This window comes from Lathyrus oleraceus, chromosome 4 (assembly GCF_024323335.1).
Source record: "Lathyrus oleraceus cultivar Zhongwan6 chromosome 4, CAAS_Psat_ZW6_1.0, whole genome shotgun sequence".
NCBI lineage: Eukaryota > Viridiplantae > Streptophyta > Magnoliopsida > Fabales > Fabaceae > Lathyrus > Lathyrus oleraceus.
The window spans coordinates 291234914-291307002 of record NC_066582.1 but is presented as its reverse complement, the minus strand read 5'-3'; positions in this window follow the sequence as shown (position 1 = coordinate 291307002).

Below are 72089 nucleotides of genomic sequence, written 5' to 3'. Positions count from 1 at the left end.
CTTTGAAAATCCCACATGGAAAATCCAAAAATGGTCATGTGGGTAACGGTTAGAAAGCTCTTGAAATAAGGAACAAAAGTTATGTTGGGAAAAAATTCATTTGGAGTTTGGAAATTTATGAAAACTGGCTGTGAAGTTTGGGGTACAAAACATGTCTAGGTCCCCTTTGAAATTTTTTACCAAAAGTAACCATCTTCAAGCCCTTATGTTTCAATAATTCAAGCCTCAAATGGAAAACCTCCAACACAAAAGTTGTAGATCTTTTCAAGACGATCAATTTGGACTTAAATTTTGCATCATTTGGATTTTTCATGAGAAAGGTATGGGCACTTGAAGTTGGACATTTTCAAATTCAATGACTTTGGTCCAAAGTGACCTATAATGTTTTATATTATCACATGTGTTTCTTTTGGGATTATGAAATTTTGTCCAACATAACAATTGAATTAGACATATTAAGCTTTCCAATGCAACTGGTCTCACCTCAAAATCGTAAAAAATAACTAAGTTAGGTCCTTGGGAAGTTGACCTAAAGTTAGGGTTTCAGTCAAAATGACCTATAATGTTTTGAAATGAATGATGACCTTACAAGTTTCAAATGGATTTTTGATGAACATGAAAGTTGTTCATGTGGTTCTTAAGAACAGTTTTTCTCTTGTGGTCATCTTCATTTGACAAACACATCAAAAGTTGTATCTCAGTGATCCTCAGTTTAGTCAGATGACTTGACTAGTCAACTTCTCAAGGCCAAACTTCAAATCTTGTTGAATGAATGATTGAGGATACTCACATAGGCTCATATATGCATAAAATAATGAATGAAAGAACTTCACTTGATTAATTTTGATCATAGGTTGAGGTTGCTTCATGAGCAAGGCACAGTCAATGCATAGTTGAATTAGGGTTTCCTTGGGAAACAATCCTCAAGCCCTTTGGGTTATCTTGATCAAATTGGCAAATTGAGATACTTGGAAGACATATATGATGATTATGAGATTTGTGGACTATTATCATGCTTGCTTTCATTTTTATCTAGCCACTTCATTGAGCTTAGGAGCCTCCTAGGAGCATGGGAGCACATGATCACTTGAGCTTCAAAACAAAAAGAGTTGGTGACATATTTTTGTGCTTTTGGTTAGTAAACAAAATAAGAAAAGTAATAATATATAATACAAGCATGCTTGGTGGTCTCAAACCATTCACACAAGTCCCATTCCTAGGGTAAAGGAGTCACACATGCTATGATCCTTGAGGCAATGCAATGAGCAAATGATATGATGCCATGAGGGATCTTAGGGTCAAAATTAGGGTCTTACACTTACCAGCCTCGAAACAATAACAACACCAGCACCAACAACTATGAGAGGAAGAGGGTGACTTTTGACCCGATTCCTATGACGTATGCTGAACTTTATCCTTCCTTAATTGATAGGAAGCTGATAACTCCGCGTGATCCTCCTGCTGTGCCAGCCAATCCTCAATGGTGGTACAAGCCCGAACTTCACTGTGTGTATCATTCCGGTGCTCCCGTACATGACGTGGATAATTGTTTTCCTTTGAAGACCAAGGTGCAAGACCTTGTGAGGAGTGGGATACTGTTCTTTAAGGACGTAGGCCCAAATGTAAAGAAGAACCCATTGCCCGAGCATGGGAAGGCATCTGTCAATATGGTTCAGGGGTGCCCTGGCAAATACAAAGTCCTTTATGTGAATGACATAAGGCAATCCTTAGTAGAGATGCATAATCTATTGTGTGAACACAGTCATTATGAGCATGATCATGATAGGTGCCAAGTGTACGCTATCAATGAAAGAGGATGCCGTCAAGTGAGAAAGGATATCCAAGAGATGCTAGATCAAGGGATGATTGAGATACTTCAGAATCGTAATGAGGATGAAGTTGATGTTATTACTCCCATATTTAAAATTCTTGATCCTGTTGTTATCAAGTATGATGACATCAAGAAGAAAGTGTCGCCAACTCTTGTGATCAAGCCAGCGGGTCCTGTCCCGTACGTGTTAGATAGAGCGGTCCCGTACCGTTATAACGCTGTTATGCTAGAAGATGGGAAGGAGGTGTCGTTTCCCTCAACCTCTGTCGTGAGCATTTCCGACGTTAGTGGAGTGACCCATAGTGGTCGTGTTTTCTCGGCTCAGCCGAAATCCCATGAAGACGTTGCGAATGAGGATACTGTCAGTCCTGCTGTTCCTGTGGGGACTTCTTCTTCAAATCAGTCCGTTCATGTTGTGAAGGGTGTTGACCCTGTTGTTGTTAAATCCAATAGAGCTCATATCCTGGTTGGCCAGTCTGGCATGTGGAAAGAGGATGGTGATGAGATGCTGAAGCTCATCAAGAGGAGTGAGTATAATGTTGTGGATCAGTTGCTTCAAACTCCATCAAAGATATCTGTCTTATCTTTGTTAATGAATTCAGAGCCACACCGTGAAGTGTTGCAAAGGGTGTTGGACGTAGCATACGTGGATCACGATGTCACAATTGAGCAGTTTGATAGCATTGTTGCAAATATAACTGCCTGTAACAATTTGAGCTTCTGTGATGACGATCTTCTCGAGGAGGGAAAAGACCACAATTTGGCTTTACATATCTCCATGAATTGTAAAGACGATGCCCTGTCCAATGTGTTGGTGGACACAGGGTCATCACTTAATGTATTACCAAAATCCACTCTTGCTAAACTTTCATATTAGGGGCCTCCCATGAGGCAAAGTGGAGTGGTAGTGAAAGCTTTTGATGGATCGCGTAAAACTGTGATTGGTGAATTAGAACTCCCGATCAAGATTGGACCCAGTGATTTCCAAATCACTTTCCAGGTTATGGATATACATTCGTCATATAGTTTTTTGCTTGGTAGACCATGGATTCACGAGGCAGACACCGTGACATCCACCCTGCACCAAAAGTTGAAGTTCGTTAAGAACAAAAAGTTGGTGGTGATAGGGGGAGAGAAGGCTCTCTTGGTCAACCATTTATCTTCCTTTTCCTACATTGATGCTGAGGATGAGGTTGGAACACCGTTCCAAGCCTTGTCTATTGCTGAACCTTCGAGGAAAGGACTTTCTTCATTTGTCTCCTATAATGACGTGAAGTTGGCCATTGTGCATGGTGCAACTACTGGTTTGGGGAAAATGATCAAGATGGAAGATAACAAGTCCCGGGCTGGTATAGGGTACTCTTCTGATGTTTCCAATGATCTTGGGCTATTTCAGAGTGAAGGTTTCATCCACACCAATGAAGATCAAGAAGCTGCTGCCGTCGTTGAAGAAGACGAAGAGGAAGACCTTGGCAACTTTGTCATACCTGGAGGAATCTGCAATAATTGGGTCGCTGTGGATGTTCCAATAGTTATCCATAAGTCAACGTAATGTGTTCATTTTGTTTAAAAACCCTTCTCCCATGCCAAAAGGAGAAGTGAAGACATTATTGGCATAATTTGATTAATACAATGATATTCATTCAATAATTGCATGTTAAATGTTTGTTTTTCAAATTATTTTTCATTTTTTCTTTTTCACATGAAATTGGTGATCACCATAAAACCCTAAAAAAGAGAATAAAATCAATTTTTCATCTGCATAATGATTTGCCTTGTTTGAATTCTGAAATCTCTTTTATACTCAAAATCATTATGCAGGTTAATCAAACCCATTGAATATAATGATCTAACACCATCTCCCAACTTTGAGTTCCCTGTATTTGAGGCAGAAGAAGATGATGTTGAAGAGATTCCTGATGAGATTACCCGTCTGCTTGAGCACGAGGAGAAGATCATTCAGCCACATCTTGAGAATCTGGAAACAGTCAACTTGGGGGTCTGAAGACTGCATTCGTGAAGTGAAGATTGGGGCGCTCCTTGAAGAGTCTGTTAAGAAGGGGTTGATTGAGTTACTACGAGAATATGTCGACGTCTTTTCCTGGTCGTATGAAGACATGCCTGGTCTAGATACTGATATCGTGCAACATTTCTTGCCGTTGAAGCCTAAATGTGTGTCTATGAAGCAAAAGCTCAGAAGAACTCATCCTGATATGGCAGTGAAGATTAAAGAAGAAGTTCAGAAGCAAATTGGGTTTCTGGTGACTTCTACATATCCTCAATGGGTGTCCAATATTGTGCCTGTGCCTAAGAAAGATGGAAAAGTCCAAATGTGTGTGGATTACCGTGACTTGTGTAAGACCCCAATTTTGGCCCTAAGATCCCTCATGGCTCATATCATATCATATCATGGCCTCAAGGATCAATGCATACCCTAGTTGTCCTCCTAGTGGGTGGGATACCTTATGAGTGTGATTCTTGATCACCAAGCATGTGTTGCATTTGTATATCATTGCTTTTCATATGTTTACTAACCAAAAGTACAAAAATATTGTCATTTAACCATGTTGCTTGCAGATGAAGCTAGCTAGGTCAAAGTAGTTAAATCAGGCATTGAGCAATTGATGGTGGCCATTCTTGAAGAATTTGGACACCATGATCATTCATCAAGAGTTCATATAACTTGTGATATCATTTGGAACCAAGATCCCATGTGAAAGAAGCTTGGAATTCATCAGAACATGGCCCAGTCATCCAAAACCATAGAAAAGTCAACAAAAGTCAACTGTGGTCAACTGTGCATTTAATCAGGAATTGGAAGGTGTGAGATGATTGGAAAAGCCTCATTCATGTCCATACAAGCCTCATTTGGCATTTCAAAGACCAAGGTTGAAGGAATTGAAGTCAGACAGAAAGTTTTCAAAAATGGCAAGTGGACCTGTAATTTCAGCTGCCCAAAATGGAAAGTTTTTCCCCTCAAGATAACTTCATGATACAAGCTTCAAATAGAAATGTGTCCAACAGGAAAGTTGAAGATCTTGTTCTCACAATTCCAAAAAAGTCCAAGAACTTGAAAATCTCATGTATGGTTTGCAAGATATGGCTCAGTGAATTTCAAAAAAGACCCGTAATCAGGAGGGCATAACTACCACATGGATTGTCCAAATTGCAAGTTCTTTATATGCACAAACTCCATTTAATGTGTACTTCAATGGTGCATAATTGGATTTCTTTGAAAAGGCTCAATGCAAAAGGTCAAATTTCAACTGGACTGTTAATTGAACCAGGGGCAAAATCGTCCAACTTGTGAAATAATTGGAATTTTTGAGTGGGGATTTTTGCAACACCTCACAAATGGCATTTGAAATTTGTTGGAATATTCACAACATGCCTAGGCCTTGTGGTTTGAGAATTGGTTTTGAAAATGAATTGGAAAAATGGACACATAAGCCATCACATAGTAAAAATGCAAAATAGGAGGAATTTGAAAATAAAACCAATTCTATCAGCTTCCAAATAGTATTTACAACTTGTTGAAAGTGAAAAAATTCTGCTGTAATGCTTCTAAGCTTCAAAAGGCAAAAAGTCCAAATTCACACATAAGCTTAATTTCACTAATCCATTTTTTCCACTAATCATGATTAATTGTGAGATTAATTGGTAGTATATAAGCTTAATGCTAACTGTTTTTGCACACTAATCATAATTCACAAATTCAACAAAAAAATCTCAAGAACTCTCTCATTTTTCCCTCACTTTTTCACATTGCATATTGATTTTTTTTCACCAATTCATCAACAATTCTTCAAGCTTTGTGCGAATCCTCAGTGAATTCATCATCCATACTTGTTTGTGAGTTTCTGTTTGCAGGTTTTGGATCAAGAAAGATCACGATCACAACTGTCCAAATCACCATTCATCCATGGCAGTCAAGATTTGCTGCGATTTGAGGCATTGTTAAGCCATTCCGAAGCTTCCTCACACATTCCTAGCTGCTGCAGATCGTCTGTTTTCACTCATTGAAGCAAAATACTCGCGGATTCCGGTACTGCTCCTCGAAAAGGTTCGGATTCGACTATCACCATTCTCAAAATCGTTGTGTGGTTCTTGTAGAGTACACCTTGTAGATCATGCAGCACTTTATAGAATCGAAAACCGTTAAGTTTAGAGAGAGCAATCTTGAATTTACACTTTGATGCGAAATCTTCTTTCGCTCGATCTGTGCGGTATGATAGGAATTAGGAGTTTTCTCTGGCATATTGTTGTTGTACGTAGAATAACCTTTCCAACGGTATAAAATTTATTGAGTTTGGTGAAGAAAAGTTCGAGACCGTTATTGCCGTTGAGGAGCTTGAACTGTGCGAAGAAGATGAGCGTTTCTGGAAATTTTTCACGCTTTGATCTTCTTTCCCTGGCCGCGAGCTCAAATTGTTGTTTCCCGCCGAGGTGGACCAATCGCGCACCGCCAGCACATAAATGAGGTGCTGTACTGTCTTGGATTGGCATTGGACATCACGTTGCTGTTAGTTACTCTACTGTACCATTAATTCATTAAATTACAAATAAATTCGTATTCCATTAATTAAATATTCAATAAATTTAACAACTAAAAAAATTCATAAAAAATTCAATAATAATCCAAATAAATCGAGATTTTTTTGTTAGTCTCCTTTTTTAGTCTACTTTTTTATAGAATCAAAAAAAAAATGTTGCTTGGTAAAAAATTTAATTGCCATAGAGATTTTTCCAATGTATACAAAATTCACATGTCTCACCATTTTAATTATATAATCACCATACCACATCCAAATTAAATGAAATTTTAGATATTGATTCTTAACCCCTTTCTGGAATTTTTGACATAGGTTTTATAATTTTTGAACCTCTGGTTTTTTAACTAGGATTTATTGAACTTGAGTGTGACAAAATGTGACATAATTTGATATGCTATATTCCCTGAATTTTTTGCCACGCTTCCCCTTGGCCAATGGCCTTAATATTTTGCATGTAGCACCATTAACATGTTAACATTCACTGTGAATTTTTGTGGATTTTTACAATCCATTTCCTAATTGATTAGGATTTTTACCTTCTGCCTATCATTTGTTGGACCTAGCTTGTGTCACATTATTCCCTATGTTGCCAAATCCACATACCTTATCCAATGATCATGAAACTTGGTAGGGTAGTTCCTAACACATTAAGCTTTCATTTGGCTTTGGTCCTACTAATTTTCCATTTACCATCACTGTTTACCATTTAATTGAAGTTGGTGCATATTTTTTGACTTCATTTGATCGTGTTTTTTCATGCTTTGACATGTCTAATTAATTCCTATAGCTCCCTTTATCCAAATTGCTTGAAAATTGACATGTAGCTAGTTGAATGTCCCCTGTTTATGATATATTTTTGTGGGATTTTTGGATCCACTTTGGCATTTATTAGAGTTTGATCTTGCTGGTTGCTCATATGTGACTTATATTTGTTTCCTTTGCCTTACATGTTGCATAAATTGAAATAGGGGCATAGTTTGGATATGGGACCAATTGGGATCCCTTTGTTGTTGAAATAACTTGACTTTGATCATGAATTGGTTGCTGTTTTAGGATTTTTCCTTCTCTTGGACCCTAGGCTAGTCCTAGTGGTCTTGTCACTTACATTTGAACTTGTTTTTGGCTTTTCAGGTTAAGAAGTTAATGATTAAAGGAATTGTTTCACATTTGGAATTATCCTACTTGACTTGTAAACTAATGTGGCTGTTTTGTAGGATGTTGCTTCACATGAGCTTTGTGCTATGCACATTATTGTTTGATTATGATTGTACATTGTTGATTCTTGTATTGTTGTTTGATTATGTTGGGATGCTGATTCTGTTTGACTTTTCCAGGTACCCTTAGTTGCTCAGTTCTCTTAAGAACTTGCATTGCTTTGCTTATAAGCAATTAGCATTGAGGTATAGAACCTTCTTCTTCATGTAGTCTGGAGACCCGGCCCGTTATTTGGCCGGGCAAACTGTCTGAAGTCCTCCTTAAGAGGCAATGCTTGTGTGTGTTTATATTTGTCCCAAGCAGGAAAAGTCCTCATTCGAGGCAATTGGTGGATCAAAGAGATAAGTAGCCTATCTCCCACTATTCCGTGTGTCTTCTCCTTGCTCCCATTACATGGTTGTAGCATTGAGATCCCAACCCAAGATCTATCGAGTCTAATTGGGGAAAGAGTTCCATCTTTCTGAACTCCCCCACATTCTTATATTTACATGCTCTCTCGGACATGAGATAGAAGCAATGAGGCACACCCCTCATATCCTTTCATCTGCTTCACCTTAGCCCCTCAATGGCAAGGTTAAGAGCGACCTTAACCCTATTCCAGTTGGCTTTAATGCCTCACCCTTTTGCTTGAGCCTCATTGAATGGTTATAGCGTGTGCTACTTGAATTTATGTGATTGATTACTTGATTCATTTATACATGATTACTTGATTGCCATTGTGAATTTACTACCATTGATTGCCATTGTGCATTTATCATCTTTGTTTGCCATTAGTGCATGATCAGTTCTTTTGTCCTTGTGACATTGATGGTTTCCCATTGAGGACAATTGTAAGTCCATATTGATTGGCTTTTGATCCTAGGATATGGAAGAGATAGAGTGTAAGACCTCATTGGTCACTCATATCTTCTTTGCTCTTTGTTTGAGCATTGTTGTTGTATGTGAGGATTCATTGTAAGTCCCTGTGATGTGGCATTTGTTTTCCTAGGATCATACTGTGGAGGTTAACATAAGTCCAGATAGATTGGCAGTTGACTTCCCTGTCCCCTGTTTTGTTTTTTGTTTTATTCTGATGGAGATTAGTGTAAGTCCATAGAGTGGCTTCTGATATCCTTCCTTGTTTTAGGAGACAGGTATAAGACCATTGAGTGGCATCCAGTATCCGCTTTTATTGACTTTCATCTGTTACCATGTTCATTGCTCATTTGTAGCCTATTCCTAAGGACCCACTTGAATCATCTTCTATATGATTTCAAGAGGCGGACCCTCCTAAGAAGTTTTACATTCACTCTTCTATTCCATTCACCCCATTGTGTCCTACCTTTTCACACATACTTTTAAAAAAACTTGAAATAAGTGTTGTGCAAACATTCTCACCTCTTTCCAAATTAGAAACCTGGACCTTAAGTCCATGATTTTCCAAACTCCATTTTGTAAATACTTCTTTGAATTGACTTTAATCATACTTTGACTTTTTGTAAATAATCCAAATAACTTCACCCATTCAAATGATTTTGTGGCTTTGTCCATGTTTGTTAAGTTTTCATACATTAGCTATAGGTTTGATTTACCCTAGTTGGTTGATATTAATCTCACCTATTTGTCCTTAGTTGATTGAATTGTAAGTCTTCCTTGCTTATTATAGGGTTAACCCTCTCTGGCAAGTGGAAGCTTTTCTCACATGGTGGACGTGTTGTTTCATAAGGTTGAGTTTTCTCCCGTGGGTAACGTAAGACCTTTGAGCTTGTGTTTTAAAATTGAATCCACTAACTTTTGGAAGTTTTTTAGCCGAACTACGGCGTTTTGATCCTTACCTTTGATGGAAGGTACGTAGGCAACGGGTTCATCCGTTCGAACACAAAAATAACTAACTTGTATATTCTTTTCTCATCATCCCACTCATGTTTGCACAATATGTCAAAACAAATAAATATTTTCTTATACAACAAAGTGTGAAAAGGGCTCCCTAGGAGTACCTAGGACGCATTGGGTGCCTAACACCTTCCCATTGCGTAATTTACCCCTTACCCCGATCTCTGATCTTTTTATTAGTTTTCTACGTGTAAAACTTCTTAGGTTTTTGTTCGCTTTTTAACCAGTCCTTAGGATAAATAAAAGTGCGGTGGCGACTCTATATTCATTGTATGCTTTGCTTATGATTTAACCAATAGATCATATAGTAACGAATACACCGCTACAGAAAAGTGGCGACTCTGCTGGGGAGGGAGCAATCCTTGGTGGTATTGCCAACTTTTCACCTTTGTTGTGTGATATATTATTATGTGTTATTTGACATATTTTTGTACAATTTGGGATAACTGTATTGATTGTAATGTTTGAATTGCTTGATATACAAATGCTGTTTGCTTTGGTGATCTCTGTGAGATGAGTTCTATACCCGAACTCGAGTGCACTCTAGGATAGGAGAATGGCATAGTCTTGTCGACTGGTGTGGAGTAGTCCTTAGCCAGTTGACTTGCGAGTCCATTCACTTGGTGGAGGTCATGTTGGATTAATAATGTCACACAAGTTATTTGTGGTTAGGCATTATTCGTTCAATCATGTGCCTTAGAAGCCAAGGACCTTAGTTTACCAAACCCATCTTGGCCTATTTTTAGGACGTAGTGCGGAGGTCGTTCAGATGTAAGTTCTGATGCGATTGTCACGCGATACTACACTCATAAGAGTCTCTCTTGAGAATATTTTTGGAATACGAGTATTCGTTCCTCCGATAATATCCGAAAGATGGAACGATGACTATGGGAACCTCTGATAGAACATGTCTGGCAGGTTTAAACCCTAGTACACTCCCTTTGGGTGGTTCTTAACCAAGACTCCATGCTCGTGACTCTCAGCAAACCCGTGATTCGTGGTTGAGTCGTTCAAACATCGTTAATATCAATGGATCCCGGATCAGGTGTAAAACCAAAATCCACCAAAGCGGCTGGTTGATATTAAGGATGTTTGAGCCGGTTCATGTACCGTTAATATCAATGGAACTTGGGTGTTGATAAGGTGAAAACCTAAATCCACCAAAATGGATGATTGATATTAGGGATACAATGAGCTTTCCCACGACCTTTGTTTGGTGTGCTTTGCTTGATCCTTGAGTGTGATTGTTGCATTCATACATTCATGCATTCATCCGCATTCATATCATCAGATAAAAAGAAGATTTTCAAGGAACTCAAAGGAGTTTATTTGCAAAAATTTTCAAACATGAAAAAACCGGGAAATTTTTTTCACCTGATGTATCTGATGAGATATTCTCATATACAATCAAAATGTTAATATTTAAAGTTTGCAAATAAAACCCTCGAGTTTCTTTGAAATAAAAAAACAAGCATATGCATAAACACTTCATGCATCATTTGCATAAGCAGGTGTTTTGTTCCGGTCTCCCGTCCAGTGGTCCGACCCTGCGATCTTCATTTATTTTGGAGACGCACCTCGCCGGTATTATACCAGAGCCGATTCTTCGAGATTGATGGATCATCTTGAGCAGAGCTGTGAACTCAGAGAGATATTTTCCAGACCAAGTGCTTTTAATGGATTTATTCCTGTTGATGGATTTATTCCTGTTGATGGATTTATTCCTGGTTAACCGATCCCGGACTGGCATTGGCTACTGTTCTGGGGCACTTAATGAGCAAGGTTTGTTCGCAAGTGGAGGATTCATCCATGCCGATCAACCTGAAGAAGAAGAAGCTGCTGCTATCATTGAAGAAGAGGACGCAGAAGATCTGAACAATTTCATCATTCCTGGTGGTGTCTGCCACAATTGGGTCGCTGTGGATGTTCCTACGGTCATTCATAAATCAGCGTGATTTGTTCACTTTATTTAAAACCCTTCTCCCATGCCAAAAGGAGAAGTGATGACATTGTTGGCAGCATTTAATACAATGATGTTTTCATTCAGTTAATGCATTGTTAAACATTTGTTTTTCCATTTGTTTTCACTTTTCGCTTTGCATGAAATCAGTGATCACAAAAAACCATGAAAAACAAGAAAACAACATTTTTCATCTGCATAAATGATTTACTTGTTTAAATTCAAAAGCTTTTTATTATCCAGAATCATTATGCAGGGATTTCTAAACCCATTGAACATAATGATCCAACGCCATCTCCCAATCTTGAATTCCTTGTATTCGGAGCAGAGGAAGATGATGTTGAAGGGGATTCCTGATGAGATTACCCGACTTCTCGAGCACGAAAAGAAGCTCATTCAGCTGTATCATGAGAATCAGCAAGACAGTCAAACTGGGGCATTACAAATGTAATGTAAAAAAAAAAAAGGGAGAAGAGGGTGAAAAATCAAAGTAAAGGCAAAAATCAGGAAAATTTTTTCAAAAAAAAAAAAAAGAATAAAAGAAGCCTGATACCCTCAAGTCCCTAGTTGACTGATGCTGAATGGATTCAGAGTCGTTATGACCAATTGAATTCGATTGAAGAGAAGCGACTGACTGCCATGTGTCATGGTCAGTTATATCAGCAGAGAATGAAGAAAGCATTCGACAAGAAGGTCAAGCCTCGTGTGTTCAGAGAAGGAGACCTCGTGCTCAAGAAAGTTTTGTCTTTCGTACCCGATTACAGGGGCAAGTGGACTCCAAACTACGAGGGTCCATATGTTGTTAAGGGAGCCTTTTCAGGCGGTGCTTTGATGCTTACAACAATGGATGGGGAGGATTCCACTCGTCCTGTGAATTCAGATGCAGTTAAGAGATACTTTGCCTAAAAAAAAGTATATGCAAATGAAAAACAGAAGAGCTCGCTAAGTTGAAAACCCGAAAGGGCGGCTTAGGCAAAATGAGCGTCTCGGTGGAGAACCTGCAAGGGTAATCCAGGCAAAAATTAGAGACTTGAAAAAAAAGCATATTTGCATCCCGCTAGATTGAGTACCTCACTCTGGGGCAATCTAGGCAAGAAATTAGGGATCAGGCAAGTAACTGCATCCTGACAAGACTTTCTGTTTCACCAGTCGTCATTTCGTCAGAAGATTCTCGATTCGTCGTCAACTGAAACTTCGAATACATCGAGATTCAAATTGGTAGAGAAAGGATCATTATGTTCAATGTAGCCCTCTTCCAATATATATCACTGATTTCAAATTTGTACAGATCTATGGAGTCTCGCCATTTGCAGACTACCATTCCATCAAATAAAGTTGAGCTTTTATCCAATTATTTGCACTCTTATTTGTTTCAATTCAACAAATGTTTTGCATGTTTTAATTGATAAAAATATCATTGTTTTAAAAACAAATTTTTTCAAAGATTATTGTTTTAAACAAAGTGAACATTCACAAATGATAAAAGGATGCTCAAAGAATTCCTCAGTGCTCTCCCAAGGGTGGCATGGTTTCCAACAGGTAAGACATTTGTTCATACTCCTGGTTTGGTTTGTATCCTTCTTCTCCAGATTTGATTGTTGGGGTTGTTCCCCAAACAGAGATTTGTTGTTAGGGTTGTTCCCTAAGCAGAGCTTCTGTGGATTTTGACTCCCCGAAGCAGAGTGGTGTATTGAAGGCTCAGTCTGTTCTCCAGCAGTAGTCTCTCCCCGGCTTGATTGTTCAGTCGTTCAGAAAATTTGTGGTTAGTGGGTTGATATCCCCGTATCCCGTATTTCTCCCCAAGCGAGTTGCCAGCATAATTGCAAGTCGAGTTGTTGGTGGGGTTGTTCCCCAAGCAGAGTGTTGCTGAAGACTCAGTTTTCTCCAGCAGTAGTTTTCCCCGGCATGGATGCTTTCCTTGTGGAAGATTCGGCAGTTGATGGTTTGTCACCTTGGTGCCTCGTCACTTTCTCCAGTGGACTGCTACCCCCAGACTTTATTTGTCTCCTTGGCACGAGTAGAACAGTTATTGATATCCCCATTGCAGTCGCGAGCAGAGTTGTTGTCACTCTCCCCAGCGCAGTTGCCAGCGGATTTGTCTGTTTTCTCAGCACGGTCGCTTTCCTTTTGGAAGACTCGGTAAGTCAGTGGTTTGATACCCGGTACTTTACCTTTTCCCCGGCAAAGTCGTCAGTGGAGTTGTTTACTTTCTCTCTATCAGAATGGTTGTTATTCTCAGCAGAGCAGGATTTATTTTCCTACTCCGTGGTTGATTGGGTTGATATCCCAGTATTTTCATCCACTTTCTCCAGCATTTGTCTGCAGAGCAGTTGTTGTGGCAGTATTGCCTGTTGAACCTCCTTCAATCCCCGGTATGGTCGGTCGATAGCCCCGTCATCCAGAGATTGTATTGATTTCTTGATTACTTTTCGATCCTCAGTAGAGCGGATTTTGTTGCAGAGTCTACTGATGTGATCCGACAGATGTGTGTTCGCCCCGAGTAAAGTGGTTTGTTGCAGAACCTACTTGTTTGGTGCTTTCCTTCCTCAGTGGGTTGTTCCCCAAGAGAGTAGCTGATGATATCCCCAGTAGAGTTGCTTGTGCAGCCAGACTCTATCCGGTGACCTTTGCTCCCTCAGTGGGTTGTTCCCCGATGGAGGTATGTTGGATCCGTTTCCATAGCAGTGTCTGCTAGGATCCCCTGCAGGACTTTGAGATTCTCTTGTTCCCCAACAGATTTGTCTTTGTGGCTCTTTGCCTGTTGTGACTTTCTGTGCCCTAGTTGGGGTGATCGCTGATCCATTGCTCAGAGATTTGGTATTCTCCAGATATCCCTGATTCTTTTGCTTCTGCTTCCCAGCAGTACCCGCAGATCTTTGCTTTATAGCATGTAGATCTCCAGCAGAATTGGCTTTCCAGTTGGTTTTCCCCTGGAAGTATAATACCGGACGTTTGTTCCTGAACTTGTTGTGTTAGATATGTCTGTTTTGTCAGCATTCATCAAACATAAATCACGCATATTCATGCATATTCATAAAACATTCAGATATTCATGTTGCATTTTGCCATATATCCTTTGTTTGTTGTTCCCTGCTATGGTGATATAGATCGTCATAGATCTTCCTAAGCAGATGTCGGGTGTTAAATCTCTCCATATAGAGTCAGCCCCATAAGCAGAAAATGTCTGTCTGTCCTTCTGCAGTTCCCCACTGAGATATACCCTCGTGGATGACGGTTTCTTCCGTTTCCTCCCAACGCATATATTGGGATGGAGGTTCCTATTTGAGTTACATCCTCATTAGGACGTGTCTTGATTCAGTCTGTCTTTTCGGATCTTTCCCGAATTGACGTTTGTCGTCTGTTTCTTGTGCTTCCCTGTGGTGATTTTTTATCCCCAGCGGAGTTTCGGGCCTCTACCCTTATACCGGTAGTTGTAAGTCCTATTGTTCCTTGTCCTCTTGGCGGAATTTGTGGTTATATACCTTTCATTCCTCCGCAAGAGTCGACGTTGGCCCCTACCCTTATACCGGTAGTTGTAAGTCCTATTTTCCTGGCTTTCTTGGCGGAACTTGTGGTTATATACCTTTTAGTCCCCAGTCAGAGTTGTTGGTTTTCTACCTGATAGTCGGTAGTCGTAAATCCTAATTCCCTGCTCTCCAGGAGAGTTTGTGGTTTGTTATAAACCTCATTTTTGGTTTCTCGTGCGGATTCATGATTTATTCTATCCCCACGCAGAGTTTTGGTTTTCTACCCCGTATTCGGTAGATGTAAACCCTAATTTGTGGTTATTCCCACCAGAGTATGGCTACTGCCCTCATACCGGTAGTCGTAAGTCCTATCTCTTTTCCCCTAGCAGTGGTAACCTTTGTGGTTCGGTCTGGCTGATGGTGGATCTTCTGTTGTTGTGGTTTCATCCCTAACAGAGTTTTGTTCCCTGTGGTGATTTATATCCCCAGTGGAGTTTGTGGTCTTCTACCCCGTATTCGGTAGTCGTAAATCCTATGTCGCTGTGATTTTTTCTCTCCAGCGGAGTGGTATCTTATGATACATGTGGATAATTGCCGGTTGCTAGCAATTTTATCCTCAGCTGAGCCTTTGGTTTCTTACCCAGTAGTCGGTATTGTTAAACCCCTTGTTTTCTCAGCCAGATTTTTGGTCTTCTGCCCCGTATTCGGTAGATGTAAACCCTAATCTTTCTTTGTGGTTATCTTCATTCAATATTCGATGTTGATATTCCTCCCTGCCTTGGGTAGTTGCTCTTGAGTAAGCACTTGTATTCCCAGCAGTCTTCTGGATCATTGCCGGATGCTTGCAATGTTATCCTTTCGAAGTCGCCAGTGGGTCTTTTCACCGTTTGATAGTGATTTGTTCCCCGGATCATTGATTGTTTATCAATGTATCCCTTGCTTTTGCGGATAATTGCCGGATGCTTGCAATTTATCTCCAGTGAGCCTTTCATTTACCCTTTTGTTGGTAATGTTGTTACTCCCTTTGATTGGTCATCATTATATGCCTGTTGGTATCCCGATGCCTTTCTTTTCGGTCGATTTATCCTTTATTAACCCTTATACCGGTTGTGGATAATCTTCCATGCGAGTATACTATCCACGTTCTGACGGTAATGGATAATATATCTCATGCACTCTTCAGTTGAAGCCTTTTGTGTTTCCCTGGTCGAGTAAGATTCGTTATTTCCCTTTGCGGAGTCGAATATTCTTGTTGTTGGGTAATTGCCGGTTGCTTGCAATTTATCCCTTTGAGTTGTCTTTCGTTTACCCGGATGCTTGGTATCGATTGCCTCTTTTTTGGTTAGTCACCTATTATATACTTCGGTATCTCTGGTGTCTTTTCCTTTCGAGTATATTATTCACGGTCTGCCGGTAATGAATAATATGTCTCATGCGCTCTTTGGTTGGAATCCTTTGTTGATTTTCCCCAGCTAAGCGAGATTCGTATTCTTTGTAGAATCGAATATCCATCCTTTAACCAGTTGTGTTTCGGATGTGTGTTTTGGCATATATACCAATTCACGTTTTCGGTAGATCACCTATTATATACTTCGGTATCTCTGGTGTTTCTTACCATGCGAGTTTATTATCTACGTTCTGACGGTAATAGATAATATGTCTCATGCGAGTATCTTATCCACGGTCTGCCGGTAATGGATATTATATCTCATGTACTCTTTGGGTTTGTGTCCCCAGTTGAGTAAGGTTCGTTTTCCCGTTGTGGATTCGAATGTTCCATCCTATAAGTTGTTTTGCTGTTTCAAGCTCTCCTTTCGGATGATGTGTGTCTTGGCATATATACCAATTCACATTTCGGTCGGTCACCTATTATATACTTCGGTATCCCTGGTGTTCCTTCCTTTCTACTCCCTATTATGACCTTGGTCCCTTGTGGAGTTAGATTTTCCTGAGTTTATGTACCCCTTGTTGGTCTTCCTCAGACGTTGGTTGATTGATATCTCTCACCCTTATACCGGTCTTAGATATTCATTCTTCCTGAGTTTGTTACCCTTATACCGGTAACACCTCATTCCTGTTGCTTTTCCCAGGAGAGTCTCTTTGTTAGACAGTCCCCTGCGGAGTTTCCTTTGGTGATTTTTACCCCTTTGCTATATGGGTGTTTATTCCCCAGTATATGCATTTCCCGGCAGGGAGGTTCTATGTGAATCTTTTCCTGGTCCGAGTCCGGATTTTTTATCCGAAGTATCCTTTATGGATAATTTGAGTCAGCTTATGTCATTCCAATGGATTTATTTTCCTCTGGAATTCTTTATTCCCCGGTGTGAGTCCTTTGCTTCCCCAGCAAGTTCTCCAGTCCGATATCTGTTATCCCCACCCCCAGTCGTGTCTAGTTCACGCTGTGTCAGTTTTGTCATTACCCTAATCAGAGTCGTGTCCTGCTCACGCATTCTTTTTCTTATTATCCCCTAAAAGAGTCCCAATAAGAGTCTTGTTATTAGATTCTCTGTTCCTGGTGAGTGTATTACTCCGATGGATCGTCTTTTCTTCTGTGTGAACCATATATTCTCCACAGAATTTGCTTTTGCATGCATACATCTGCATCATGAGGTCTCTTAGGGACCAAAATTCGTCTCATTACTATTATTTAAGCCCATTCTACCGCGTCGAGATGAAGATTTCTAAACTTCATTTCTCCGGATAGAATGACCTTAAATAGGGGCATCTGTAAGACCCCAATTTTGGCCCTAAGATCCCTCATGGCTCATATCATATCATATCATGGCCTCAAGGATCAATGCATACCCTAGTTGTCCTCCTAGTGGGTGGGATACCTTATGAGTGTGATTCTTGATCACCAAGCATGTGTTGCATTTGTATATCATTGCTTTTCATATGTTTACTAACCAAAAGTACAAAAATATTGTCATTTAACCATGTTGCTTGCAGATGAAGCTAGCTAGGTCAAAGTAGTTAAATCAGGCATTGAGCAATTGATGGTGGCCATTCTTGAAGAATTTGGACACCATGATCATTCATCAAGAGTTCATATAACTTGTGATATCATTTGGAACCAAGATCCCATGTGAAAGAAGCTTGGAATTCATCAGAACATGGCCCAGTCATCCAAAACCATAGAAAAGTCAACAAAAGTCAACTGTGGTCAACTGTGCATTTAATCAGGAATTGGAAGGTGTGAGATGATTGGAAAAGCCTCATTCATGTCTATACAAGCCTCATTTGGCATTTCAAAGACCAAGGTTGAAGGAATTGAAGTCAGACAGAAAGTTTCCAAAAATGGCAAGTGGACCTGTAATTTCAGCTGCCCAAAATGGAAAGTTTTTCCCCTCAAGATAACTTCATGATACAAGCTTCAAATAGAAATGTGTCCAACAGGAAAGTTGAAGATCTTGTTCTCACAATTCCAAAAAAGTCCAAGAACTTGAAAATCTCATGTATGGTTTGTAAGATATGGCTCAGTGAATTTCAAAAAAGACCCGTAATCAGGAGGGCATAACTACCACATGGATTGTCCAAATTGCAAGTTCTTTATATGCACAAACTCCATTTAATGTGTACTTCAATGGTGCATAATTGGATTTCTTTGAAAAGGCTCAATGCAAAAGGTCAAATTTCAACTGGACTGTTAATTGAACCAGGGGCAAAATCGTCCAACTTGTGAAATAATTGGAATTTTTGAGTGGGGATTTTTGCAACACCTCACAAATGGCATTTGAAATTTGTTGGAATATTCACAACATGCCTAGGCCTTGTGGTTTGAGAATTGGTTTTGAAAATGAATTGGAAAAATGGACACATAAGCCATCACATAGTAAAAATGCAAAATAGGAGGAATTTGAAAATAAAACCAATTCTATCAGCTTCCAAATAGTATTTACAACTTATTGAAAGTGAAAAAATTCTGCTGTAATGCTTCTAAGCTTCAAAAGGCAAAAAGTCCAAATTCACACATAAGCTTAATTTCACTAATCCATTTTTTCCACTAATCATGATTAATTGTGAGATTAATTGGTAGTATATAAGCTTAATGCTAACTGTTTTTGCACACTAATCATAATTCACAAATTCAACAAAAAAATCTCAAGAACTCTCTCATTTTTCTCTCACTTTTTCACATTGCATATTGATTTTTTTTTCACCAATTCATCAACAATTCTTCAAGCTTTGTGCGAATCCTCAGTGAATTCATCATCCATACTTGTTTGTGAGTTTCTGTTTGCAGGTTTTGGATCAAGAAAGATCACGATCACAACTGTCCAAATCACCATTCATCCATGGCAGTCAAGATTTGCTGCGATTTGAGGCATTGTTAAGCCATTCCGAAGCTTCCTCACACATTCCTAGCTGCTGCAGATCGTCTGTTTTCACTCATTGAAGCAAAATACTCGCGGATTCCGGTACTGCTCCTCGAAAAGGTTCGGATTCGACTATCACCATTCTCAAAATCGTTGTGTGGTTCTTGTAGAGTACACCTTGTAGATCATGCAGCACTTTATAGAATCGAAAACCGTTAAGTTTAGAGAGAGCAATCTTGAATTTACACTTTGATGCGAAATCTTCTTTCGCTCGATCTGTGCGGTATGATAGGAATTAGGAGTTTTCTCTGGCATATTGTTGTTGTACGTAGAATAACCTTTCCAACGGTATAAAATTTATTGAGTTTGGTGAAGAAAAGTTCGAGACCGTTATTGCCGTTGAGGAGCTTGAACTGTGCGAAGAAGATGAGCGTTTCTGGAAATTTTTCACGCTTTGATCTTCTTTCCCTGGCCGCGAGCTCAAATTGTTGTTTCCCGCCGAGGTGGACCAATCGCGCACCGCCAGCACATAAATGAGGTGCTGTACTGTCTTGGATTGGCATTGGACATCACGTTGCTGTTAGTTACTCTACTGTACCATTAATCCATTAAATTACAAATAAATTCGTATTCCATTAATTAAATATTCAATAAATTTAACAACTAAAAAAATTCATAAAAAATTCAATAATAATCCAAATAAATCGAGATTTTTTTGTTAGTCTCCTTTTTTAGTCTACTTTTTTATAGAATCAAAAAAAAAAATGTTGCTTGGTAAAAAATTTAATTGCCATAGAGATTTTTCCAATGTATACAAAATTCACATGTCTCACCATTTTAATTATATAATCACCATACCACATCCAAATTAAATGAAATTTTAGATATTGATTCTTAACCCCTTTCTGGAATTTTTGACATAGGTTTTATAATTTTTGAACCTCTGGTTTTTTAACTAGGATTTATTGAACTTGAGTGTGACAAAATGTGACATAATTTGATATGCTATATTCCCTGAATTTTTTGCCACGCTTCCCCTTGGCCAATGGCCTTAATATTTTGCATGTAGCACCATTAACATGTTAACATTCACTGTGAATTTTTGTGGATTTTTACAATCCATTTCCTAATTGATTAGGATTTTTACCTTCTGCCTATCATTTGTTGGACCTAGCTTGTGTCATATTATTCCCTATGTTGCCAAATCCACATACCTTATCCAATGATCATGAAACTTGGTAGGGTAGTTCCTAACACATTAAGCTTTCATTTGGCTTTGGTCCTACTAATTTCCCATTTACCATCACTGTTTACCATTTAATTGAAGTTGGTGCATATTTTTTGACTTCATTTGATCGTGTTTTTTCATGCTTTGACATGTCTAATTAATTCCTATAGCTCCCTTTATCCAAATTGCTTGAAAATTGACATGTAGCTAGTTGAATGTCCCCTGTTTATGATATATTTTTTGTGGGATTTTTGGATCCACTTTGGCATTTATTAGAGTTTGATCTTGCTGGTTGCTCATATGTGACTTATATTTGTTTCCTTTGCCTTACATGTTGCATAAATTGAAATAGGGGCATAGTTTGGATATGGGACCAATTGGGATCCCTTTGTTGTTGAAATAACTTGACTTTGATCATGAATTGGTTGCTGTTTTAGGATTTTTCCTTCTCTTGGACCCTAGGCTAGTCCTAGTGGTCTTGTCACTTACATTTGAACTTGTTTTTGGCTTTTCAGGTTAAGAAGTTAATGATTAAAGGAATTGTTTCACATTTGGAATTATCCTACTTGACTTGTAAACTAATGTGGCTGTTTTGTAGGATGTTGCTTCACATGAGCTTTGTGCTATGCACATTATTGTTTGATTATGATTGTACATTGTTGATTCTTGTATTGTTGTTTGATTATGTTGGGATGCTGATTCTGTTTGACTTTTCCAGGTACCCTTAGTTGCTCAGTTCTCTTAAGAACTTGCATTGCTTTGCTTATAAGCAATTAGCATTGAGGTATAGAACCTTCTTCTTCATGTAGTCTGGAGACCCGGCCCGTTATTTGGCCGGGCAAACTGTCTGAAGTCCTCCTTAAGAGGCAATGCTTGTGTGTGTTTATATTTGTCCCAAGCAGGAAAAGTCCTCATTCGAGGCAATTGGTGGATCAAAGAGATAAGTAGCCTATCTCCCACTATTCCGTGTGTCTTCTCCTTGCTCCCATTACATGGTTGTAGCATTGAGATCCCAACCCAAGATCTATCGAGTCTAATTGGGGAAAGAGTTCCATCTTTCTGAACTCCCCCACATTCTTATATTTACATGCTCTCTCGGACATGAGATAGAAGCAATGAGGCACACCCCTCATATCCTTTCATCTGCTTCACCTTAGCCCCTCAATGGCAAGGTTAAGAGCGACCTTAACCCTATTCCAGTTGGCTTTAATGCCTCACCCTTTTGCTTGAGCCTCATTGAATGGTTATAGCGTGTGCTACTTGAATTTATGTGATTGATTACTTGATTCATTTATACATGATTACTTGATTGCCATTGTGAATTTACTACCATTGATTGCCATTGTGCATTTATCATCTTTGTTTGCCATTAGTGCATGATCAGTTCTTTTGTCCTTGTGACATTGATGGTTTCCCATTGAGGACAATTGTAAGTCCATATTGATTGGCTTTTGATCCTAGGATATGGAAGAGATAGAGTGTAAGACCTCATTGGTCACTCATATCTTCTTTGCTCTTTGTTTGAGCATTGTTGTTGTATGTGAGGATTCATTGTAAGTCCCTGTGATGTGGCATTTGTTTTCCTAGGATCATACTGTGGAGGTTAACATAAGTCCAGATAGATTGGCAGTTGACTTCCCTGTCCCCTGTTTTGTTTTTTGTTTTATTCTGATGGAGATTAGTGTAAGTCCATAGAGTGGCTTCTGATATCCTTCCTTGTTTTAGGAGACAGGTATAAGACCATTGAGTGGCATCCAGTATCCGCTTTTATTGACTTTCATCTGTTACCATGTTCATTGCTCATTTGTAGCCTATTCCTAAGGACCCACTTGAATCATCTTCTATATGATTTCAAGAGGCGGACCCTCCTAAGAAGTTTTACATTCACTCTTCTATTCCATTCACCCCATTGTGTCCTACCTTTTCACACATACTTTTAAAAAAACTTGAAATAAGTGTTGTGCAAACATTCTCACCTCTTTCCAAATTAGAAACCTGGACCTTAAGTCCATGATTTTCCAAACTCCATTTTGTAAATACTTCTTTGAATTGACTTTAATCATACTTTGACTTTTTGTAAATAATCCAAATAACTTCACCCATTCAAATGATTTTGTGGCTTTGTCCATGTTTGTTAAGTTTTCATACATTAGCTATAGGTTTGATTTACCCTAGTTGGTTGATATTAATCTCACCTATTTGTCCTTAGTTGATTGAATTGTAAGTCTTCCTTGCTTATTATAGGGTTAACCCCTCTCTGGCAAGTGGAAGCTTTTCTCACATGGTGGACGTGTTGTTTCATAAGGTTGAGTTTTCTCCCGTGGGTAACGTAAGACCTTTGAGCTTGTGTTTTAAAATTGAATCCACTAACTTTTGGAAGTTTTTTAGCCGAACTACGGCGTTTTGATCCTTACCTTTGATGGAAGGTACGTAGGCAACGGGTTCATCCGTTCGAACACAAAAATAACTAACTTGTATATTCTTTTCTCATCATCCCACTCATGTTTGCACAATATGTCAAAACAAATAAATATTTTCTTATACAACAAAGTGTGAAAAGGGCTCCCTAGGAGTACCTAGGACGCATTGGGTGCCTAACACCTTCCCATTGCGTAATTTACCCCTTACCCCGATCTCTGATCTTTTTATTAGTTTTCTACGTGTAAAACTTCTTAGGTTTTTGTTCGCTTTTTAACCAGTCCTTAGGATAAATAAAAGTGCGGTGGCGACTCTATATTCATTGTATGCTTTGCTTATGATTTAACCAATAGATCATATAGTAACGAATACACCGCTACAACTTGAATAAAGCTAGTCAGAAAGATGATTTTCCTCTACCAAACATTGATATGTTGGTAGATAATACAACTAAATTCAATATCTTTTCATTTATGGACGGATTTTCCGGTTATAATCAGATTAAAATGGCACCCGAGGATATGGAGAAGACGACATTCATCACACCTTGGGGAACATTCTGTTATCGAGTGATGCCCTTCGGTTTGAAGAACATCGGAGCCACGTATCAACGTGCTATGACTACCTTGTTTCATGACTTGATGCACAAGGAGATCGAGGTGTATGTTGATGATATGATTGCAAAGCCGAAAATGGAAGTTGAACATGTAGAACACTTATTGAAGCTTTTCCAGCGTTTGAGAAAGTATAAACTCCGCTTGAATCCGAACAAGTGTACATTTGGAGTCCGTTCCGGCAACTTATTGGGCTTTATTGTCAGCGAGAGAGGTATTGAAGTCCATCCTGCCAAGGTCAAAGCAATACAAGAGATGCCTGCGCCCAAAACTGAGAAGCAAGTCCGAGGTTTTCTTGGCCGCTTGAATTACATTTCGAGATTTATATCCCACATGACTGCCACATGTGCGCCTATATTCAAGCTCCTCCGGAAAGATCAACGTCATGATTGGACTGAGGATTGCCAAAAGGCCTTTGATAGTATCAAAGAGTATTTGTATGAGCCTCCGATTCTGTCTCCGCCTGTTGAAGGGAGACCATTGATAATGTACTTGACTGTGCTTGATGATTCCATGGGTTGTGTCCTTGGTCAGCAAGATGAATCAGGAAAGAAAGAATATGCAATATACTACTTGAGTAAGAAGTTCACCGACTGCGAGTCTCGGTACTCAATGCTTGAGAAGACATGTTGTGCTTTGGCTTGGGCTACTAAGCGTTTACGCCAGTATATGTTGAATCATACAACTTGGTTGATATCCAAAATGGATCCGATCAAGTATATCTTTGAGAAGCCTGCTTTAACTGGGAGAATTTCCCGTTGGCAGATGTTGTTATCTATGTATGATATTGAGTATCGAGCTCAAAAAGCTATTAAAGGTAGTATCTTAGCCGACCATTTGGCACATCAACCAATTGAAGATTACCAGTCTATGCAATATGACTTCCCTGATGAAGAGATTCTGTATTTGAAAATGAAAGATTGTGATGAGCCTACGCTCGATGAAGGGCCAGAGCCTGGTTCCCGATGAGGAATGGTGTTCGATGGTGTTGTCAATCAGTATGGAAATGGTATTGGGGCAGTGATTATTACTCCTCAAGGCACATATTTTCCATTTACAGCAAGGCTAACTTTCAAATGCACGAATAATATGGCGGAGTATGAGGCTTGTATTATGGGTTTGGACGAATGTATTGATCTTAGGATCAAACATATGGATGTTTATGGCGATTCGGCCCTTGTTGTTAATCAGATTAAGGGTGAATGGGAGACGAATCATCCTGGCCTCATCCCATATAGAGATTATGCGAGGAGAATTTCAACTTTCTTTACTAAAGTTGACTTTCATCATATTCCTCGAGATAAGAATCGGATGGCAGATGCTCTCGCTACGCTTGCTTCAATAATTGTTGTCAATTATTGGAATGAAGTCCCAAATATTACCGTGATGCACTTGGATAGACCAGCTCACGTGTTTGCAGTTGAGGAAGTGAAAGATGATAAGCCGTGGTATTATGATATCAAGTGGTTTCTCCAAAGTCAGACTTACCCGCCTGGGACATCTGTTAAAGATAAGAAAACTTTTAGGAGATTATCTGGTAGTTTCTACCTTAATGGTGATGTGCTTTACAAGAGGAATTTTGACATGGTTCTGCTCAGATGCGTGGATAGACACGAAGTAGACCTGTTGATGACTGAAGTCCGGGTTCATTTGGTACTCATTCCAATGGACATGCTATGGCGAAGAAGATGTTGAGAGCAGGCTACTATTGGCTGACAATGGAGTCTGACTGCTGCAAGTATGTGAAGAAATGCCACAAGTGTCAGATTTATGCGGATAAGATTCATGTTCCCTTGACACTTCTGAATGTTATCTCCTCACCATGGCCTTTCTCCATGTGGGGAATTGACATGATTGGCATGATTGAACCTAAGGCGTCAAACGATCACTGTTTTATTCTCGTAGCCATTGATTACTTCACCAAGTGGGTTGAAGCGACATCATATGCAAATGTGACCAGGCAGGTGGTTGTGAAGTTTATCAAGAACCAATTCATATGCCGATATGGTGTGCCAGACAAGATCATTATTGATAATGGATCTAACTTGAACAATAAGATGATGAAAGAGCTGTGTAGCGAGTTCAAGATTGAACATCATAATTCTTCTCCCTATAGACCCAAGATGAATGGGGATGTTGAAGCTACTAACAAGAACATCAAGAAGATTATTCAGAAGATGGTTGTTACGTACAAAGATTGGTATGAGATGCTGCCATTTGCTTTGCATGGCTATCGTACATCCGGCCGCACTTCAACAGGGGCAACCTCTTTCTCTCTTGTATATGGCATGTAGGCTGTGCTCCCCGTAGAGGTCGAGATCCCATCAATGAGAGTCTTGATGGAATCCAAGTTGACTGAGGCTGAATGGGTTCAAAGTCGTTATGACCAACTGAATTTGATTGAAGAGAGGAGATTAACCGCCATGTGCCATGGTCAGTTGTATCAATAAAGGATGAAGAAAGCTTTTGATAAGAAGGTCAAGCCTCGTGTGTTCCGAGAAGGTGACCTCGTGCTCAAGAAAGTCTTGTCTTTCGTGCCCGATTCCAGGGGCAAGTGAACTCCAAACTATGAAGGTCCATACGTTGTTAAGAGAGCCTTTTCAGGCGGTGCTTTGTTGCTCGCAACTATGGATGGGGAGCATTTCACTCGTCCCGTGAATTCAGATGCAGTCAAGAAATACTTCGCCTAAAAATAAAAACAGAATAGCTCGCTAAGTTGAAAACCCGAAAGGGCGGCTTAGGCAAAAATGAGCGTCTCGGTGGATTGAAAACCCGAAAGTGCGGTCCAGGCAAAAGTTAGAGACATGAAAAAAATGAATATATATCCTGCTAGATTGAGTACCTCACCCTGGGGCAATCTAGGCAAAAATTAGGGATTTGGCAAGTAACTGCATCCTGACAAGACTTTGTTCTACAACTGTTATCTATCAAAGACTCTCGCTCAGTCGTAATCAACTAAAGTTTCGAATACAGTGGATTCAGAGTTGGTGGAGAAACAGTCATTATGTTCAATGTAGCCCTTTTTCCATGTATATCACCAATTTCAAATTTGTAAAGATCCATGGAGTCTTGCCATTTGCAGACTACCATTCTCTTAAATAAATTTGAGCCTCTATCCAATTCTTGGCATTCTTATTTGTTTTTGTGTAACAAATGTTTGCATGTTTTAATTGATAAATATCATTGTTTTAAACAAATAAAGTTTTCATAAATAAACTGTTTTAAACAAAATGAACATTCACAATGACTGAAAGGACAAGTGGAATGTCCTCAGTGCTTTCCCAAGGATTGTATGATTACCAAAAGGTAAGACATCTGTTCATATTCTGGCATTCTTATATCCTCTTCATCAGTTTTCAAGTTGTCTCCCCAACGAGCGCAGAAAGAATGATACATCATCAACTTCCCAGAGAGTCTGACATGAGAAGTTCTATTTGATGGCAGTGGATTGATCTATCTTATTGGATTGCTTTCCCCTAGCAGGATTTTTGGATGTTTATCCAACGCATTCCCGGATAGTTTGTTTGTGCATACATGCTTGTTTCCCCCGCGGAGTCTTAGCAATCTATGATTGGTTGTATGGTTGATCTGTGGATGATCCCTTCTGTTCCAGTTCTTGCCTTGATCTTTTAGAGACGTGCATCCCTCTATACCAGGCACTAGCATTTGTGTTCTATCAATTATAGGGTTGTCATCCCTTGTGTGGATTGACCTAAAATCCCTTATAGATTGATAAAAGTTGATATGCTTTGAGTTGAGAAGTTTCCATGTCTCACTATCCTGACTTTTTACTCACGAGGAGGGTTGTCTTTCCCCAGCATGAGTAAGAATTCCCAGTACGAGTAGAGGTCCCCGGCGGAGTAAGCATGTGTTCCCTGCAGAGCTATCTTTCCAGATAATTGTCTCCTTAGCAGGAAGTTGCCTAGAGCAATTGATGAAGGGCTTGTCTCCCTTTTCATCCCCAGCATGTCGCTTGTTGACGAAGGATTCATTTCCAATTTCCTCAGCCAGGGTAGTTCCTTTGAGAACATTTGCAGCTTGTCCCCGGTAGGGTTGCCAGATCTGAGTCTGATGTTTGTATCTCCTCCGAGTCGAGAGATTTCTTCTAGCATTAAGAGCTGGTGTGGAAGATGTTTATTTCCTTCCCCAGTAGAGCAAAATGCTATTATTCCCCTTTGCAGAGTTTCCTCTGCAGCAGATAGAAGGGGTGCATCTGGTTGGTGGTTATTCCCCACGAAGTTTCATATCATTCCTTGATAAGCTTCCCCAGTAGAGTTTCTTCTCCAATGGATCTTATTGTGTTTCAACCACCTGTCCCCGAGAGAGTTGATGGAAACTCCCCGACAGATTTTCTGCGTCTTCCTTATGTCAAGATTGTTTTACTCCTAGAAGACTTCTCCTGTGCAGAGTGTTATCTCCTGCAGTTGGAAGCTTTGACTTTGCTTATTCCCAGCTATGGTTAAAGTTTTCCTTTGTTTACTCTTGTCCCAGAGATGATCCCCATCAGATTTGAGTTCTCTGTTGGATTATCTTCTTCCACTGCTCCTGAATACATCTTCTTTGTATCCTCAGTGAGTGTAGCTTTGGGATAGGGTTTGATATCCCCTAATGATTCATTTTCATCCTTCTCGGGTTGTTCCTAAGCTGAGTTCTCCAGTGGGTTTCGCCTTTCCTGTCGAGACGTTGTGCCGGGTGTCCATTCGTGATTCTTGGACTCGTTTGTGTTAGATATGTTTGTTTGTCAGCATTAATCATACACAAATCATGCATATACATGCATAATCATAGCATTCAGATATTCATGTTGCATTCTTTGCCATATATCCTTGCTTGTTATCTCCTGCTATTGGTGAAATATTCTCCCCCAAGCAGGTGTTGGTGTCTGATCTCTCCATATAGAGTCAGCCCCATAGGCAGAAAGTGTCTATCTTTCCTTCTTTATTCCCCACCGAGTTATGTCCTCGTGGATGGTTATTGTTTCAGTTTTCTCCCCAAGTGTGTATTGGGATGGGAATTCCTCCCCTGAGTTATATCCTCATCGGGTTGAGTCTTGTTTGATCGTGTCTTTCTAGTTTGATCCTAGACTAACTCCTTTCTTGTTATCCCTTACAGTTCCCCGTGGTTTAGTTGTTCAGTTGCTCAGTAATCAGTAATTGTCCATTCTTTCCCCAGCGAATTTTATGGCCTTCTACCCAGTAATCGGTAGTTGTAAGTCCTATTTCTGTGGTTTTCTACCCAGTAACCGGTAGATGTAATCCCCTATTTGTTGGTTATCTTTACCTAGTAACCGGTATTGATATTCCTTCGTTTTTTTGAGTATACCATCCAGTAACCGGTGATATATCTCTTGGATAATTGCTTTTTATCAGGCAATTTATCCCTAGCGAGTCATCTTTCATTTACCCTTGTTTGGTAATGATTGTTTCTCTTTTTGATTGGTCGTCATTTTATACCCAGTAACCGGTATCCCAATGTCCTTTCTTTTTGGTCGATTTATCCTTTATTAACCCAGTAACCGGTTGTGGATAATCTTCCATGCGAGTATGTTATCTATGTTTTTACCCATATAACGGTAGTAGATAATATATCTCATGCGCTCTTCAGTCGAAGTCTTTTGCTTCCCTAGTTGAGTAAGATTTGTATTCCCTTATGGAATCGAATGCCCATCCTGTAAGTCGAGCTTGTTTTTTCATCCCTCCTTTTGAATGATGAGTGTCTTGGACATGTTCCCAATTCACGCCTGGTTGGTCACCTATTATATACCCAGTAACCGGTATCCCTGGTGTTCCTTCCTTCTGCTCCCTATTATGACTTTTTGTCCCCTATGGAGTCAGATTTTCCTGAGTTCAGATGTACCTTTTGGGTCCTTCTCAGATGTTTCGGATGATTGATATCTCTCACCCTTATACCGGTCTTAGATATTCTTTCTCCTTGAGCGTGTTGTTCTCTCACCCAGTAACCGGTGTTTTGATGACATGTCTCTCTTTGAGTTTATTACCCAGTAACCGGTAATATCTCGTTGTTTCTTCCTCAGCTGAGTCCTTTGTGGACATCCCCGTATGAGTCCGGATTTGTTATCCAATGTTTCCTTTGTGGATAGTTGCGTTGTACTGGCATATTCCCCAATGCATGCATCTTTGCGTCAACTCGAGTCTTTCCGTCGATTTATTTTCGTGGAATCCCTTCGTGTCTCCCAGCAAGTTTTCAAGTCGTGACCTACTCACGCATTTTTACCTCATTCCCCCCAGAGTCTCTGTCTCCCTAGTGAGTGTGTTACTCCTATGGATTTTTCAGTCTCTTCTGATTTCTTTTCCTTTGTGGCAATTATTCACCATGAAGATTTTATTTTGCATGCATACATTTGCATCATGAGGTCTCTTAGGGACCAAAATTCGTCTGTTTTTTATTATTTAAGCTCATTCTATCTCGTCGAGACGAAGATTTTAACCTTCATATCTCCGGCTAGAACGACCTTAAATAGGGGCATCTGTAAGACCCTAATTTTGACCCTAAGATCCCTCATGGCATCATGTTATTGCACAAGTGCATTGCCTCAAGGATCATAACATGTTTGGCTCCTTAACCCTAGGGTTGGAATTTGTTTGAGTGTTTTGAGACCACCAAGCATGCTTGTATTATATGTTATTGCTTTTCTTATTTTGATTGCTAACCAAAAGCACAAAAATATATCACTAACTCTTTTTGTTTTGAAGCTCAAGTGATCATGTGCTCCACAATGCTCCTAAGCCCAATGAAATGGCTAGTTGAAGATGAGAAAAAGCATGAAAATGGTCCACAAAGCTCCTAATCATCATATATGTCTCCCAAGTATCTCAATTTTCCAATTTGATCAAGATAACCCAAGGGGCTTGAAGATTGTTTCCCAAGGAAACCCTAATTTCACTGTGTTTTGACTGTGCCTTGCCCATGAAGCAACCTCAACCTCTAATCAAATTTAATCAAGGGAAGTTCTTTCATTTATCATTTTATGCATATATGAGCCTATTTGAGGATCCTCAATCATTTATTCATCAAGATTGGAAGTTTGGCCTTGAAAAGTTGACCAGTCAAGTCATCTAACTAAGCTGAGCACCATTGAGATATAACTTTTGATGTGTTTGTCAAATGAAGATGACCCCAAGAGTAAAAATGTTCCTAAGAACCATATGAACAACTTTCATGTTCATAAAAAATCCATTTTAAACTTGGAAGATCATCATTCATTTCAAAACATTATAGGTCATTTTGGTTGAAACCCTAATTTTTGGTCAACTTACCAAGGGCATAACTTCCTTAATTTTTATGATTTTTAGGTGATACCAAATGCATTGGAAATCTTGAGATGTATAATTAAAATGTTATGTTGGACAAAATTTCATAATCCTAAAAGAAATACATGTGATAATACAAAACATTATAGGTCATATTGGACCTAATTCATTGAATTTGAAAAAGTACCCAACTTCAAGTGCCGATAACTTTGTCATAGAAAATCCAAATGATGCAAAATATGAGTCTAAATTGATCATATTGAAAAGATCTACAACTTTGGTGTTGGAGGGTTTTTCATTTTAAGCTTGTATCATAGGAACAGAGGGGTTTGATTAAGTTTGCTTTCGGTGAAACTTTCCAAAGTGTTTTGAATATGTTTTGTACTTGGACTTTCACATCCAGTTTTCATCAATTTGCATATGCCAAATGAATTTTTTCCCAACATGACTTTTGTTCCTTGTTTCAAGGGATTTCCAACCATTACTCACATTACTCATTTGGATCTATCATTTGTGAGTTTCGAAATTCTTTTCATTTAGGTGCATTTTAATGTTTTATGATGAAACTTAATGTGCAAGCTGATTCCATTTCATGTACACGTCCAAATCCTTTCCATGTGAACTCAGCAAGTTTTTGCAGCCATCATTGGGCCTTCCACACGCCTGTACAGGCCCATGCACATCAAAGTTCAAATTGCCATGCACATGAAAGAAGCGTGTGATCTGATACTTTCAGCTATAAATAGAGGTTCCCTCTCATTCATTTGGTAACCTTTGGAGATCTGAATTGCTGCAGCATTAAAACCATATCCATACCAAAGGAATTGTTCAAAAATTGTTCTCACTTTCTAGCTTGAAATTCAGCATCATTAGCTGAGCTTCAAAGCCTAATTCTTTAACCTTTCACTTCCACTACATCCATAGATCAAAGAGGAGCAAGAAACTTGGAGGATTCGTGGCCAGAAGTGCTTCAATTCAGAGGTATACATTCAAACTTTTTGGATCTAGAACTCTTAATTCAATGTAGCATTCTTGTGTTTGTGTGGTTTTCTGAAGTCCTCACACTTGAGGCAAGCCATTGGTGCTTTCAATTCATTATTTCATGAGCTTACAGTTGGAACACCATGATCTTCTTCTTCACGTTTCTCTCAATATAGGAAGAGTGAGGAAGATCCAATGGTACAGTGATAATCTCCATCACACGAGCTTCAATTTCATGTCCTTGTTTTCCATTTTCATTAAAACTTTTTTCTCTACAACTGGTGGTCGGAAGTGGTTGTCTCGCCGGAGAAGATGGTGGCTTCCACCACCATCACCACGTGTGCGCTCATGTAGCCATTGGATCTGGATTCCACGTTTTAATCTTGATCATTCATTGCGTTTACTTATTTTAATACATGTTGTTACGCGTTTGACTTGGATGCACCATGCGCCATCAGATCTGAACCAGTCATTGATGCCACGTCAATTAATGAGTTGCATCACGCGGCTGTGGTTTTTTTTTCCATTTATTCCATTTTCTTTTATTTTCAGTTAATTCATTTGATTTTCAAAAATTCATAAAAAATTTATTTGAAGTCATAAAAATATGAGACCAACTCCAAAATTTTTCCTGAAAAATCTAGTTTCATATTTTGATTTTTAATTATTTTTGTGACTTCATTTAATATTTTTTGTGAATTATTTGGTTTTTAATGGTTTTAATTCATTTTAAAATACTTTCTGACATTTGAAAAATCCAAAAATATTTTCATAGCATTTATGGATCATGATAAGTCAATGAAAAATAGTCTCATCAATTTATTATTTGATTTGATATTTATTTGAGATTTTAATTCATATTGTGTTATTTTTAATTGTTTTAATTGCTTTCAAAATTCAAAATTTTGTGAGAAAATTAGTCAAAGCTTGTTTGACTATGTTTAACCTATGAGAATTTAATTGGACTTGTTGAAGTTGTTTTGAATTAAATTTGAGGTTTGACCTTATTTGTTTATCTTTTATTTGCATTTTATTTTAATTCAAAAAATACCAAAAAAATATTGTTGACTTGTTATCTTCATTTCTTTTCTGTTTGGTGTTGATTGATGTTGATTTGATTCACATTTGATCAATTGGATTTGGCTGTGGTCTTATTTTCCCCTCCCTTTCATCCTCATCCCTTTCTTTCCATCAATGACCAATGAGTTAAAGTCTTGTGGTTGGTTTTGAAAAATGAGAGGCTTAACCTTCTTTGATCCAAACCAAAATCAATTTGATCCATGATCAAGTGAGTTGTTTTGTGTCCAAGATAGGTTGCTTCTTGGTCAAGCAAATAACCTAAAGTCAATACAAGGCCCTTCCGCTTTTGTTTTGGCATGGCAAGTTTATGGATCTTGGCTTACTAGTCATGATCTCTAACTTGTGTTCTTTGCCTATATTTTTATTGACCGACCTCAGATAGGTGTGACTACTACATTAGTCCACTTACGATTGCTTAACATAGCGCTACATTGTCTTATGACAAGCTAACATAACCTTACTAACTACTAACTTTAATTTGAGCATTTAATTTCTTGTCATTTACTTTTAATGTCATTTATTTCTTGCTCATTATTCATATTGATTTTTACTTTGCTCACTTGAACACATATTTTATGTTTATGTCATTTTTCTTTTGCTCATTTGAGCATATTATTGTGTATATATTGTTATTGCTTTGTGTTTGTTTTTGTGTGGACCAAATGCAAAAGGAAAAAGGACTTAGAATTAGGACTTACCTATGCTTAAAAAGAGTTCAAGAGCAATTAGGCCTCATGCCTTTAGAATTCTAAATTGGTTGAAGAGCAACTAGGCCTCATCCCTTTAGAATGCTAAGATTCAAAGTTGATCTCAAAGGACTTCTTCTCCAACTTATTCTTTGTCCATTCTCCTTATTGTGTTGTGAATTTTTTGATGTTTGCTTTTGTGTGATAGGGATCCCCACTTTGAGATTGTGAAAAAAGAACCATTGTCATGAGTAGTCAAGTTAAGAGCCAAGCCAAATGGAGATCCTAGGAGCTTGAATTCAAATTGTTTGTTTGCTAAGTCCAAAGAAAAGGAGCATATTGAGTCATCTCTATGACTTCAAGAAAAAGGAACTCGAAGGGTTTTATCTTTCCCCTCTTATCTTTGTATGCTTTAGGACTAGCCCTTCTCTTCTTTTCCCCATTCTAACCAAGTCAAAAATCTTTTTCTTCAAACTTTGACTTTGTTTCAAATTAGAAACCTAGGCCTTAAGCTATTGACTTTTCAAAACCATTTTCATAAATACTCATTGTGAATAAATCTTAATCCAACTTTGATTTCATTTTGTAAATAAATCTAACTTGTAAATATAACCCATTTCAAGTTGTTTTTGTGGTTCCAATGGCCACCTTATTAAAACATTTTCATAAACATTAGTCATAGGTTTGAGTTATCATAGTGGTTGATGTAAATCTCACCTCATCCTTAGTGTTGGATTATAAGTTTTCCATACTTATTATAAGGTTAACCCCTCACTAGCATGTTGAAGCCTTCCTCACATGGTGAATTGTTGGTTTAGGTTGAGTTTTCTCCCTTTGATAACAAAAGACCTTAAGGCTTTTGGTCAAAATCAATTCACCAATCTTTGAGATTGTTACCTCGAACTACGAGGTTTTGATCCTCCTTTGTGATGGTACGTAGGAAATGGGCTCATCCATTCAAACAACAAATTTGTAAATATAATCTCTTCTCTTCTCATCCCTCCAATATTTTTGTACAAATCTTTTCACAAATACCAACCTACAACACGTATTTGCAAAAAGGGTTCCTTTAGAGTACAAAGGATGTTTTGGGTGCGTAAAACCTTCCCATTTCATAACCAACCCTGATCAGTGCATTTTGATGCACGTTCCTCCTACTTTTTACTTAGGCATTTCTTTATTTTATTTTGTTTATTATTATATTTTATTATGTTTTCATATTTTGTTTTATTTTTAGTTTAATTTAATTTTCGCACTTATTTTTCAGCTTTAGCAGTCTGCGCAGAAACGATAATAACTGGAGTTCCGGGAATCCGTTTGAGGCGTTCTAAAAATCGCCGGAAAGCTAAGAGAGAGAGCTACGACTTTCGTGTTGGAGTCGAAGTCATATTTGAAGCTCAAAATTCCAGAATTTCGTTTCAAGTTACAGCATTAGAATTTTATTTTAGTGTTGGGTCATGTTGTGGGCCTGGGTTATGTTTTCGACCCAGTTGGGTTTTGAACCGGATCCACTTTTTATCTTTTTAAGGAGAACGTGTGTACTGTTCAGGGGGACTATTCACGCAAAAAAAAATATTGTTGAAGCTTGAAAACTCATGGAGAACTAATCATATTTGGACGGATTCACTGTACTCAGGTTTCAAACTTTGAGATTGTTATGATATTTACAATTTAATTTCTATTCCTTTCAATTATATCATGTGATTGTTGTTTTCTTAATTCAATTATCATATAGTGTATTTGATTTAATTTGAGTGATCTGTGTTCCTAATTTTAATCGTAGATTAACTCTGCTTCACTGTTAATTTGCTCTATCATTTACCGTATGCTTAATCCGGCAATAGGAACATGTTCTCATAAAATCTTCCACGCTTGTTGACTGATTTTTTCATCAAATAAGATAGAAGTCCCGCTTGGGAAATTGTATTTTCATCGGTCGATGATTAGTAAGAATCGAGGCAGTGGATCCGTTACTTTAATCGCTTATTTCACAACAACTTATTTCAGTAATCAATTATTTTAAGTGCTTCTTTTTTTTCTTTATCGGAACCCTAAACCAAACTCCCCCTTATTTTATTACTGTTATTGTTTTTTCCACAAGAATCCTTGAGAGACGATATTTCAAGTCATTGTCGCTATATTACATATTTACAAAAACCACTCGTTTTTGATCCGCGAGCGACCGCGGATCAAATTGGCGCCATTGCCGGGGATTCTTGTTTCTTTTAATCGTTTTTAGAGTCATAGGTTTAGTGTCTAAGCGTATAGGTCCTAGTTTCCTCACAGTTTCGTCCAACTTGCGTATTGGTCTTTTTTGCGGTTTGAAAAAAAAAATCTGTTTTTAAACAAATTGTCTCAGATTATTCCGATTTTTTGTCGATTGATTAGGAATAAATCAGTAATCAAAAGACTTAAATTTATAGAATAAATAGTGGAAGACACCCTAAAAAATCGAAATTCCTTATTTTTCTATTTTTTATGATTTTTTTTCTGTTTTGATAGTTTTAGAAAATTCCGAAAAAAATCTCAAAATTATATTTTTAAGTCATTAGATTAATTTCGGTGTCAGTTTATTTTTTTGAATTATTTTTGATCGATTTCTTTCTTTGTAATTGTTTTTTTGACTTTTAGGACATTGTTGGAATTTTCACTATTGTTGCTGTTGCTGCATTGCTGTTCCGTTAGTCCTGGCTACTAGGTCTCGTTGTTCTGAAATTGTTGCTTTTGATCCTGAAATAGAGAGAACTTTGCACACACAACGTAGAACAGACCAGGCTACCAATAGTTCACCACCCACAATTGAGTCTGATTCTGAGTCTGACTATTTGCATAACTTGTTTGCTTCGGATTCTGAACTTGATTTTGCAATGGCTGATAATAGAACCTTAAGGCAGTTAGCTGCTCCTGATGTGAATTACAATGGTTTGTGTATTGAATATGATGCTGCTGCTGTTCCTTTTGAATTAAAATCGGGTTTAATACACTTGTTGCCAAAGTTTAGTGGTCTTGCAGGTGAAGATCCACACAAGCATTTGAAAGAGTTCCAGATGGTGTGTTCTACACCATTGAAGCCTGAAGGGATCACCGAAGATCACATCAAACTTCGAGCTTTTCCTTTTTCATTGCAGGGTGCAGCAAAGGATTGGATTTATTATCTCGAGCCAAACTCAATTGCAAGTTGGACTGCCCTGAAAAAAGTGTTCCTAGAGAGATACTTTCTTGCCTCCAGGGCTGCCTCAATAAGAAAGGAGATTTGTGGTATTAGACAAGGTAATGAGTCGTTGACCGAGTATTGGGAGAGATTCAAGCACTTGGTATCTAGCTGCCCTCAACACCAGATCACAGAGCAACTACTCATCCAGTACTTTTATGAGGGGTTGTTACCGATGGACAGGAATATTCTTGATGCTGCTAGTGGTGGAGCACTAGTCGATAAAACTCCAGCTTCTGCCAAAGCACTTATTGAAAATATGTCTCTTAATTCTCAACAATTCACTACTAGAGATAATTCTGTTCACAGCAAAGGCGTGAGTCAAATTCAAGTTTCTTCCAACAAGGCTTTAGAGACCAGAATTGATGAACTCACCACCTTAGTCAAACAACTGGCAGTAGCAAAACCTCAAACAGCAACTGTGTGTGGCATTTGTACTTCTCCTGAGCACCCGACCGATACTTGTCCTATTCTGAGAGACGAGTCCATTACTGAGCTGCCACAAGCTTATGCGGCCAACCTTTACAATCAAAACAGGTACAACAACACTCCTGACCTGTCCACCAACAAATACCATCCCAATTGGAGGAACCATCCCAACCTTCGATATGGAAACCCGCAAACCAGCCAACAACAGAACTCACCTCAAGTGGCTGCCCCTACACCTTCCGGACCTTCTTTAGAGGAACTTGTTAAACAAATGGCCGTCAACAACCTTCAGTTCCAACAAAGGACCGATGCTAGCATCCAGAACTTGAACACGCAGATGGGACAACTTGCTACTCAAATGAATAACATGCAAGCCCAAGGATCGAACCAACTTCCAGCCCAAACAGTTATCAATCCAAATGGTCCTAATGCTAATGTGAGTGCAATTTCTTTGAGATCTGGAAAAGTTACAGAACCAGCCCCTGAAAAAAATAAAAAAATCATTGAGGTAACTTCTGAACTTCCTACTTTTGAACTGTCTGCTGAACCTCCTTCTCCTTCTTCTGTTGTGGTCGAAACTGAAAAAATTAAAGAAAAAGAGCACGTACCACCAGTCCCTTTCCCACACAGAGTTCTGAAAAATAAGAGAATTGAGGAGGGAGACAAAGAAAGAGAGATATTAGATGTTTTCCGAAAAGTTGCAGTAAACATCCCGTTACTTGATGTGATTAAGCAGGTTCCTAAGTATGCTAAGTTTCTGAAGGATTTGTGCACCAACAAGAGAAGGATGAAGGGAAGTGAGAGAGTCAATTTGGGAAGGAATATTTCTTCCTTTATTCAGCCCCGACCTTCATCTGAAAAATTTACGGGCGAAGGGAATGTTTCAGCCCTCACTACTCAGGTTCTGCCACAAAAGCAGAAGGATCCGGGAACATTTGCTATTCCTTGTACCATCGGGGATAGTAAATTTGAGAACTGCATACTTGATTTGGGAGCGGGCATTAATGTTATGCCTACTTTTGTTTATAATAACCTTTGTCTTGGTCCTTTGCAGCATACAGGTTTAATCATTCAATTGGCAAACAGGAGCAATGCTCGACCCGTCGGGGTAGTCGAAGATGTTCTTGTTCAAGTTAACGATTTGATTTTTCCTGCAGATTTCTATATTCTAGACATGGAAGGAGAAACCAAGACAAGCAGAGCTCCCATCATTTTAGGCAGACCGTACATGAAAACGGCGAAGACAAAAATTGATGTTGACGATGGAACCATGTGTTGGTGTAAGCCCTAGAGGCCAATACTTTTCGTACTTGTATCTGTCGCATCGCGCGAAAAACCGGCGGGAAAAGAAAGAACAACAGAGCCGCCACCGTGCGTTATTTATCCCAAAAGAGGGAAAGGAAATGCTCGAAGTAAACCTGGAAAGAACATGGTCTCGCGACCAAAGAGAAAGGGTTCGGGAGTCGGTTATGCGAAGGGAAGGTATTAGCACCCCTACGCATCCATAGTACTCTACGGGATCCACGCACAAAAGGAAGGAAATTGGTTGCTAAACACTGCTCAAATACTCACACACACTGGCTGAAAGAAACGCAAGAGACTGACTGAAACTGACTCGGCAGGATATCGTATCCTGGGCCTACTTAGTCTATCAGGCATAGACATCAGAGTCGAAGTAGTTCGGACTGGGGAAACGACACATGCTCGCTAGGATATCGCATCCTATGCATACGTATCTCCTTGGACGAAGGAGAATCGGAGCATTCGTAGCTCGGCTGACACGCACACAAACAAACACAAGCAAAGGCAAACGTGGAGCCCGAATGCCAATCACTGGACTTACATCAGCATCCGAACCAAACACACGCACACTGGAACCCGAATGCCACTCGATGGACTTACATCAGCTTCCAAGCACACAACAACACAAAACAAAGACACAGGCAAACGTGGAGCCCGAATGCCAATCACTGGACTTACATCAGCATCTGAACCAAACACACGCACGCTGGAACCTAACTGCCACTCGATGGACTTACATCAGCTTCCAAGCACACAACAGCACAATAAGTTAATAGGGAGTCGGGGACTCAGCCTATAACTGTCAAACACACACAAAAAAGAAAAAGGGCGCCCGGAGAGATCAGCTCAATCTCCTGCCTACATACTTCATCTGGTATGAAGATCAGGGCGATGTAGTTCCCCTACGGAGGGATAAAGGATTAGCCTCACCAGATAACAGAGGGAGACACAACTAGGGAGACTACGACTCGAGCCTAGATGTTATCATGCAAATCATCCCTAAGTTAAGGTTTCTAGCTAAGTGGCACAAGGGCCAACCTATCTTAAGCATGGCTCACACAGGAAGCAAGCCACACACACTTAACTTGCACAGGAAGCAAGCCAAGCAAAACCTAACTTGCACAGGAAGCAAGTCTAAACCAATCCTAACTTGCACAGGAAGCAAGTCAAACAATCCTATCTTGCACAGGAAGCAAGTCAAACAATCCTATCTTGCACAGGAAGCAAGTCAAACAATCCTACAAGCACAGATAGCACACGCTATACACAAACAAGTGGCTCAAACAAGGGTTAGGTTTTAGTCAAGGGGTCATATCAACCTCGACAAACAAACCTCTGGAACTGGGTGAATGCGCTCTTAACCTTGCCATTGAGGGGCTAAGGTGAAGCAGATGAAAGGTGGGTGAAGATAAGACTTCACAGCTCTTATCCCTGGCCTGGGAGAGCTCAAGACAAGAATGTGTGGGTTCAGAAAGTGGGAACCCTTCTACACATTTGAAACTGACTCAACTGTACAATGGTACAAGATCTTGGGTTTGTATCTGCAATGCATCAACACAGTGGTGTGAGCAAAGCAGATGACACACTGAATAGTGGGGGATAGATTGCATATCCCTACCTTCCACCAATTGCCTCTTCACTTAGGAGGACTTTGACTCTATGCAAGGACAAAAGTAAACAATCACAAACATTGCCTCTTAAGGAGGACTTCAGACAGTTGCCTGGCCAAGTAACAGGCCAGGTCTTCCAGACTACATGAAGTAAAAGAGACATACCTCAATGCAAATTGCTTATACAAGCAAAGCAAAGCAAAAAGTTCACAAGGAACTAAGCAACTAAAGCACCTGAAACAGTCAAGCAGATGTTAGTGTGCAACTTCAAACAAAGCAAACAGAAACAGACACCAACAGTCAATTAGGGGCACATGGATGTGCAAGGCACAAGACTTAAGGCATGTGAGCCAAGCCACCTACAAAACAAAGGGGTTAGGCAATGATACTTGAGTAAGCTCAATCAAAAGAATTGGTCTTAATGGCCATTTGATGGTCAACCTGGAAACACAAACTCAAAGGTGAGTAACAGGACCACTAGGGCAAGCCTAGGGTCAAAAGTGAATGAGAAAGTAAAAACAGAAAGGGGTAAGTATCCAAAATCATGTTCAAACCATTAGGAAACAAAACCAATTGGGTTCACATTCATATCAATCACTATCATCATTTCATGAACCATTTAGGTCAAGACATGGCAAACAGAAGCTCATAGAAGTCAACAGCAAGACTTGTATCAAAAGCAAACTTAGACATCTCCAAAAATCATCAAATAAATCATGATCAAACCTAACACATAGCATGGTAAGCATGTCAAATTTCATCCCATTTGGGCAAGTGGAAGGCAGTCAATGAAAATCAGAAAGTCAAAGCAATTTTGAACATGCTCAAAGAAGTCAACCAAACATGCATCAACTTAGAAAAATCATAAGTCAGAGATGGTGTATGATAAATGAATGGGACTAAAACCATGGCAAATATGAGGATGTCTAGTTATCTCATGTAAAATTTCATGTCCATCCAATAAAGTATGAGAATTTCACAAATGAAATGGGAACATATGTCACACAAAGTCAACATTTGACTAGACAGGGGAGAAAATCTCAAACAATTAGGAAATGCCACAAATAATTCCAATAAAATTCACATGTAAACTAGACATACAAAAGTAGGTTCATGCAAAACATCAGATCAATTGGAGGTCAAGAAGCATGGTAATGAAAATCATGAAGTTGGACATCAATGGTGTGACACAAATTGTCACACCCTAATTCAAAAAATCATATCTCACAAACCACAAATGATAAATTCACAAACTTTACACCAAAATCACCATGAATGTGTCTAGTTTAAGCACAAAAAATTTGAGAGCCATTGGATACATTCTCATCATTTCACAATTGATTTGGCAAAGTGTACAAAATTTGGTCACATGTCACAAACCCTAAGGCCAATTAAAAACCACTCATCCAAAAATTCTGGAAAAATAATGATAAAAAAGTAGAGATCATGATGAACACAACACAAAAAATCCCATTGAATTTGGATCAAAAATGAGCAAGTTATGATTTTTGTAAGATGGGTGACATTATTGAAGAAATTAATTGAAATAATAATGGAAGAATGGCATTTTGGTAATATGTAAGTCCACTAATTGGAGTGATGTCGTTTTGGGCATTAAAATGAAATAATTTCATTGGTTGGTGAGTGGAAAAGCCATGCACGTGGGAATGAAGCAAAATTCTGGAAAAAGGATTTGGGAACTAGGGTTCATGTCTTCATCCCTCCCAAAATCGAATTTCTCAATTTCTCCCAAAAATGCCAATTGATTACACCATTGTAAACATCAAACATCACACAACAACATCCTAAAATTGATTTTCATTAATTCAAGCTACACAACAAGAAATCAATGGAAACACTTTCAAGCATCAAACTTTATCTCATCATATCTTCATGAATAAGCAACTATTTTCAAAAAGGAAAGCATCATGACACTCAGCATTGAAAGATCTACACTAAGCATGTATCAATTTGGAAAATCATGGAGCTCGAAAACTTACCAATTTGGAGGAACAGTGGTGATTCAGTTGGTATTTGGTGACCAATGCTTGAAACAGATGAAATAAAGCTTTCCAAATGTTGATTAGTTGAAGAACTTTGCCTTGTGGATGCTTGCCTTTGCCTAAAATCTAACCTGCCATGGATGATGCAAGGTGGAAAACAGTGATGGAAAGGCTTCTACAAGTGGAGAAATGTGGTTCCAAAGGGTCCACAATGATGCTTATGTGATGAGAAGACAAAGGCCAGGCAAAGTTTGCTTTGAGTGTCTTGGACTGGTTTTGAAAGTGCTAAGGATGAACTTTCAGCATGAATGATTTTTGTGTATGCCAATGTGTTTGATGGGTGTTAATTATGTTTCAAATGACAGCAGAATGGTGAGGCAATGTTGTTTCCATCAAAGCAAGGTTTGGTTCCTTTTTGTGAGTTTGGAAGTTCTTTTTACTGTTTTTGAAGAGATGCTCAAGTGATATTTTGAATGAGTGAATTTCAATGGTTTGTGGTTTGTTATGTTATGTTGGTTTGGTGGTTGCAAGGCAGGGTTTGACAGGGTTTGCCAATGAAGGTTGCTAGGTTGCTGCTGTTTGAAGTTGCCCTTGGATGCTGCAAGGTTTCAAAAGGGTGAAATGGATTGTGAAGGCAAGGCAAGGCAGGGTTTATGTCATTTGGGAGCTTGGAAAGAAAAATGCAAAGCAAGGTAAAGGGTGAGTGCAGTTAGGATGAGTCATGAATGATTCTATGACAGGAAAATATGATGGAAGTGGTTGGTCAAGCTACCTTAGTTTGTTGTGTTTTTGACAGAAAAATAGCCAAGTGAGCAAGGGCTTTGGTTGGAAAATAAGTGAAGGTTGTTTGTGGTATGCTGCTTGTGGCAGGGTTTTGAGAAGCAATGCAGGGCTCAGTTTTGGTTGGAAGCTTAGACAGATGGGAGAAATAACCAAAAGCAGCAAGATGGTTTTTAGAGAGTGTATGAAGTTGGTTAGGTCATGTTATGTTGGCAAGTAGGATTTGAAGAAGCAAAGCAAGGTTGGACTGGCTTGTTGCTATTTTGCTGGTTCTTGTTATGACAGCCAATGATCTATGCCAAGCAAGCAAGGATGAAGTTGGAAAAAAGTGAAGGTAGGTTGTGCAATTGTTGGTTAGGTTGGCTCCTTCAAAAATGATGAAAAGGTGTGGAATTAAAATGCCCTGCTTAAGTTCTCCTCGAAATTCTCTTGACAGCCCTCTCAAGTGCAATAGCAGAAGTGAGATTTTCTGGTGAGTGAGCCATGCCTTTTTGCTGTGGTCTGTTGGTTTGTGTTATGGCTTGGCTGGATGCTTGTTCTACTGTTTTGATGACAGGAAAAATGCAAATGGCCAGGTGAGTTCCCTTTAGGATGAGTGATGAATCGTTTTTCTTTCTACTGCTATGTGATGTCTTATGCCATTGTCTTTTGGACAGAGCAAAATCCAAAGCCAATAGCAGGGTCCCCCTTCTTTTTTTTATCTCAGCAGCCTTTATTCCAAAATGCCAATGTATCTTTTTGATGGATGCTAGTTGGCTACAAGTGACAGCAAGCAAAATGAAAGGCCCTGCTAGGTTGTAGTACAGTCCAAGGCAAGGTCCTTGTCCTCTTGGAAATCCTTTTTGACCACCCTTTAAAAATGCAAGCAAGATGATCCTTTTTTAAAAGTGAATCAAGTTCTGTCCTTTTTGTTATCAAAATGGCTGCCAATTGTGTTCAAAATGACAGAAAAAACTGCTGCATTGCTGGACAGTACAAGGTAAGGCATGGAGGGTGTGGTTGCTTTGTACTTTTCTTCCAAAATTCAAGTAAACAAGCATGGTCTCTTTTCTGAGGTTTTAGGCTGCTAAGATGTGTTCAATTGACAGAGAATGGCCTCCAAAAACTCTGTTTTGATGAGTACAAATTATGGTATGGTGGATAGCATGGACAAGTATGGTGAAATTGTACCTTTCTTACAATTCAAGCAACCAAGTATGATTCACATGTGCTGCATATTTTGACTTTGCAAACACATTCTAAATGACATTTCTGAGCTTTCCCAATTGGCCAAATGTTGAAAAAATGTTTATATCAAAAAGTCAACTCTTGGTCAAACTTATATTTAAATGAGAAAAGCCAAAATATGCCATTTTGACTTTGCAAACACATTCTAAATGACATTTCTGAGCTTTCCCAATTGGCCAAATGTTGAAAAAATGTTTATATCAAAAAGTCAACTCTTGGTCAAACTTATATTTAAATGAGAAAAGCCAAAATATGCCATTTTGATTGGTGAAGTTTGGGCTCATGAAATTTATATTTTTGGAAAGAGGGGATCAAATGTGACTTGTAGGAAAAAACCCCACCAAAATTGGCCAAACGGTTTGGGAGATATGGCCCTTTGAAGTTCAAGATTTTCTGAAATCGATTCGATCATAACTTGCCAACCACACATGGGAATTAAGAGTTCTAGGACTTTTTGGAAATGGGAGAACAAGATCTTCAACTTTCATGTTGGGAAAAAATTCATTTGAGGCTTGTATCATGATGTAAGTTTGAGGATCAAGACTTTCCATTTTTGGCAGGTTTCAGTTACAGGTCCAGTTTCCATTTTTGGAAATTTTTGATCTGGCTTCAAATTCTTCCATGATGGTGTTTGACATGATATATGAAGACTATTTGGACATGAATAAAATCTTTCAAACCATTTCCATTCATCAAATCACTGATTAAATGGACAGTTGACCAACAGTTGACTTTTAGGGTTTCTGGCTGACTGTGCATTGACTGATGACTTCCAAACCCTAATTCCTTGAGACCTTGGCTTCAAATGATGTCCCAAGTTGTATGGACTCTTGATTATTGATCATGGTGCCCAAATTCCACAAGAATGGCCACCATCCACTGCTTTGACTGACTGTTGACTGTCTTTGACTTTCTAGGGTTTTTTGACTGTCTGTGTATGAACTGATGACCTCTGAGCCTTCAACCCTTGACTTGAACACTTCAAATGGACCTCCAAGTCATGTGAACTTGTTGGACAAGCCCTAAGGCCTTGGCTCAATGAAGATTGTGCTTGCTTGCGTGATTGACTGATCTCCTGACCAGTTTGACCTAATTTCTGGCTTGGCTTGCACTTGAGGCAAAAGAGGCAATGCAATGCTATGCAATGGACCATGATATGCTATGACCTAACATGAAAATGTATGTACAATGATAGGTGCAAATTTGAGGTGCTACAGCTGCCCCTATTCAATCAGCTGGGAACCCGAATGGATGAGAGCAACGGCTGTCAGACTTTCAGGGTAAACAGGGATTGAATACCAAGAACCGTAGAATTTGCACAATACAGGGATCCACCAATGGAAACGTCCACTGGGATTTGATATTTATTGCTGGGTATATATTTTTGGTTTTGTTTTCAAAGGGTACGGCCACATCCAGACATCACAACGATGGTGAATGGGAACAACAATCACAACTAGATGCCAACGGACAACTAGGAAAAACTCAACGTTTATCGGGACCAACGGAGAGGTAACCAGACGTTATTGAATGACTGGAAGGGATACAACCATACGTCAACGGACGAAATTGGAAAAACTCAACGTTTACCAAGACCAACGGAGAGGTAAATCCACGTGGGGACAGGTACAACTAGACGTCATAGGACGAATAGGAAAAACTCGACGTTTATCGACACCAACGGAGAGGAGGAAGCTCTACTGGGGAGAGTGAACACAACCAAATCATCAACGGATGATCGGGAAAAACTCGACGTTTACCAAGACCAACGGAGAGGTAAATCCACGTGGGGACAGGTACAACTAGACATCATCGGATGACTAGGAAAAACTCGACGTTTATCGACACCAACGGAGAGGAGGAAACTTCACTTGGGAAGGAGGACACAACCAAATCATCAACGGATGATCGGGAAAAACTCGACGTTTATCGAAACCAACGGAGAGGTAACTCTGCATGGAGAGGGGTACAACTAGACATCATCGGATGACTAGGAAAAACTCGACGTTTATCGACACCAACGGAGAGGAGGAATACTTCTTCGATTTGAAAATCGGAAATTGGCCTGAACGCCACTTCGGTCTGAATACCGGAAAATTGGCCTGAGTGCCATGAGTACATCGACCTGATCGTCGGAAACTCCTTCGGTCTGAATACCGGAAAATTGGCCTTGTGCCATGAGTACATCGACCTGATCGTCGGAAACTCCTTCGGTCTGAATACCGGAAAATTGGCCTTGTGCCATGAGTACATCGACCTGATCGTCGGAAACTCCTTCGGTCTGAATACCGGAAAATTGGCCTTGTGCCATGAGTACATCGACCTGATCGTCGGAAACTCCTTCGGTCTGAATACCGGAAAATTGGCCTTGTGCCATGAGTACATCGACCTGATCGTCGGAAACTCCTTCGGTCTGAATACCGGGAAATCATAAGTACATATTATCTATAGCCGTCAAAACATAGATAATACACTCGCATGAAAGATTATCCATAACCGGGTTGTAGGTTGCTAAATGAATAATCGACCGAAAAGAAAGGCATCTGGGTACCAGACTAGGTATGCAAAAGATGACCAATCAAAAGAGGATAAAGTTGCTAACTTGGAGCAAGTATCCAAAAAGAAGGGGAAGACCCACTGGGGACAATACTGCTTGATCAAGGCAAGTATCCAGAGGGGAAAGAATGTCAATATCACGAACCGGATACTGATAACTTGCAAAGAGGGGATTACATCTACCGGTTAGTAGGCAGAAAACCACGGAAAAGTAACCAGTCATGCATAGGATGAACACAAAGGGTTAACTCCAACAAGGGGAGGAAAGTGGGATTTTACAACTACCAGCTTGTAGGTAGAAAACCACAAAGATAGGACTTACAGCTACCGATTTGTAGGTAGAAGCCAACAACAAATTCCGCTGAGGATGAAATGAATGAGTGCCGGTTAGTGAGCGACTATTCATTTATGCCCCAGGGCAGCACAAGAGATAGTCAACAAGAAGCCAATTTAGGATCGATCCAAAAAGGCAGACTGAATCAAGACTCATCCTAATGAGGAAAGAACTCAATAGGGAAAACCCATCCCATTAGGGAGGGAACGAAAGCAACCGTCATCCACGAGGATGTATCTCAGTGGGGAAATGGCAGGAAAAGATTGACACTTTCTGCTTAAAAGGTAGACTCTACATGGAGAGATCAGACACACCCATATCTGCTTAAGGAAAAGACTCAAGCTGGCAAGATGCCAACAATTGGGGAGTAACACTGCTGGGGATACCCACTCGACTGAGGAAACACCTGTTGGGAAAACACCAACCTCTCAACCATGCTGATGAACCCAATCCTGAAGCCGATCCAATGGCGCGATGCTAAACTCTTTCCAACAACCCGAGCTCGGCTGGTCACCACGGCTTAGGGCTAATGGATATGTTTGCAATGTTGATGCATGAGTTTTTTTTTTGTTTTACACAATGCCCCATGATCATGGAAATGCTATGCACTAATGATGCGATATGCTATGCTTATCTAAATGATGAACGCATAAACACACGTCTCCTTCAGAGACAACACCGGGGAACTCCAGGAACTGTGCTGGGGATCCTATAACCATGTCAACTTCCATCCTGCTGGGGAAAGACAAACTTTTGCTGGGGAAGAACCATCAACACAACCTCTGCTGGGAAGACAACTTCGGACTTGGAAAACAATCACAACTCCGCTGGGGATGCCGATATCAGTCTACTACAGAAACCCGTCCAATCCACTGGTAGGATGAACTCTGCTGGAGAAATAAATGCTACTCCATTAGGGACGACCCAACCAATCCATATGTAGGAGAATCACTGCTGGAGATGTATTTTATGAGACCCGCTCCACTCGGGGAACTTGCTGAGGAAAAACCACACCCTTCTGCTGAGGAGAACGATCCTAGTGGAGAGAACAACAATAGTAGCAGTGAGAGTAACAACTCTGTTGAGGATGATAACACGTCATATCATACTGGAGATGAATTCCCATAAACCTGCTGGGGATAAGCACTCACGGCCCCACTGGAGATGATAGCATCACACACCAACGGTCTACAGAAAAACTCCACTGGGGTGCTCCCGAGGGAAATAACTGCCAGGCGCTCAGCGGGGATTCTCGACTGGGGAAATCTGCAAGCATAGGCCTGCTGGGGAGAAGCAATCCTTAGATTTGCTGGGGAAAGAAGGTACTGTCCACAGGTATCTCTGCAGGGGAAAATAATTCTGATAGCTTCAATACTGGCTTGGGCTGGGGACGTGACAACCTTCAGGCTTGCTGAGGAGACAACGATCTCGAATCTGCCAGGGAGATCACACTCTCAATCCTCTGGGGAGATACAGCTTGTTGGACAGGGATGTCGGTCGACTTGTCGAACACTAGTATCCATCATCCACCCATAGTGTTGACCTTTCCACTTTTAAGAACTCCCAGACTCTTCTGGACTTTTCTGCTCCATCATCTTGTATTCCCAACTCGTCCGTACTTCACGGAAACCAAACTCCTGGGATTTATACATACTTTCCAACCATCAGACTTTGAAGAGTCTTCTTGATTAATTTTCCAGGACCGTCGTCGTAATCCTTCACTGCTTTTTCACCGTTCAACTATCCCTTGCCCCTGATTCGGCTCTGCAGGGATCGTTAGATAAAAGAACGTGCCCCAGGTATGCCCCATGATAAGGCTCAAACATCACTCTACTGGGGATGCCCCACGATAGGGCTAATAGGGACTTGGAGGGAGAAATGTTGCACTACTGGGGACATGAAGATGAACATCTTCAAACAACACTGCGTCGGGCAACTTCATTGAGGAGAGACCATACGAGGTTCTGTAGGACAAAGATACAGTCATGCTCGAGATACGAACAATTGTCTTACCTGTTGGTAATCCTACCACCCCCGGGAGAGCATTGTGGGTCTCCTAAGTATCTTTCCATCATTGTGAAGGTTCACTTTGTTTAAGAACAATTTTTTTGAAAAATTTGTTTATTTTGAAAACAATGATACTTTATCAATTAAAACATGCAAAACATTTGTTGAATTGAAACAAATAAGAGTGCAAATAATTGGATAAAGGCTCAAATTGATGTGATGGAATGGTAGTCTGCAAAGGGCGAGACTCCATAGATCTGTACAAATTTGAAATCGGTGATATATATTGGAGAGGGCTACATTGAACATAATGACCTTTCCTCTACCATTCTGAATTTTCGATGTATTCAAAGTTTCAGTCGACGACGAATCGAGAATCCCTGACGGATGACAGATATAGAGCACAGTCTTGTCAAGATGCAGTTACTTGCCAAATCCCTAATTTTTGCCTAGATTGCCCCAGTGTGAGGTGATCAATCTAGCGGGATGCAAATTCTTTTTTTTTTTTCAATGTCTCTAACTTTTGCTTGGATCGCCCTTTCGGGTTTTCAATCCACCGAGACGCTCCTTTTTGCCTAAGTCGCCCTTTGGGGTGTTCGACTTAGCGAGCTTTTACTTTTTTCTTTTGTTTTAGGCGAAGTATTTCTTGACTGCATCAGGATTCACAGGACGAGTGAACTTCTTCATCCATTGATGTAAGTGTTAAAGCACTGCCTGAAAAGGCTCTCTTGACAACACATGGACTTTCATAGCTTGGGGTTCACTTGCCCCTGGAATCGGGCACGAAAGACAAGACTTTCTTGAGCACAGGGTCCCTCGGAACACACGAGGCTTGATCTTCTTGTCGAATGCTTTCTTCACTCTCTGCTGATATGACTGGCCATGACACATGGCAGTTGATCTCTTCTTTCCGATCGAATTCAGCATCAGTCAACTTGGGACTTTGAGGGTGCTATTTTCCTTGTTTCTTTCTTTCTTTTTCTTTCTTTTGATTTGGATTTCTTTTGATTTGGTTTTCTTTTGATTTGGTTTTGCACCCTCCTCTTTCTTTTTCTTTTTTTTTCTTTTTTTTTTTTGATAATGCCCCAGTTGGCTGTTCTGCTGATTCTCGAGATGCAGCTGAGTGATCTTCTTTTCTTGCTCAAGAAGTCGGGAAATCTCGTCAGGAATCCCTTCAACACCATCTTCGTCCGCTTCGAATACAGGGAATTCAAAATCGGGAGATGACGTCCGATCATTATGTTCAATGGGTTTGAGAAACAACCTGCATAAAGATTTAGAGATGAAAAGCTTTTTGAAAAACAAACAACACAATCGTTATGCAGATGAAAAGATTGCTTTTATTCTTGTTTTAAAGGTTTTTTGTGATCACCAATTTCATGCAAAAAGCGAAAAGGGAAAACAATTGGAAAAACAAATGTTTAACATGAATTATTTGAATGAAAATATCATTGCACAAAATGTTGCCAACAATGCCATCACTTCTCCTTTTGGCATGGGAGAAGGTTTTTTAAACAAAGTGATTTTTACAAAGACTTATGAACAACTGTAGGAACGCCCACAGTGACCCAATTGTGACAGATCCCTCCAGGGATGACAACTGTCAGTATCCTTTGCATCAGCAGCTTCTGTTTTCTGAACAACCCTTCTGAAGAAAAAGTCGGCGCCAGCCCAGGACTTGTTATCTTCAAGCTTGATTATCACGGGGACCCCAGTCCTCAAAGTTCAGAATTCCTGATCTGACAAGGTCTTGAACCTTCATCTTCAACTGAAAGCAACTATCCACATCATGACCAGGAGCACCTGAGTGATACACACAATGCTGATCAGGCCTATACCACCATCGAGGGTTGACGGGTATAGCCGGCGGGTCTCTGGATGTAATCAAGTTCCGCTCTAACAGAGAGGGATACAGTTCGGCGTAGGACATGGGGACTGGATCAAAAAAATGATCTTCTTCCTCTCATTACTTGTACTGGCTTGCTGGGAAACCTGCTGCTGAGGATGATGTTGCTGATGCTGATATTGCTGAGTTGGCCTTCTCTGCTGTTGTTGAGGTTGAGTTGCTGGAATAGTCACAGCAGCAGCCTGACGATACTGTCCTCTGTTTGCGCTCCTCCGACGGTGCACAACATTTGTTTCAATCTCTTCCCTTTTGGGTGCCCCAGAGTATGTCTTCTTAGAACCGGAAGAACTTGAAGAGCCAGGACGGCGAACCGGAGCGCGGGTTGCTCTGATATTAACAGTCTCTGCAGCAAGAGGCTGTTCTCTGATTCTGATCCTCTTCAATTCATCACCCACGGCATAATCATTGACGAGAATAGTGACAGCAGCATTCTCATGAACGGGTACATCCACCGGTGGAGCACGGTGGACTGGTGGAATCACGGCTTCCTGTCTCTGGGCTAAAGCACGCAGCTCCTCTTGCCTCTGAACAACTCCTTGCATCATCGTCATAAAATGGGCCATGTTAGCCCTCATCTCAGCCAACTCTGTCTGAACCTGGTCCATAATCCTCTGATGATTGAGTCTGGTTGAGTAGCGGTGTGGACGACAATCAGCAATCCTCTCTCAGTCAGGAACCAAAGTGAGGAGTCTTTCCAACCATGTCTGTAATGCAAGGATGTGCATGATATGCATGAGGTGCATGATATGGGTACTATTTTGTCATGAATGATCCCGATAAAGGATATGCGTATGCCAGTTAACTTTTTTCATGCATTACTATTTTTTTGAAAATAAACATGCTATGATGCAAATGATGCAACATGACTGGTCAGGCTGTGCGTCTCAAGGCACAGGGTCGAAGCTTCGGCTTGAATCCGGAGTCACAATCCATCTGAAACCCAAAGTCATCTGAGGAACTGGCATCTGAACCCAAGTCTGAAGAACTGAGCCACCATCTGAGTGAGCACCCACAGATTCAGCCCAGGGATCCGAAATAAACGGAACCCTCTGATCAATACCAGGGTCAAACCTCCGGCGTCCAGAAATATATGTCCAGAATTCATAGTCACCATCAGTACTGGGAGTCACCAACTGTACCTGCAATAATGATCATTCCCTCCCCACTCACGGGTGTCGTCTAGGCCAGGGTAAAGCTGAGAGAAACGCAGCATAAATAACCTTTCGCAGAAATACTATCATATACACACCCGAAGTATGTAACGACAGTATCCCACCAGGGTCTGAACTGCTCGTGATATCAATGTTCCGCTAAGTGGCGCCATACCACCCGCTTCCCATGAATCACTCTATTCCTAAGTTTCCTAGATTTCACTCATAGCCTGGGTATTGGGCCTTTTACCTCGAGTAACTCCCACCCCAAACAGAGAAACACAGCACAACCAGCAGATGAATATGAATAAATGCAAACATTAATGCAAACAATAAATGCAAACAGTAAATGCAAATATATATACAAACGAATGCAATAAATAAACACAGCACAAAGCAACCAAATCCTAATCTAGAGAGCGCTAGGAGAGACTCGCTTAGGGAAGATGGACCAGCATAGGTCAACTTCTCTATTATCCCCAGCAGAGTCGCCAGCTGTCGCATCGCGCGAAAAACCGGCGGGAAAAGAAAGAACAACAGAGCCGCCACCGTGCGTTATTTATCCCAAAAGAGGGAAAGGAAACGCTCGAAGTAAACCTGGAAAGAACATGGTCTCGCGACCAAAGAGAAAGGGTTCGGGAGTCGGTTATGCGAAGGGAAGGTATTAGCACCCCTACGCATCCATAGTACTCTACGGGATCCACGCACAAAAGGAAGGAAATTGGTTGCTAAACACTGCTCAAATACTCACACACACTGGCTGAAAGAAACGCAAGAGACTGACTGAAACTGACTCGGCAGGATATCGTATCCTGGGCCTACTTAGTCTATCAGGCATAGACATCAGAGTCGAAGTAGTTCGGACTGGGGAAACGACACATGCTCGCTAGGATATCGCATCCTATGCATACGTATCTCCTTGGACGAAGGAGAATCAGAGCATTCGTAGCTCGGCTGACACGCACACAAACAAACACAAGCAAAGGCAAACGTGGAGCCCGAATGCCAATCACTGGACTTACATCAGCATCCGAACCAAACACACGCACACTGGAACCCGAATGCCACTCGATGGACTTACATCAGCTTCCAAGCACAGAACAACACAAAACAAAGACACAGGCAAACGTGGAGCCCGAATGCCAATCACTGGACTTACATCAGCATCCGAACCAAACACACGCACGCTGGAACCTAACTGCCACTCGATGGACTTACATCAGCTTCCAAGCACACAACAGCACAACAAGTTAATAGGGAGTCGGGGACTCAGCCTATAACTGTCAAACACACACAAAAAAGAAAAAGGGCGCCCGGAGAGATCAGCTCAATCTCCTGCCTACATACTTCATCTGGTATGAAGATCAGGGCGATGTAGTTCCCCTACGGAGGGATAAAGGATTAGCCTCACCAGATAACAGAGGGAGACACAACTAGGGAGACTACGACTCGAGCCTAGATGTTATCATGCAAATCATCCCTAAGTTAAGGTTTCTAGCTAAGTGGCACAAGGGCCAACCTATCTTAAGCATGGCTCACACAGGAAGCAAGCCACACACACTTAACTTGCACAGGAAGCAAGCCAAGCAAAACCTAACTTGCACAGGAAGCAAGTCTAAACCAATCCTAACTTGCACAGGAAGCAAGTCAAACAATCCTATCTTGCACAGGAAGCAAGTCAAACAATCCTATCTTGCACAGGAAGCAAGTCAAACAATCCTACAAGCACAGATAGCACACGCTATACACAAACAAGTGGCTCAAACAAGGGTTAGGTTTTAGTCAAGGGGTCATATCAACCTCGACAAACAAACCTCTGGAACTGGGTGAATGCGCTCTTAACCTTGCCATTGAGGGGCTAAGGTGAAGCAGATGAAAGGTGGGTGAAGATAAGACTTCACAGCTCTTATCCCTGGCCTGGGAGAGCTCAAGACAAGAATGTGTGGGTTCAGAAAGTGGGAACCCTTCTACACATTTGAAACTGACTCAACTGTACAATGGTACAAGATCTTGGGTTTGTATCTGCAATGCATCAACACAGTGGTGTGAGCAAAGCAGATGACACACTGAATAGTGGGGGATAGATTGCATATCCCTACCTTCCACCAATTGCCTCTTCACTTAGGAGGACTTTGACTCTATGCAAGGACAAAAGTAAACAATCACAAACATTGCCTCTTAAGGAGGACTTCAGACAGTTGCCTGGCCAAGTAACAGGCCAGGTCTTCCAGACTACATGAAGTAAAAGAGACATACCTCAATGCAAATTGCTTATACAAGCAAAGCAAAGCAAAAAGTTCACAAGGAACTAAGCAACTAAAGCACCTGAAACAGTCAAGCAGATGTTAGTGTGCAACTTCAAACAAAGCAAACAGAAACAGACACCAACAGTCAATTAGGGGCACATGGATGTGCAAGGCACAAGACTTAAGGCATGTGAGCCAAGCCACCTACAAAACAAAGGGGTTAGGCAATGATACTTGAGTAAGCTCAATCAAAAGAATTGGTCTTAATGGCCATTTGATGGTCAACCTGGAAACACAAACTCAAAGGTGAGTAACAGGACCACTAGGGCAAGCCTAGGGTCAAAAGTGAATGAGAAAGTAAAAACAGAAAGGGGTAAGTATCCAAAATCATGTTCAAACCATTAGGAAACAAAACCAATTGGGTTCACATTCATATCAATCACTATCATCATTTCATGAACCATTTAGGTCAAGACATGGCAAACAGAAGCTCATAGAAGTCAACAGCAAGACTTGTATCAAAAGCAAACTTAGACATCTCCAAAAATCATCAAATAAATCATGATCAAACCTAACACATAGCATGGTAAGCATGTCAAATTTCATCCCATTTGGGCAAGTGGAAGGCAGTCAATGAAAATCAGAAAGTCAAAGCAATTTTGAACATGCTCAAAGAAGTCAACCAAACATGCATCAACTTAGAAAAATCATAAGTCAGAGATGGTGTATGATAAATGAATGGGACTAAAACCATGGCAAATATGAGGATGTCTAGTTATCTCATGTAAAATTTCATGTCCATCCAATAAAGTATGAGAATTTCACAAATGAAATGGGAACATGTGTCACACAAAGTCAACATTTGACTAGACAGGGAGAAAATCTCAAACAATTAGGAAATGCCACAAATAATTCCAATAAAATTCACATGTAAACTAGACATACAAAAGTAGGTTCATGCAAAACATCAGATCAATTGGAGGTCAAGAAGCATGGTAATGAAAATCATGAAGTTGGACATCAATGGTGTGACACAAATTGTCACACCCTAATTCAAAAATCATATCTCACAAACCACAAATGATAAATTCACAAACTTTACACCAAAATCACCATGAATGTGTCTAGTTTAAGCACAAAAAATTTGAGAGCCATTGGATACATTCTCATCATTTCACAATTGATTTGGCAAAGTGTACAAAATTTGGTCACATGTCACAAACCCTAAGGCCAATTAAAAACCACTCATCCAAAAATTCTGGAAAAATAATGATAAAAAAGTAGAGATCATGATGAACACAACACAAAAAATCCCATTGAATTTGGATCAAAAATGAGCAAGTTATGATTTTTGTAAGATGGGTGACATTATTGAAGAAATTAATTGAAATAATAATGGAAGAATGGCATTTTGGTAATATGTAAGTCCACTAATTGGAGTGATGTCGTTTTGGGCATTAAAATGAAATAATTTCATTGGTTGGTGAGTGGAAAAGCCATGCACGTGGGAATGAAGCAAAATTCTGGAAAAAGGATTTGGGAACTAGGGTTCATGTCTTCATCCCTCCCAAAATCGAATTTCTCAATTTCTCCCAAAAATGCCAATTGATTACACCATTGTAAACATCAAACATCACACAACAACATCCTAAAATTGATTTTCATTAATTCAAGCTACACAACAAGAAATCAATGGAAACACTTTCAAGCATCAAACTTTATCTCATCATATCTTCATGAATAAGCAACTATTTTCAAAAAGGAAAGCATCATGACACTCAGCATTGAAAGATCTACACTAAGCATGTATCAATTTGGAAAATCATGGAGCTCGAAAACTTACCAATTTGGAGGAACAGTGGTGATTCAGTTGGTATTTGGTGACCAATGCTTGAAACAGATGAAATAAAGCTTTCCAAATGTTGATTAGTTGAAGAACTTTGCCTTGTGGATGCTTGCCTTTGCCTAAAATCTAACCTGCCATGGATGATGCAAGGTAGAAAACAGTGATGGAAAGGCTTCTACAAGTGGAGAAATGTGGTTCCAAAGGGTCCACAATGATGCTTATGTGATGAGAAGACAAAGGCCAGGCAAAGTTTGCTTTGAGTGTCTTGGACTGGTTTTGAAAGTGCTAAGGATGAACTTTCAGCATGAATGATTTTTGTGTATGCCAATGTGTTTGATGGGTGTTAATTATGTTTCAAATGACAGCAGAATGGTGAGGCAATGTTGTTTCCATCAAAGCAAGGTTTGGTTCCTTTTTGTGAGTTTGGAAGTTCTTTTTACTGTTTTTGAAGAGATGCTCAAGTGATATTTTGAATGAGTGAATTTCAATGGTTTGTGGTTTGTTATGTTATGTTGGTTTGGTGGTTGCAAGGCAGGGTTTGACAGGGTTTGCCAATGAAGGTTGCTAGGTTGCTGCTGTTTGAAGTTGCCCTTGGATGCTGCAAGGTTTCAAAAGGGTGAAATGGATTGTGAAGGCAAGGCAAGGCAGGGTTTATGTCATTTGGGAGCTTGGAAAGAAAAATGCAAAGCAAGGTAAAGGGTGAGTGCAGTTAGGATGAGTCATGAATGATTCTATGACAGGAAAATATGATGGAAGTGGTTGGTCAAGCTACCTTAGTTTGTTGTGTTTTTGACAGAAAAATAGCCAAGTGAGCAAGGGCTTTGGTTGGAAAATAAGTGAAGGTTGTTTGTGGTATGCTGCTTGTGGCAGGGTTTTGAGAAGCAATGCAGGGCTCAGTTTTGGTTGGAAGCTTAGACAGATGGGAGAAATAACCAAAAGCAGCAAGATGGTTTTTAGAGAGTGTATGAAGTTGGTTAGGTCATGTTATGTTGGCAAGTAGGATTTGAAGAAGCAAAGCAAGGTTGGACTGGCTTGTTGCTATTTTGCTGGTTCTTGTTATGACAGCCAATGATCTATGCCAAGCAAGCAAGGATGAAGTTGGAAAAAAGTGAAGGTAGGTTGTGCAATTGTTGGTTAGGTTGGCTCCTTCAAAAATGATGAAAAGGTGTGGAATTAAAATGCCCTGCTTAAGTTCTCCTCGAAATTCTCTTGACAGCCCTCTCAAGTGCAATAGCAGAAGTGAGATTTTCTGGTGAGTGAGCCATGCCTTTTTGCTGTGGTCTGTTGGTTTGTGTTATGGCTTGGCTGGATGCTTGTTCTACTGTTTTGATGACAGGAAAAATGCAAATGGCCAGGTGAGTTCCCTTTAGGATGAGTGATGAATCGTTTTTCTTTCTACTGCTATGTGATGTCTTATGCCATTGTCTTTTGGACAGAGCAAAATCCAAAGCCAATAGCAGGGTCCCCCTTCTTTTTTTTATCTCAGCAGCCTTTATTCCAAAATGCCAATGTATCTTTTTGATGGATGCTAGTTGGCTACAAGTGACAGCAAGCAAAATGAAAGGCCCTGCTAGGTTGTAGTACAGTCCAAGGCAAGGTCCTTGTCCTCTTGGAAATCCTTTTTGACCACCCTTTAAAAATGCAAGCAAGATGATCCTTTTTTAAAAGTGAATCAAGTTCTGTCCTTTTTGTTATCAAAATGGCTGCCAATTGTGTTCAAAATGACAGAAAAAACTGCTGCATTGCTGGACAGTACAAGGTAAGGCATGGAGGGTGTGGTTGCTTTGTACTTTTCTTCCAAAATTCAAGTAAACAAGCATGGTCTCTTTTCTGAGGTTTTAGGCTGCTAAGATGTGTTCAATTGACAGAGAATGGCCTCCAAAAACTCTGTTTTGATGAGTACAAATTATGGTATGGTGGATAGCATGGACAAGTATGGTGAAATTGTACCTTTCTTACAATTCAAGCAACCAAGTATGATTCACATGTGCTGCATATTTTGACTTTGCAAACACATTCTAAATGACATTTCTGAGCTTTCCCAATTGGCCAAATGTTGAAAAAATGTTTATATCAAAAAGTCAACTCTTGGTCAAACTTATATTTAAATGAGAAAAGCCAAAATATGCCATTTTGACTTTGCAAACACATTCTAAATGACATTTCTGAGCTTTCCCAATTGGCCAAATGTTGAAAAAATGTTTATATCAAAAGTCAACTCTTGGTCAAACTTATATTTAAATGAGAAAAGCCAAAATATGCCATTTTGATTGGTGAAGTTTGGGCTCATGAAATTTATATTTTTGGAAAGAGGGGATCAAATGTGACTTGTAGGAAAAAACCCCACCAAAATTGGCCAAACGGTTTGGGAGATATGGCCCTTTGAAGTTCAAGATTTTCTGAAATCGATTCGATCATAACTTGCCAACCACACATGGGAATTAAGAGTTCTAGGACTTTTTGGAAATGGGAGAACAAGATCTTCAACTTTCATGTTGGGCAAAAATTCATTTGAGGCTTGTATCATGATGTAAGTTTGAGGATCAAGACTTTCCATTTTTGGCAGGTTTCAGTTACAGGTCCAGTTTCCATTTTTGGAAATTTTTGATCTGGCTTCAAATTCTTCCATGATGGTGTTTGACATGATATATGAAGACTATTTGGACATGAATAAAATCTTTCAAACCATTTCCATTCATCAAATCACTGATTAAATGGACAGTTGACCAACAGTTGACTTTTAGGGTTTCTGGCTGACTGTGCATTGACTGATGACTTCCAAACCCTAATTCCTTGAGACCTTGGCTTCAAATGATGTCCCAAGTTGTATGGACTCTTGATTATTGATCATGGTGCCCAAATTCCACAAGAATGGCCACCATCCACTGCTTTGACTGACTGTTGACTGTCTTTGACTTTCTAGGGTTTTTTGACTGTCTGTGTATGAACTGATGACCTCTGAGCCTTCAACCCTTGACTTGAACACTTCAAATGGACCTCCAAGTCATGTGAACTTGTTGGACAAGCCCTAAGGCCTTGGCTCAATGAAGATTGTGCTTGCTTGCGTGATTGACTGATCTCCTGACCAGTTTGACCTAATTTCTGGCTTGGCTTGCACTTGAGGCAAAAGAGGCAATGCAATGCTATGCAATGGACCATGATATGCTATGACCTAACATGAAAATGTATGTACAATGATAGGTGCAAATTTGAGGTGCTACAGTATCGAATTATTTATTAATAATAAAAGGCATTTTCTTTATTACGTTTGTTTAATAAAGTCCCTAGAATAGCTAGTCTGTTTAATGTATCAAATATGGCTTAATCATGAGATCACATTAAACATAAGGACACTATTCTTAAAGTATCCGTAGTCGAGCTTTAGTGTGAAGTGGGATAACATTAAAGCGTTAAGACTATTATGTTTGTAGACTGATGATCACATCTCATGGATCATGGATAAAGAGTTATCAAGTCTTAAACGTAGGTATGAATATTAGGAGTAATATTTATACCGGATTGACCCACTATGAGAATACTATATAGAAAGTTATGCAAAGTGTCATAAGTTATTCTCATGGTGATAATAGTGTATTCCACTCTTCGACCTGAAACCACTATGGATCCTAGATGTAGAGTCGAGTGCTTTATTGCTGATCCAACGTTGTCCGTAACTGGATAACCATAAAGACAGTTGATGGGTACTCCACAAAGCATGCTGAGGGACATGAGTGTCCTAGATGGGATTTGCCCATCCTGCGTAACAGGATAAATGTCTATGGGCCCAATATTGAACTGGACAAGGATGACACGGTCTATGCCTTGTGTTCAATATAGACATAAGGGCAAAAGGGTAATTATACACATAATTATTATCACATATGGTTTTGTCAGATCACATGACATTTTCGTGTCTTGGGTAGCAGTGATGTGTTGCTAGATACCGCTCACTGTTTATTATGTTAAATGCGTGATTTAATATAATTGCCAACGTCACGAAAACCTACAGGGTCACACACAAAGGACGGATTGATGAGAGATAGAGTAACTAAGGAATATCGTAAGGTACGGTGCCCTTAAGTGAGTTATAGAACATCGTAAGGTACAGTGTACTTGAGTAGAATACGAAATATGGTAAGGTACCATGGGCTTAAGTGATTTTGGGCATATTATAAGATATGGGCCAAAATACACTTAAGTGGGCTTTTAGCTTGAAGCCCACACAAGTGGTTCTATAAATAGAACCCTTGTGCAGAAGCATTAATGGCGGTTGCATTATTTCGTTTTTCTCTCTCTTTCTCTCTCACTCAAAGCCTTCATTCGTACCAGCTAGCACTGAGATTGAAGGAAGCCGTTCGTGTGGACTGAGTAGAGACGTTGTCATCGTTCAACGTTCGTGATCGTTTCGTGGATCTGCATCAAAGGGTTTTGATCGTTACAAGAGATCTGCACCAAAGGTTTCAACCGTCACAAGAGGTAAATATTCTATCACTGATCATGACCATTCGTAAGGATCTCAAAAGGAGAAATTTTGATTTCCGCTGCGCTTTGGGTCGCAAATTCTCCTTCAGTGGTATCAGAGCCACTTACGAAACCATGAATCGGATAGGTGTTTAATTTCTGTATTAATATGATTAAAAGACAGAATGAATCAATTAATTAAACGGGTAATTAAATTTGGCATCATGAGTGTATAAGTTGGATGATTGATGTTGACTATGCTTCGGAATCCGACATTAGTATGGTGAAGCAGCGATACATCGATCGTCCATAGGTTACACAATTGAGACCGATCAACTTATATATGATATAAGTAATCCTAATGCAAAGTACGGTATATGTGATATACTGTTTCTGTTTCATTCATTCGAACACTAAATGATTGTTTTCCTTTGAGCGATCAATGGTCATTTGCTTCGGAATCCGACATTAGTATGGTGAAGCAATGACCTGTTGATCAATCATACTGAATTAACAATCGAGATGTGTTTGACGGTCTGAAATTGGCGCATTAGGGTTGGTGACGGCGCAAGGGTTGTGCCGTCAAGGAGTTGTGAATTTAGGGCTTTTGGAAGAGGTCTGTAGACTGTTTCAAAGTTCTATTAGTTTGGCCGCGTAAAGCTCGTGTGACGAGCGCAACAGGCGTAACAAACAAGACGCGTGACGTTCGTAACAGACCCATGACGGTCGTAACAAGGGCGTGACGGTCGTCACGTGCTTTGTGACGGTCGTCACATTCACAAGTCCAGAAAACTAGGCATTTTTGTTTTGGCCCTGTGACGGGCGTAACATGCCTGTGACGGTCGTCACACTCACAAGGTCAGAATTCTCGGGGTTCCTGTTTTGTGACTACGCAAGGGTTGTGTTCATGCAAAACAATGTCCATTCCAAATGAATTAATTTGGTTTTAATTAATTAAAGGAATTAAAATTTAATAATAACAATGTGTTTATTATTATTGTCTTGTGGTGATCAGTTATGGCCTTAGTTCTCCTTTATTTTGTTTTGGGTTTTTAAATACGACCTGCGTGTCGCGCCTCTCCTTTTGATCTTTTAGTGTAACTTCTTTTCTCATCTCAATCCCTCGTATGTAAAACGAGTTTCTTCTGGAATGTAATGTTATGAATAAAGAGAAGAAGACAATGTTATGAAGAAAGAGAAGATTTCAATATCAAAGGAGGACAATCTTGAAGATCTTGCTTGGAGAAGCTTAGAGAAGAATTCAATATTAAAGGAGGACAACCTTGAAGATCTTGCTTGGAGAAGCCTAGATCGTTGTAGGTTAGCTTAGGTTCTCTCATTGGCTTGGGAGAACAATTGCGCTAGGGGCCATAACTGTTTCATTTTGTTTGTATGTATGTTGATGCATGTGAATGTATGTTGATGCATGTGAGAGACGATTTATATGATAAACAAGCCGGTGAGATCATAACAATTGCAATTCCCTCAAACTAAAATATTAAGTTTATGCTTTCCAAGTTTTAGCACTCATCAAGACTAGTATCGGATAATGTAGGTTTCGCCAAAGCGAGGTGCATGTTCTATATTAGTAAGGTGCGATGGGATAATTGTAATATCCAACTGCTAAAACAATGGGTCAAACTTAACTAAACAAATTATGATGATATTATATGTGTTTGCTCTCCAAGTTTTAGCACTCATCAAGACTAGTATCGGATAATGTAGGTTTCGCCAAAGCGAGGTGCATGTTCTATATTAGTAAGGTGCGATGGGATAATTGTAATATCCAACTGCTAAGACAATGGGTCAAACTTAATTATAATAATATCATATATGTTTTAGAAGCAAGAGTTGGGAATAATCCATATGATGGATTGGAATAAGGAGTTATTCACCCAACTGAAATTTTTGAGAGTTGTATGAGATACAACTGGAAGGAGTTCCTACCTAAATAACCTAGTTTTGTGTAATCCGCCTACGCGGACTTAGAACGAAGTGAAATATGGATCTCGACCCACTAGAAAATCTTCCAACGGGATTTTCCGAATCAAATGATGAGGGTCATTTGTTTTGAATAAAATAGTGGGAGCATATTTGATTAAAGGCCTAATTAAATATGTCAATGATACTTATATTTTCTTAATTCTTATGTAGATTACCATGACAACAAACACCTCTAACAACATCTTGCGATCAATCCTTGACAAGGAAAAATTGTCTGGGACAAATTTCCTGGATTGGCACCGAAACCTGAGGATTGTCCTCAAACATGATAAAAAGCTGTATGTCTTGGAGACTCCTGTTCCTGAAGAGGAACCTCCTAGTTCTGCACCTAAGGCAGAAAGAGATGCTTATAAGAAGCATGTCGATGATGCCAATGAAACTGCTTGTCTCATGCTAGCTACCATGAACTCAGAATTGCAAAAGCAACATGAGAACATGTCAGTGTTCGATATGATCGAACACCTGAAGTTGCTCTATCAAGAGCAAGCAAGGCATGAGAGATTTGAAGTTTCAAAAGCCCTTTTTCAAAGCAAGTTAGCTGAGGGAGCCCCTGTAAGTCCCCATGTGCTCAAGATGATTGGGTATGTGGAAAACCTTGAAAGGTTGGGTTTTCCCCTCGGAAAGGAACTTGCGACTGATTTGATCTTGCAATCGTTGCCAGATAGATTCAGTCAATTTGTCCTAAATTTCAATATGAATGATATGGACAAATCTCTTCCTGGACTGCTAGGCATGTTAAGAACAGCTGAACAGAATCTGAAGATAAAAGGGAAGTCCATTCTGATGATCAGAAATGGAAAGAGACAGAACAAAAGGCCCACCAAGCAGGGTGATAAAGGGAAAGGCAAGGAAGTTGCCAAACCCAGACCCACTGTTGCTGCTTTGAAGCCTACTGGAGGCATAGCAAAGGCAGGAACCTGCTTCCATTGCGGTAAGACCGGACACTGGAAGAGAAACTGCCCAAAGTACCTGGAAGATACGAAGAATGGAGTAGAGACTTCAACTTCAAGTATTTTTGTTATTGAAATAAATTTATCTACTTCTGCATCATGGATATTAGATACTGGATACGGTTCTCACATTTGTACAAATGTGCAGGGGCTAAAAAGAAGTAGAGATTTGGCAAAAGGTGAAGTTGACCTACGAGTTGGCAATGGAGCAAAGGTTGCTGCTTTAGCCGTAGGAACTTATGTATTAACTTTACCTAGTGGTTTAATAATTCAGTTAGAGAACTGCTATTATGTACCTGCAATTAGCAGGAATATTATTTCCATTTCTTGTTTGGACAAGTTTGGTTTTTCATTTATAATAAAGAACAATTGTTGCTCAATTTATTTGAATGATATATTCTATGCTACTGCACAAATGAGCAATGGACTATATGTCCTTGATCTCGAAATGCCTATATATAACATTAATACTAAAAGGATGAAACCTAATGAGTTAAATCCAACTTACCTTTGGCATTGTCGATTAGGCCACATAAATGAGAAACGCATTTCCAAACTCCATAAAGATGGACTCTTGGACTCTTTTGATTATGAATCATATGAGACATGCAGATCTTGTTTAATTGGAAAGATGACAAAGTCTCCATTCACAGGAAAAGGTGAAAGAGCTAATGATCTTTTGGCCCTCATACATACTGATGTATGTGGACCACTGAACATACCAGCCAGAGGAGGTTTTCAGTACTTCATCACATTCACTGATGATTTCAGTAGATATGGTTATGTGTATTTAATGAAACACAAATCAGAGTCCTTTGAAAAGTTCAAGGAATTCAAGCATGAAGTACAAAACCAACTAGGTAAGAATATTAAAACTCTTCGATCAGATCGAGGTGGTGAGTATTTAAGCCTAGAGTTTGATGACCATCTGAAAGGGTGTGGGATCCTATCCCAACTTACTCCTCCTGGAACACCCCAATGGAATGGTGTATCTGAGAGAAGAAATCGAACCCTGTTAGACATGGTCCGATCCATGATGAGTCACGCAGATCTTCCAAACTCCTTTTGGGGACATGCGCTATTGACAGCAGCTTACACACTTAACCGTGTTCCATCCAAGAAGGTTGATAAGACACCATATGAGATATGGAGTGGTAAGAAACCACATATGTCTTACATGAAGATTTGGGGTTGCGAGGTTTATGTGAAACGACAAATTTCAACTAAGCTTGAGCCCAAATCTGACAAATGCTTATTTGTGGGGTATCCTAAAGAAACAAAGGGGTATTACTTCTACAATCCTTCTGAGGGCAAAGTATTTGTCGCTCGAACTGGAGTTTTCCTAGAAAAGGATTTCATTTCCAAAGGAACCAGTGGGAGGAAAGTAGAGCTTGAAGAAATTCAAGAATCACAAAGCATAGATACACCTATGGAGGAATTAGAGCAGGAAACACAAGAAGTTGTGGAAGAGCAACCTGCTCAAGTAGAACAAGACCAGCGTAGGTCAAGCAGGATACGTCAACTACCTGAGAGATATGGATATCTCATAACTGATCAAGGTGATGTATTACTCATGGATCAAGATGAGCCTGTGACCTACCAAGAGGCCATAACTGGTCCCGAGTCTGAGAAGTGGCTAGAAGCCATGAAATCTGAAATGGATTCCATGTACACAAACCAAGTTTGGACCTTGGTAGAGCCTCCTGTAGGAGTTAACCCTATAGGATGCAAGTGGGTCTTCAAAAAGAAGACTGACATGGATGGTAAAGTACATACCTATAAGGCAAGACTGGTTGCAAAAGGATATAAACAAATCCATGGGATTGACTATGATGAAACCTTTTCACCAGTTGCAATGCTTAAATCTGTTCGGATTTTACTTGCTATCGCTGCATATCATGATTATGAAATATGGCAGATGGATGTCAAAACTGCTTTCCTTAATGGAAATCTTCTTGAGGATGTGTACATGACACAGCCTGAAGGATTTGACATACCAGAGGAAGCCCAAAAGATATGTAAGTTACAAAGATCAATCTATGGATTGAAGCAAGCTTCCAGAAGCTGGAATCTTCGTTTTGATGAAACAGTAAAACAATATGGATTCATCAAGAATGAAGATGAGCCTTGTGTCTACAAGAAGGTTAGTGGGAGCATGATCGTTTTCCTGGTATTATATGTAGATGACATATTACTCATTGGAAACGATATCCCCACCCTACAACAAGTAAAGTCTTGGTTGGGGAAATGCTTTTCTATGAAGGACCTAGGTGAAGCAGCCTATATATTAGGAATCAGAATCTATAGAGATAGATCACAAAAACTGCTTGGCCTAAGTCAGAGTACATACATAGACAAAGTGTTGAGACGCTTTAATATGCATGATTCCAAGAAAGGATTCATACCTATGCAACATGGCCTGTGTCTATCAAAAACACAATCCCCTTTAACTAAGGAAGAAAGGGATCGCATGAATAAGATTCCATATGCATCTGCAATAGGATCTATTATGTATGCCATGTTATGTACTCGACCAGATGTCTCGTATGCTTTAAGTGCAACGAGTAGGTACCAATCTGATCCTGGTGATGCTCACTGGGTAGCTGTCAAGAATATCCTTAAGTATTTAAGAAGGACTAAGGACTCATTCTTGATATATGGAGGTCATGAAGAATTGGCTGTAAATGGATACACCGATGCTAGCTTCCAGACAGATAAGGATGACTTTAGATCGCAATCTGGTTATGTGTTTTGCTTAAACGGTGGCGCTGTGAGCTGGAAAAGTTCAAAGCAAGATACAGTTGCTGATTCTACAACCGAGGCTGAGTATATTGCTGCCTCAAGTGCAGCAAAGGAAGCTGTTTGGATCAAAAAGTTCATTAGTGAACTTGGCATAGTTCCTAGCATTGTGGATCCCATTGGTCTCTACTGTGATAACAATGGTGCTATCGCACAAGCCAAGGAGCCTAGATCTCACCAACGATCCAAACACATACTTAGGCGTTATCATCTCATTCGAGAGATAATAGATAGAGGAGATGTGAAAATATGTAAAGTACCTACACTTGACAATATAGCTGACCCACTGACAAAGCCTCTTGCGCAGCAGAAGCATGATGGCCATACTAGATCAATGGGCATAAGGGGTATGCCTGATTGGCTCTAGTGCTAGTGGGAGATTGTTGGTGTAAGCCCTAGAGGCCAATACTTTTCGTACTTGTATCGAATTATTTATTAATAATAAAAGGAATTTTCTTTATTACGTTTGTTTAATAAAGTCCCTAGAATAGCTAGTCTGTTTAATGTATCAAATATGGCTTAATCATGAGATCACATTAAACATAAGGACACTATTCTTAAAGTATCCGTAGTCGAGCTTTAGTGTGAAGTGGGATAACATTAAAGCGTTAAGACTATTATGTTTGTAGACTGATGATCACATCTCATGGATCATGGATAAAGAGTTATCAAGTCTTAAACATAGGTATGAATATTAGGAGTAATATTTATACCGGATTGACCCACTATGAGAATACTATATAGAAAGTTATGCAAAGTGTCATAAGTTATTCTCATGGTGATAATAGTGTATTCCACTCTTCGACCTGAAACCACTATGGATCCTAGATGTAGAGTCGAGTGCTTTATTGCTGATCCAACGTTGTCCGTAACTGGATAACCATAAAGGCAGTTGATGGGTACTCCACAAAGCATGCTGAGGGACATGAGTGTCCTAGATGGGATTTGCCCATCCTGCGTAACAGGATAAATGTCTATGGGCCCAATATTGAACTGGACAAGGATGACACGGTCTATGCCTTGTGTTCAATATAGACATAAGGGCAAAAGGGTAATTATACACATAATTATTATCACATATGGTTTTGTCAGATCACATGACATTTTCGTGTCTTGGGTAGCAGTGATGTGTTGCTAGATACCGCTCACTGTTTATTATGTTAAATGCGTGATTTAATATAATTGCCAACGTCACGAAAACCTACAGGGTCACACACAAAGGACGGATTGATGAGAGATAGAGTAACTAAGGAATATCGTAAGGTACGGTGCCCTTAAGTGAGTTATAGAACATCGTAAGGTACAGTGTACTTGAGTAGAATACGAAATATGGTAAGGTACCATGGGCTTAAGTGATTTTGGGCATATTATAAGATATGGGCCAAAATACACTTAAGTGGGCTTTTAGCTTGAAGCCCACACAAGTGGTTCTATAAATAGAACCCTTGTGCAGAAGCATTAATGGCGGTTGCATTATTTCGTTTTTCTCTCTCTTTCTCTCTCACTCAAAGCCTTCATTCGTACCAGCTAGCACTGAGATTGAAGGAAGCCGTTCGTGTGGACTGAGTAGAGACGTTGTCATCGTTCAACGTTCGTGATCGTTTCGTGGATCTGCATCAAAGGGTTTTGATCGTTACAAGAGATTTGCACCAAAGGTTTCAACCGTCACAAGAGGTAAATATTCTATCACTGATCATGACCATTCGTAAGGATCTCTAAAGGAGAAATTTTGATTTCCGCTGCGCTTTGGGTCGCAAATTCTCCTTCACCATGTCCATGGAATTTGGTGACATTGTCGCAAAATTTAACATTTTTGATGCCATGAAACACCCTGTGGAGGAGCATTCTGTTTTTCATATTGAGCTGATTTCGGAATTAGTTCATGACGCTAGTTCAGAACTATTTGCGCTTGATTTTCCATCTCTCTCTGGTTTTGATGATATTTATTCATGTTCTGATTGTACTGACACTAACGTTTGTGTTGTCTGTGCTGAGATTGATGCTGCCTTGCAGCCTGATACATTTCTTACAGGTGAAGTTGTTACCATTAAACCTATTTTTGCAGTTGATGCTCTTGACATCCCGGCTGCCCCAAGCATTCTATCCACCGAGCAGCCCCCGTCCTTAGAGCTAAAAGAGCTCCCTGAGAACCTGAAATATGCTTACTTGGAGAGTAATGAAAAACTTCCTGTTATTATCTCTTCTAACCTTGATTTTGATCAAGAAGACAAACTTTTGCAGGTTTTGAAGAAACACAAGAAGGCAATCGGGTGGACATTAGCCGACCTTCCAGGTATTAGTCCATCGACGTGCATGCACAGGATTCTACTTGAGGATGGATCCAAAACAGTAAGCCATCCCCAAAGGAGGCTTAATCCTTTGATTCTTGATGTTGTGAAGAAAGAGGTAACCAAACTCTTGCAAGCAGGTATCATTTATCCTATCTCTGACAGTAAATGGGTAAGCCCAGTGCAGGTTGTACCTAAGAAATCTGGACTTACAGTGGTGAAAAATGAAAAGAATGAACTTGTTCCCACTAGAGTTCAAAACAGCTGGAGAGTTTGTATTGATTACAGAAGATTGAACCAGGCTACGAGAAAGGATCATTTTCCTTTACCGTTCATTGACCAAATGCTTGAACGGTTAGCTGGTAAATCACACTATTGTTTTCTTGATGGTTTTTCAGGTTATTTTCATATTCATATTGCACCGGAGGATCAAGAGAAGACGACTTTTACTTGTCCTTTCGGTATTTTTGCCTACAGGAGGATGCCTTTTGGTCTTTGCAATGCTCCTGGCACTTTCCAGCGATGCATGATTAGCATTTTTTCTGATTTTATCGAAAATTGCATGGAGGTTTTTATGGATGATTTCACTGTCTATGGTTCCTCTTTTGATGCATGCTTGAACAGTTTAACCTTGATTTTAGAAAGATGCATCGAGACTAACCTTGTTTTGAATTATGAAAAATGTCATTTTATGGTTGAGCAGGGAATTGTTCTTGGTCACATTATTTCTGAAAAAGGAATTTCTGTTGACCCTGCTAAGATTGATGTAATTTCTACACTGCTTACCTTTCTTGCGTTCGCGAGATTCGTTCTTTTCTTGGTCATGCAGGTTTTTACAGGCGTTTCATCAAGGATTTCAGCAAGATAGCTCTTCCGCTGTCAAACTTGTTGAAGAATGACGTCACTTTCAGCTTCGATGACAAGTGCAAACAAGCGTTTGACTTCTTGAAGAAAGCATTGACTTCCGCTCCTATAATCCAACCCCCTGACTGGACCCTCCCGTTTATGTGTGATGCTTCTAATTATGCTATTGGGGCTGTTCTTGCATAAAGAGTTGACAAGGCTGCCCATGTTATTTACTATGCTTCTAGGACTTTAGATTTTGCACAGTCAAATTACACTACCACTGAAAAAGAACTGCTAGCTATTGTTTTTGCTCATGATAAATTCATATCTTATTTGCTAGGTTCCAAGGTTGTTGTTTTTACTGACCATGCAGCTTTAAAGTACTTGTTGAAGAAGCCGGATGCAAAATCGAGATTGATTCGGTGGATGTTGTTGCTCCAAGAGTTTAATGTTGAGATTAAAGACAAAAGTGGAGCTGAGAACTTAGTGGCTGATCACTTGAGCAGGATAGAGAGAAATGAAGATCCTTTTCCTATTCAGGATGACTTTCCTGATGAGCAGTTGTTTCTTTTGCATGGGATTACACCTTGGTTTGCTGACATTGTTAATTTTCTTGTTGCTGGTGTTTTTCCTACAGATGCATCGAGATCACAGGTTCATAAACTCAAGAGTGATGCCAAATATTATGTTTGGGATGATCCATATCTATGGAAGTTTGGTAGTGATCAGGTAATCAGGAGATGTGTCCCCGACAATGAGATTGAATCTATTTTGAATTTTTCTCATGCATCTCAAGTCGGCGGACACTTTGGTCCTCAAAGGACGGCAAGAAAGGTCCTTGATTCAGGTTTCTATTGGCCAACTGTTTTTAAGGATGCTTATGAGACTTACCGCACTTGCAAAGAGTGCCAGATAACAGGTACAAACATCACTCGCAAGAGTGAAATGCCTCAGCAGCCTATGCTTTTCTGTGAGGTATTTGATGTATGGGGAATCGACATCATGGGTCCCTTTCCTGTATCATTTGGTTTTATTTACATTTTGCTTGCTGTTGATTATGTTTCAAAGTGGGTGGAAGCTATCCCCACTAGGACTAATGATTCTAGAGTTGTTGCAGATTTTGTCAGGTCTAATATTTTTTGCAGGTTTGGAATACCGCGAGCTATCATCAGTGACCAAGGCACTCATTTCTGTAACCGCACCATGGAAGCTTTACTCCGGAAGTATGGAGTTGTGCACAGAGTCTCTACTGCTTATCACTCACAAACTAATGGGCAAGCTGAGATCTCAAACAGGGAGATTAAACAGGTTTTAGAGAAAATGGTGCAGCCAAACAGGAAGGACTGGAGTCGTCGTCTAGAAGACGCACTTTGGGCTCAAAGAACCGCTTTCAAGACACCCATTGGGATGTCTCCTTATCGACTTGTTTTTGGTAAGGCATGTCATCTTCCTGTTGAGATAGAACACCGTGCTTATTGGGCGGTGAAAAGTTGTAATTTGGAGATGCAACAAGCAGGTATTGAAAGAAAACTCCAATTACAACAGTTGGAAGAGCTTAGATTAGAAGCTTATGAACGCTCTAGGATTTATAAAGAGAAAACTAAGCACTTCCATGATAAGATGATTTCTAGGAAGGAATTTTCTGTGGGCCAACAAGTTTTATTGTTTAACTCCCGCCTTAAGCTTATGGCTGGGAAACTTCGATCCAAATGGATTGGCCCCTTTGTTGTTACTAATGTTTTCCCTCATGGTGCAGTAGAAATAAAAAGTGCAGGTACTGACAAAGTCTTCAAGGTTAACGGGCAGCGTCTGAAGTTATTCCATGCAAGTTCGGTGCCTGAAGATGTCAACATAGAGGAGCTTTCTTTGGAAGCGCCTGACCACACTTCAACTTGATTAGGGAGTCTTTCTTTCCTTCTCTCTACTTTATTAGTAATGTCCTTTCATTGAGGGCAATGCTTAGTTTAAGTGTGGGGGAGGGAATCGTGTGTTTTCTTTGTTTTTGTTAGTGTTTTGTTTATTTTTAGTCATTAAAAAAATAAAAAAAAATGTTAAACAAAATGTTAAAAAAAAAATGCATCTTCTTGAAAGGGTTCCCTTAGAGTACTAAGGATGTTTTGGGTGCGTAAAACCTTCCCATTTCATAACCAACCCCCTTACCTAGATCTCTGACATTTTTATTAGTTTTTGATTTGAAAAACTTCTTACTTGGCTTTTGTTCGCTTTTTAGCCTTTCCTTTGGACAAATAAAAGTGCGGTGGCGACTCGAATTGTATGTTGACTTTTGGTTTAGTCAATAAACCTAAAGGTAACGAAAACCCCGCTACACTAATGAACGCAGAAGCGCACAGAGAAGCACTGCAGAAAGTTCTAGAGCAAGCTTATGTGGAACATGATGTTACGGTGGATCAGTTTGATCATATTGTAGCTAACATCACTTCCTACAACAATCTCAGTTTCTATGATGAAGAACTGTCTGAGGAGGGTAGAAATCATAACTTGGCTCTGCATATTTCGATGAATTGCAAAGATGACGCTCTGTCAAATGTGTTGGTCGACACCGGTTCTTCATTGAATGTACCTACGAAGTCAACTCTTTCTAGGCTGTCGTACCAAGGAGCTCCTATGAGATATAATGGCT